General features: G+C 41.5%; 1 protein-coding gene and 1 long non-coding RNA gene across 5 annotated transcripts in view; one reads left to right on the top strand and one right to left on the bottom strand.

Annotated features, from left to right (window-relative positions):
* Positions 1-5,489, top strand: part of LOC123031635 — a 15,316-nt gene extending 9,827 nt beyond the window's left edge. The window contains exon 2 of the long non-coding RNA XR_006416341.1: positions 2,192-5,489. This is a non-coding gene — a long non-coding RNA (uncharacterized LOC123031635). The remainder of the gene's footprint in view (positions 1-2,191) is intronic.
* A 12,537-nt stretch (positions 5,490-18,026) lies between these two features.
* Positions 18,027-40,649, bottom strand: NFIL3 (nuclear factor, interleukin 3 regulated). 4 transcript variants are annotated; one of them, XM_044446826.1, is made up of 2 exons: positions 40,180-40,649; positions 18,027-19,921 (listed from the first exon to the last, which is right to left on the bottom strand). In XM_044446826.1, exon 2 carries the CDS (start codon positions 19,719-19,721, stop codon positions 18,333-18,335), a length of 1,389 nt encoding a protein of 462 aa, XP_044302761.1. In that variant the 5' UTR covers positions 19,722-19,921; positions 40,180-40,649; the 3' UTR covers positions 18,027-18,332. The 4 variants fall into 4 exon arrangements, with proteins under 4 accessions (XP_044302761.1, XP_044302759.1, XP_044302760.1 ...); XM_044446824.1 differs by having other exon boundaries at positions 40,204-40,649; XM_044446825.1 differs by lacking the exon at positions 40,180-40,649 and adding an exon at positions 38,692-38,814.
* Positions 40,650-72,089: the final 31,440 nt, after the last annotated feature.

Here is a 72,089-nt window from a genome sequence, read left to right as displayed (position 1 = left end):
TTATTAAATAACAACTATTTTTAAATCAGACCAATTCCCATAAAAACCAGTTTCAAGCTAACAGTCAGCAGCACATTATGTAAAACATAAAGCCAGAGAGAAGAAATTCTCTTACAGGCACTCACCAGCCATATATTTTCTTGGGTGGAAATTCTGTGTAGCATAAGCAACAATTGAGAAGGCCCTCTCCATAGTTGTTGTATATGGTTGTTTTGTTTTTTGTAAGCCATCCAGAGAATTTTAGTATTGGGACAGCATATAAAAACTTTAAATAAATAAATAAAATGTGCCTGTTAGCTTTACTAATGGAGGGCCACCAAACATGACCTCTGTAGAACAGAGCAATAGAACTCAATCTAGAAGGGAAGAAAAAGTGCTGGGACAGGAAGTCTGTAGTAGCAGCTCTCATTTACAGCAGCTGACCTAGACAGAATAGATGAGCACACCTATAAAATTTCCACTAATCTGAAAGAATCCACTGATTTTAGGATATGCACCTCCAAAGAATTGCTGTACCTTGTATTAAAAAATTGATTTTCTTTTGCTGAGGTGACTACAGCTGCAGCATCTGCAGCTTCAGTGGTTCCATTTCAAGTTCAGAAAAATATGTTTTGGAACAACTGGTTGACCGTTCTCTTTCACTAAAGGATGGGAATGGGTCTGTGGGCACAGGCTGGGGAACTTTGGCAGGAGGATATGGTTGCAGTTCATGTCCTGCTGGTGGATCCCATAGGCAACCAGTTGGCTATTGTGTGAGCAGAATGCTTGGCCTGATGGCCCCTTGGCCTGATCTAGCACAGTTCCTTTAATGTTCTTAAATGAAACAAACAATAATCACAGTCTTAGTTTCCATTTCGATTTTGAAGAATGGTAGCACAATAGAGGGCAAGTATACCTGACCGAGACCCAGACAGAAGCCAGCTCCATTGTGTGCAGAAGGAACTGTCATGTCTTACATTCCAGTTTCCCCTTAGGCAACAAAGCACTATGGTTTGTCAGTGCCTGTTTTAGAAGAACAGCCTATAGAAGGTTTTGATTTTATGCATTCCTATATCCTCCCGATGGTTTGGCCTGTGTCCTAGCCAGCAGAGTAATGGTGAAGAGTGATGGAAATTTTAGGTCAAGGTGTTACTCCACCTGACCTATGTTTAGTTACTATATTTAGGCATATTTGCCTATATATGTATACAATGGTACCTCATTGTTCAAATGACTCTAACTTCAAACGATCCAGGGTTTGAACACTAAAGTTGAGATAAAGTTGAACTGAAGTTTGAACAATGCTTCTACGTTCGAACTGCATACACAGTGGAAAAATGCAGTCACTGCATAAACATCATCTGTTGTGTGCCCAAGTCATCTCTTGCTGTGAAACGTCTCTTGTGTAACATTTGTGCAGTACAGTAAATGCAATTTTCTTTTTATTATACAGTACATGTTTACATATTTTATTAATTGTGTTCAAGTTTTAATTAATTTTGGCATGTAAATGTGTTTGTTACCTTAAATTATGCATATTTGCTGTTAGTCAAAATGGGTACTGTTTAGGGTCTGGGAAGGTTGATTTGGACTTCAAAAAATTCAGAGTTCGAATGACCTCCTGAAATGAATTAAATTCGAAGTATAAGACACTACTGTATTTAGTCAACAAAGTTTCATTTTATGTGCTGTGTATAATCCATTTGTCCAAAGAACCCCAGATTGTAGAATGGAAATTTTGGGTTGTGGGGTGGGAAGAATCAACACAAAGGCTGCAATCCAGTCCACATAGCATATTTTTTCTTGTGTGGGTGCCAGGCATATTTCTGGCACCAAATGACACTGCACTGACAGAAATCTTGTTTGAACAAGACAGAAATCCATGAATGAATGTGTATTCATCTGTGCAACTGGCTGTGCATAAGGTAAGTGCTTATAGGACTAGTTTGTGGAATGATGCCACTGGATACTGCCCACTGTGAGGCCTACACTCTTCTCCACTTACGTCCTTCTCATTTAGTCTGGACACACGTTAATCCAAATTGCTCAGAGGTGGATCAAGTGGGGAAGCTATGGACAAACAGACAAATGAAACAAATGGCTCTCCAGGAAGGGCCAGGCAAAACAAGTAAGCAAAATCAGACTTGACTTTTCTTTTCTTTTCTTTTCTTTTCTTTTCTTTTCTTTTCTTTTCTTTTCTTGGTTCTTGTAGGAAGCAAATGCTGATTCCTTTTATGTGGGAGGCAGAAGCCAAAGAGGACAAGCTAGTCAGAAGCCCTGTGACCTCAGCCAGCAGCAGAAAAGTAACTGCAGCAGAGGAAGATGTGAAAAAGCTGCCACATTCATCATTGCCGAAAGGCTCCCAATCTACCCTCAAGACAATGATGGGTTGCAAAAAGAAGTCACATGGGTTTACAAAAATGTCTGGAGCAGAACAGAACCCTATACACATGCATTGTCATTGTCTGTCATTGTGGTAGCACAGAATCAGAATGTCACCTGTAGCAGTCAACATTTATTGGTCACAAGGGTGGCATGCTTTTCCAAAGTCACAAGACCTCTTGCAATATGCTGGCTGTAGTTCAATTTCTTGCTGTAATACCAATAGCACAGTTTCAGCCATGTTCTGAAAATTAAAAAAGTTGGCCCCAAGTGTGGATTCTGTACAGCTTATTAGAGCAGAGTAGATTTAGATCCAGCTTCTCAGATAGGCCAGAGATAGGACTGGTCCCATTGTGCCCCATAAAATCTACCAAGCAATCCAGAAGGACACCATGGTTAATGTTATCAAAGCTACCAAGAGGTCCAGGAGAACTGATAATGGTCAACCTGGGGGTCATTTCTCAACACTATCTCTCAGGAATGTTGTAAGGATAGAAGCAGTGGTGTTACCAATTTTTAAAAAAGCTAGGAGAAGAAGGGTGGAAAGTATATTTTGCCAAGCACATACAGCTTTGTCCCAAATTTCTAAAAGAAATAGCCGTATATTACACATTAATGCTCTCAACCTAAGTATAATTGTCTGGAATAAGTCCTACTGATTTTCATGGAGTTAATATTTCAATGGACTGAAATTTTGCACTACAGACTTATTTTAATTTTCTAGTTTATGACACAGTGATAATATTTTGTATGTGAAATGTAGCTTTCTTCCTGTAACCTTCAGGGTCTGGCTACAAGGGGAGATGTGGGAACAAACTCCTTCCCCTATGGTGCCACCTGTGGCTAAGATCGGATGAAACAAAGGATTAAAATGCATGTTAAAAAGAGCTTTGGAACAGACTCCATCTTGGGCAGTGGGGGGGCAGCCTATTCCAAATGCAGAATGTGACTTTCTACTTGTAGCAGACCTGTCCAGCTTCCTCGAAATCTCTCTGACCAGTGTCTTATCATAAGTGAAATAGAAAAAGCTTTTCCCCTGTGATAATATCAATTAGTTTTCAGAAAGCATTTCTGTTTGAAAATGTAGAACATAGTGATAAAGTACAAATTAATAAAGAATAAAAGTTATAATGGCATTTGACACAATTTGTGTACCCAGCCACAAAGTATTTCAGGCATTCCACCTCTTTCCCCCAGTCTACTTCTTTCCACAGCCTCATTAGTATTTAGTGGTTACTGCTTTGGGAGAGGCCACACAATGAGGCTGTAGTGAGTTAGGGTTAGGGTGGGTTTCAATTTTTTGCCTTCTAACCTTTTTTCCCCCCTCTAAAGCATCTCCCTCCTTTTCTGAAAATACTGGGGCTTCTCCTAGCCTACTAATACACCTTTTGTTTTTCAATAGCCATGTTTTGGCAATACATCTATCATAATTTGGCACCTGAGTTTGCTAGTAGAATGTACAGATGGAATCTCCAACAAAATGTGTGTCTTTTGCCTTTCAAGACACACATCCTTTCATGCCCCTTTCAAGGATATTCCATTCCATTTCTTCTCTCAACTGGCAGTCAGCATTGTATGCCCATTTTGTATGCACATTCCTACTTGCTCTGTTTTCAGGGGCTTTCTTACCATAGGTTGTTTTCCCCGAAGTTTTTTTTTAAAGCAGTGGGGAAAGGGGGTTCGATAAACCCTGGAGTTTCCCCAGGCTGGTGATAACTCCTTGTGCCCAAATGATGGTATTTTGGCTACAAAATTATAGGTACTTGAAGAATGCATTATGAACATGTATGATTATTTTTATTGTCACTTGATATTGTGGTATTAAGTATTTGTTACTGTTCTAAGAAAATGATGTTCTATATATACTTATGGAAATAACTATTTAACTTTTTAGCCTTTAACCTTTGGATGAAATAGTAAGCAACGTGACTGGTTGATTGTGTTAACATTTAAAAATCTGGAACAAAATTAATTTCCTCCAGGCCTAAAGGTTTGTTTAGATAATGGTCTTACTGTACAAACAAGCCACCACACAAACCCAGAGCCAGCCCTGTGCCAGTTCTGTGCCAGCTTTCACACCCTTCCAGCTACTGCTTCCAGGTGCACTCCAGCCACTTCCAGGTCAGTGAAAGGAACCAGGAAAGCAGGAAGAGTGCCCTGCTGGCTAAGGGGGGGTTGCCCAGTAGACTTACAGCCAGACAACCTTTTTAGGTTTCTGGTAAGGGCAGCAGCCAAAGAGCGGATGTCAAAGGGCATAGCCCATAAGGCACCTGCTTGGCACCTGCTTGGAAGCTGCTGGGCCTGTCCCCTTTCTTTCCCCCTTTTTGTTTGTTTGTTTTGTTGTATGCATCTGTGTGTATGTTTTGTGTGTATGGAGTGGGACTTGGATAATTTGGCCAGAATATTGAAAGGTGTGAGAGTTTTACCATAGGCACTTCCCCCTTCTTTCAGTATTTGTTTGTAATTGATTTTAACATGTCACTGGGAATTCCTGGAGAGCAGTGGATGCCCCTATCACTGTAGTCACGGGCAGTGTAAGGTATAGCACTGGGAGATCAACTAGCCAACAAAGGGGAAAGGGGATTAGATGTCAGACTGCTATCCCCTCCTCTGGTTTTCCCCCTGCCAGTTGATACCAGGCAGCCGTGTCAGCCAAATGCCCCCAGGCCTGGTGGTGCTGCTAATGAATGCCAGGTCAGTCCAGAATAAAACAGCTCTTGTCCATGATTTAATCAAGGGTTTAATTGGCATGTATTACAGAGACCTGGGTGGGAGAATTAGGGGTGATACGCTTACACAGCTTTGCCCACCCAGGTATTCTATACAGCACCAACCTCATCCTGAGGGTTAGGGAGAGGGAGTGGCCATGGTCAACAAAAATGCAATCCCTCTCAATTGAATTGAAAGACAGGTTTTAGAGTGTTTACACCTTTTAAGTTTTAGGCAACTTCTTAATAGTTTTACAGTGGCTTCTCCTGAAACCTTTAATCTTGTTGCTGAGCATGTGATTATTTATTTGTATTTTATACTATGAATTTTATGCTGCCCACAGCTTTGGTATCCTTTTTATAAAGTGGTATATAAAAGTGTTTAATAATAAATAAAACACAACTTGTTTTTTAAAGGAACCTGAATTCCCAGGTGTGATTCATTAGTCAAAACAAAACATAAACACCTCTACGCATCAGCTTTGCTTGTGAATTTGTAACATGCCTTGAATGATTTTTGACAAATCTATTCTTTGGTGTTCTCTTGCTTTTCAGTCTTGAAGAAACATCTGCAAAACATACAAGATAAGCCTTTTTGCTAAAAAAAAAGAATGTGGGAACATGAATATACGCTTTCTGTGCCAGAAGATTATTTATTGATTCAAATGCTTATGCAGCAGTTGGCAGAGGATCAGAAAGTGTTTTTTCTTTATGTGTTGACAGCATTCTAAATGTAAAGCAAAGTCCATCATCCAGTGACATCTGCCATATAAGCCAAAATCTCCCTCCCTTCCCCATTTCCTCCCCCACTCCTACTATGTTGCAAGTAGTTGTGGTTTCAGCTTGAGAGGACCTGCTCTAAAAACTGAATTCAACATTTTTAATGAAAGGGTTTTGTGAAAATAAAAAGTGATATCTATCCATTTCCCCTTGTGTAGTTTTTCCCATGACTTTCTGTTTATTTAACTTTCAGCCTGATGTTGTAGTTAATCAACTATGCTGAGAAAAATTCTTTTGATTTCATTATATTTTTGTTGCCATTTAACCCCACTTTAATGTTAGTTCCCATAACCTTTAAGTGCCAGAATTAGTCAAACACCAGAACAGAAGAATTCCCATTGCACTAGTGGAAGCTGGGGAAATGTGCTGAGCCATAAAACAACAGACCAGCTTCAGCAGCCAGTGCAGATTTTCATGGGGAGGAAGCAGAAAGACAGCTGGTAGATTGGCAGAATATCCATCATATTCAGACTTGTGGAATATTCATAAATAAAACATACTTGGAGTACTCTCATCAATTCTGAGAGTTAGATGGAAATGTTGACCCTTAATTTTGTGGTTATTGTTTTTCAGTTGCATAAGTCCTCAATGATCTTGCTACATCTACATTCAAAATGCAGATAGTTTGCATGTTGTGCAGAAAAAAAAGTCTTGGATCACTTTTCTTGATAAAAACATTTCCAAGAAAACATCGTGTTCTAATAATTTGCCCTCTTCCTTGCTTGTCATATGATATTCTTTTTTCCTACCCCCGTTCACTTCCTGCCCATCTTGTAGCCATCAGTGTGCTGTAGCAGTTACCATTTTGTCTCTTCTGTCTTGTCTGTCCGTCTATCTTGCTTTTGAAACCAGTTCTCATTTCATAAAACTCTGCAATATTCCTGAGCAAGCCTGCCCCAAGTCATTTTGATACATGTGGCTGAGAAACAAATGGTACCTCACTTTCCCCAAGTCAAGTACTGCTAACAAAGATATTTGGGCACCTGAGGCAGAAAATTCGACAGGAGTCTTAACTGCTGCTCATCCCTAAAAATACAGATAAATAAATAATGCTTTGCTGCCCTTTCATGATACCCAAAATGAGCTACCTCAGGAGGTAGTCACATTCTGTCCTAATGGTAAGGCTGCCCCTGCGAAATTAATTGTTTGCACAGATGCCTGCAGTAGGTGTTTTGTATTGTAATTTAATAAGATTTATTGCAAGGGGGTGGCAAGAAATTCCATTCTGTGTGTTTCCTTCAGCTGTGACTCTAGCTCTGTAACTTTTTGAATAACAGATATTTCAGAATAAGAATCAGTTGTGTCCATGAGATGATATCTTTCCTTTATATTTTAAGTGGAGCGAAATAGATGAGGTTACAAGGAGCACCACTATTCAGTATACATAAGGTCATTGACTATGAACTGAAATTGAATCCGAAAGCATAAGGTGGATTTTTTAAAAAAAATGTTGTGCATTATAACAATTTTCCAGTTAAACTCTAAAAAAATGAAATAACTGCTATCAATTCAGTTTTAATATCTCTCCTCTTGTAATTGCATTGTTTTTATTTTTAAAAAACAAGAGCAGGGCCTTCTCAGGCAACATACAAGGTAAAAATAATACAAATCTATGCAAATACAATAGAAAAGCAATAAATAAATGTCCAATTTAAAATAGTATAAAACAGGCAGCACTAATAAAACATGCAGCCCCAAAGCATGGAGATACCAGCAAGTACAGAGAAATATTCAGAGCCTTCCCAAAGACTGCAAAGAAGGACCCCAGTGATGTCTGCCAATTTCAGAGATGTAGAGCAACTGCTCATCAGCTTAACCATTCTTGGCAGTGGATGGATGAAAATGTGACCAAGTAGGTAACACAGGTCACTAGATTACCCTTGGAGTGTTAAATAAGTACTGTGAGCTTAAAATGCACATAAGGATAAATGCCTATATTCATGGCCACACCTTTAAACCTAGCCATGGGTCAGGGCACATTTAGCAATCTGTCCTGGACATGACCATAAAATGGCTTCCTTGGGAGGCACAGCATGAGACATGTAATCTGCTCGAAAGGTTGAGTAGAGAAAAGTACGACCTGCAATGCACTAAAGAATTCATTTGAACACAGTTTTCAGTACTAATAGAAACCTATTTCACAGTAATCCTGGCTCCAGGTAAGAAAATGTGTTAAAACAAAAAACCTGGAAGAAGTAGGACATCTTGTCAGGCACCAAGAAAAACATATAGGTATACATTGGTGCCTGCAAACGCCGTGTTCTGTACAAATGATTTAAAATCTAATATGTGTTCTTTATTATAAATTCCTGTTTGGATGCCTGCCAGGTTATCTAAACTAATCAATAATTTATGGAGATGCACATCTCTTAAACTTTTGGTTAAATTTCTGGCTCCTTTGACAAAGATGATCAAAGTCAGGTTTTAAAAGGAATCTCCCTTGACGGGTTTGCTTGATATGCCAAGCCATGGTGGTTTCTTGTACAAGTTTGTCTATTGTGTCACCTAAATCATTTCATGTTTAGTATGGTATATTTGCTATTTAGATAAGAAGTTGGTCTAGTCTATGATTTCTACACTTTGCCATGGTCTCTCCAGTCATCTGAACCTAGTATTGTGGATTCCATGGTCCTGTACCACAGTGTCCCCTTCAGAAAGCATCCACTGCAGGGGCTATTCCATTCATCGAGTGTGGGATTGAATTTCAGGTGTGGTGGCTGATGGGATGCATACCAAGAGCAGGAGGACTGAGTGATGAGGATGGAAACCATGCTAGTGTAGATACTAGCATGGTTTCTAGACAGATGGTTCATCTATCAGGCACATCCAGGCAAAAACCATGCACCATGGAAACCATGCAGGATTGCTTGTTGTGACATGTGAACCTAGTCCCTATCTTCTTCGAGGATCCTTTTTCTGCTTGGCCCAGAAGCAGGGATGGGCAACCTGTATCTTTCCAGGTGTTTTGATCTTCAGTTCTCATCAGCCTTACTCAACAGAGCCCAACCATCTGAACAGCCACAGTTCACCCACCCTGTCCTTAAGTAAAGTTCACAAAAAGGGTGTATCTGTTCTTACTTTTTTTCTTGTTCCATCTATCTCTACCCCTTACTCCTTCACTTATACTTAATCCTTTGTTCAGCTATGTTTTTAAAATTAACTTATGACATTTCTGTACTGTCCAACAGCCACAGGTCATTGGGCAGCTCACAAAAATTGAAACCCTAATAAAACCTTTAAAGTGTTAAAGCAGGATAAAATGAGATTTTAAAAATAAAGCACCTGGAGGAAAAGATCTCGAAGCACAACAGCACACATTCAAAGTCCAATCTGAGAGCTGGATGGTAGTCTTTCACATCACTCAACTATGATAAGTTACATTTCTTGCCTCTGCCAAGGCTACTTTATTCCCCAGTCGTACGACTTGCCCAATAAGTGTAATCCTGGCAAAAATACCTGTAGTTTGCTTCAAGAATGGCAACTGAGAATAATATTCCAGCTGTACAGTGAACAAAGCATCTTATTTCATGTGTACAAGTAAAGTCAGGTAATTAGGCCTTTATGGAAAATTGGAACAGTACTGCTAGATACAGACAATTCTGAAGCAGAGGAACTATCCCCTTTTTCCTTCTATGAGTGTACACATACCCATAAAGGAAACAAACCTGGATCAATCTTTCAATGTTTACAACTGGGAAGAGGAAGCATGGGCTTCTTTTTTTCCACATTATGGAAAGCAATGGTTACATGTGAAATAGAATGTGTACAGCTTAAATGTTCAAATGCCAGGCAGAAAGAGTGGGAGTGGTTAAACTCTACTAGTTCTCTTTCATGCATGATTATGCCTTAAGTGTGGGAAGTGAAAGCAAAATTGACCTATGGTTCAGCTCTTCCACTTCTTTAGAATGTCTGTAGTTATTCACATACACTCAAATTAATACTTCTGTTGCAGCTACTGTGGGACATGTCCCTACCTTGAAATTATTTACACTCAAATAGAAATATTTGTAATTTTTTATTAAAATGTTTATTCTCCTCACATATCTCAGTTCCACAGAATGATAAAAAATACTGTTCATGTGAATGAGGAGAACAAGGTAATTATATTTGTTCTTGGAAACACATGTCTTCAATGTGGCCCCATAGTAAATTACATCAGGGAGTGAATGTATATTTTTAGATGTAAATTACTAAAGAGTCTCAGAAATGGCAGGATTTTATTCATGTAAATTTGTTCATAATTTCCCCTTGCTCTAATACTCTTGTGTCAATTGAATATATTTACTTTCATAGATAGTTTATAATTGGCTCAGCTCATAGTGAAGAACCATCCAGTACGATCTACACTGGAATGCTAGCAACTTTCCTGGATTTCATCCAGGGGATTTCCCAGTCCAAACTGGGGGTCCCAGAGATTGAATTTGGGGCCTTCTGCACACAGGACCTGCACTCTGTCACTGAATTATATCTCTTCCCTAGAAATTTAATTAGTTCAGTCACATAAAGAGCAGTACCTTATCATGGCAGATGAAATAAATCATACAGGTGTCAGGAGCACTTTGACACAAAACTACTGAGAATCAGTGGGTGTTTTCCAGAAGATGATTCATGTATTTTATAGAAATTCAAAATTCTGTTGCCATTACCTCAAAGAGTTCCAACGTGCTAGTCTGCGATCATTTGTTTGCCAACACAGTAGTTGCCTGCACTGCCTTGATTTATACAAGTTGTTAGATTTTTCTTCCCAGGGTACTGGGTACAAAAAGCATCCAGAGTTCAGGCCCACAGGAAAACAAAGACCAGACGTACATGTTTGCATATGCATACACAAATACATGCACTCTGAAGTCTCTCTGTGTGTTTGTCTTTAAAGGACCCTAGTTCACAGAACACCCCTGTTTACAAAGAGAAAGCATTTGATTTCAGAAAAGAGCTGGAAAAAAGAAAGACTTAAAGGGGATAGGCAACAGAAGGTGAAGCACATGTGTACAAGAAGTCACCTAATCCAGGGGGCTCAGATGCAACACAGATCATGAGGGCTTTGGTACCTTCAGCAGGGTAATGGGACAGATGGTATCCCAGACATCTGGAGCCCCAAATGCAAGATTTGGTGCTTCCGCCCTAGAAGAGCATGCCCTAACACCACTTCTGTTCTTGGGAGTGCTATCTTCCAAAATGCATTGCCCCATTTCATGAATGGAGGACCATGTGCTGAGCAACCTGGAAATAATTCCCGCCACTTTCAGTAGGGCTTTCTCCCTAGGAAGTGTGGCTAGAATCGCAGCCCTAATATCCTAGTAGCTTTTTGCCTTCTTGGGGCTTTGAAATGATACCGTAGTTCAGCCCTTCATTGTATCTCTTAAAATGCAGCTCTCTCATGAATCTCCAGGTTCAGTAAGTCCAAAACTTCCACATTCTATTTAAATGAAAGGTTAACACTTTTTTCTACTAACCTTTTACTTTGTGATGCATTAAAAACCTGCAAGCCTGTGCTAGGATGTGTATGTGTAGCCTATTTTTTTTGAAGTCACAAAGCCATTCATTTCAGTATTGTACATAAAGATGTACTTGGCCTTGTATCTTTTACTATTGGACATGATGTTCTGTACCAGAACACTCTTGCTAGTTAAACTTTTGCAATGAAAATTGTTTTGTTGTAATCATGTGGTTACTCAGCTTATGTTGTGCAATGAGCTGTAAAAAGCATTTTAAAAACAATACGGTGGTAATAAAGGCCATATTTTTAATTCAGTGTTCCACTCATTTTACTGGGATGAGTCTAGCAGCAGTGGTGGTTTTTTTGTTTTGTTATTTTCATTTCAAAATAAATGGATATTATCACTATGAAGAAAGTAAATGAAACATTAAACATTTGAAACACTTTCAATAAAATTGAAGTAAAATACTTTAATGCTAATATAGTTACTAGGCAAGTATGTAATCAGAATGTGGCTGTTTCCATTTCCATTTATTCTGAAGAAGCTGAGATAAAACTTTAACTGTTACGTTTTGTTCTGATGACTAAACAACTGAATGGATTGATGGTAGAAGAAAAAAATGTGCATTTTACTTCAGGTTTCTGCCTGATGAGTTAGGGCAGTATCCTTTTCGGCATTAAAGCTAACAGAAATTATGTTAACTGCCTCTAATACAGAGCCAACAGCTTTTGCTTGTAAAGTGGATTTCCTTGGAAAATCTGTTGCTCCAGCAAACACTATTTGCACTGTGTTCAAGATAGCTTACATCAGTGCAATGCAATTTATGTTAGCATCAGTCATGAATAGGATACGGTCCTTATAATGTAAATATAGTGTGCTGCTGATATAGTAGCATCTGATAAGAACAGTTAATGATAAAGTAAGAAGTGAAAATGAATCCAGGTTACCATCTTTAGATATGGGAAAGTAGGACTGAAGTTGGCACCATCTGACTGGAGAATAAATGAACATTCTCAAGATGTCCATTGGTCCCGAGTTCAAAAGAGGTGGTATGACAGAACGTTGGGCAATTCAAAGATGATTAGTTGAACAGGTCAGAATGGAGTGGTTAATGTAAGGGCCTATTGGGAGACATCTGGCAAAATCCATCAGGAAAGTGATCCTGAGTTTTGCCTGGGGGAGGTTTTGCCTGTCATCATGAGGTGTCTTGGGGCAGAATTCAATGGAGTGCTTATGCCACAGTTCCCAACCACAAGCAGCATTCACCACTTGCCAAAGATTTACCAGTTCCAGCACATCTTAAAGTGAGTAAAAATGCTCGTTGCCGGAATGGACAAGGTCAGCAGAGCTTATGTAAGAGAGTCCTGCCTATTGAGAAACAAGCATTTCCACTTGTTTCAGGGCCTCCTGTGGGATGCACTAGATTTCAGTTTCATGAGTGATGGGTTCCACTCATGCAATGCTGTCAGTGGAATCCACTGCACAAGAGATTCATTGGAGGTGCAATCTGCTGCCCTGAAGAAGACTAACCAGCAAACTGGGAAGTAGGGAGCATGTGCATTAGAAGCTGTAGAAGGTCCTGGAGCAGTCTTCAGAGAAAAATGCTGAAACCTCATGGTCACTGTGGTGCAGGTCTGAAGACAGAGGAGCTGCTGAACCAAACTGAAGATTTCAAGGGAAGCCTGGTTAATAGCTTTAAAGCAGCCTTCCCCAACCTGGTGGTCCTCAAAGGCAGTTGAACCACAACTCCCAAAATTCCCATCCAGCAGGGCCATTGACTGGAAATTACGGGTAAGGCAGTCCAAATGTGTGTGGAAGGCACAAGTTTGGGGAAGGCAGCTTTAAAAGATCCAAATGGAAGTAAAACTTACCAGAAAGAAGACTATCTTACAAGGCCTCATTGTCAGTTAACTGGGGTGGGGCTTGATCAGGGAACTGGCTCACTTTTGGTTAGTTAGGAAATGGATTATCTAGAAGCTGATGGTAGCCATATAGAAAATCCATATTTAAAGTAGTAACAGTGGCCTTAACAGATGTCTTGGCCTATTTCTTTTTAATGAAACAACATTTATTTTTGTTTACTTCTCTGGCACCTCTGATTTGCTTTATCTCGGGCCTAATTATCAGGTGTATATGAAATAAAAGGGTGTAGCTTAATGGTAGCAGTGGACATGAAGGGAACGATTACCTGGTGGTAAGGCAGCGATTCTCCACATATGACGTAAGCAGTGGCATTCCCTAGAGGAGAAGATACCGCCGAGGCTAGGCTCTTCAAATCTATACGCAAACAACGTCCCCCATCTCCACACCCACATACATACGTGCACACTTTACTAAAGAGCAGTATAACTTTAAACTGGAATGTTTTTGCTCTCTGGCATTGCTGGCTACATTTCATTCTCCAGCCTCCCTCACCTATCTATTGTGAAATGAAATTCTTTTTTGCTTCAGCAGACAGGTAAAGAAGGCAAGAGGATAACTCTTACACTGGGCTTCAAAAGCTGCTTCCAGTTTACAGTTGTGAAATGCTTTTCAAACCCCCTAGTTCATGGCATAGGGCATCACAGGATTTAGTGTTGTGCTGACTTAGGACTGCTACCAAAAAGAAAGAAGAAAATGTAATGGTATTCACCTTATATTTTAGCATCACTTACTCCCAGCATCATGGTGAGTCAACATCATGGTGAGCATTTCCAAATCACACCCAGCAGAGAGCAGGGGTCAAAAATGTATAATAATGTTGTGATGTGCAGTAAATCATAAGATGTTTTACAGAAGCCAAAGGACAAACTCAGTATGAAAGTGTTATTTCCAGCAGCAGCCCTAGCTCTGTGCACATCACACATTTAAATGCCTTCACATGTTTGAGTGGGAGTGTTGCTGGTCCCGAACACTGCATGCTTCTTAGAGCCTCCCCCCACCCCACCCCACCCCACCCCCATGAGACCTACATGTTGATAATGGTCATTAAGGGCAAGGCAAGCTGAGGCACACAATGCCAGAACAAGGTGTTCAGCGTAGCTCGAGCCCTGCTTCCCAAACATCCCATGTGTGTGTAGGAGGGCTCCCCTGTCTGTTGCATCATGCAGCTGAGCCCTCGAAGAGGTGTTCCTCAGGACCAACTGCCCGGAGAGCTTTTGCTATTGGGTGGCATAGAAATCTAATCAAAGAAAAACAATCAATGACTAATGTAAAAATGGAAGAGCGGCTTTCTGAAGCACCTTTACAGGTATCAATTAATATGGGCAAAAATTAGGGTGGCATCGTAACCGACATACACTGCAGACAGCTGGGTGGTGACGCCATTAGCAAAGTTTGTCAGGCTTAATTGTTTAAAATACCTGCAATTGCATATTTTTACAGCACATTTACTTAGAAGTAAGTCTGTAATTCAGTAGAGCTGATTCTCAAAGTTTAGGATCAAAACCTTAAAGGATAAGATACGTATGGGCATGAAAATGTGCTTATATTTTATGCAATCATCATTAACATTGGCCATTAATTTCTTATGCTGAGACTTTAGAATATGCAATTACAGCAATACTCATTTAAGAGAATATGTGTTATAGAACTCTGCTACTGCTGGGAATGAGGAAGACAATTGCTCTTGGCATGCATTCTCAAGGCCTGATGATTGGAATTCAGAGGAAGAGGAGGAGAAAGAGCAGGGGGAGGCCTTGGAATGTGGGCCAATTCCAGACATTGAAATGAGAAAAGTGGAGATACTTATCTCAAGGCCAGACTCCCCAGAGGCTTGGGCAGCCTCTGAAAATAACCAAGATGCACAGTTATCAGGAGGGGGCCTGGAACAGGGGAGTTTCTCAGAGACAGATGAGACGGGTACGGCTCTCGACCCCATGAAGCAATGTCAGCAGAGAAGGACAGCCCAATGAGAGGATCAGCATCCAGAGAGGAGGCATGCCCACTTCCCAAGACCCTGCCTAAAAGGATGAAGCCCAAACATAACCATAAGGAGAGTTCCTGGAAACAAAATCTAGATTGGGTTTAAGAAACCGCTCTGCACAGACTCAGAGATTCATTCTGGGTTTTGTTTCTTCTGAAAAATGCTTTGGTCAATAAAGATAACGGGCAAGGGAACGGAGGGAGTTGAAGTTCCTATTGGATATATATACTTTGGATATATCATAGCATTTTGATACATTTTGTAAAGGAAAACAATGTTGGTACTTGTGGAGGAAGAGGTGCCAGAATGTTGCTAAGGTAAAAGGTTTTCCAAAACGTCCAGCAACCACTGCTAGCACTGAAGAACATGATGAAACTTATTACTGTATGAAGTGCCAGAACTTCTAAAACACAGAAATGGAGTCCAAAGGACATTCAGTACAGACTACACACAGTATTAGCAATATCTACAAGTCACACATCAAGCCACTCCAAATTTTGACAGATCAACAGTGGAGGCTTGTTCTCTTCCTCCTTTCCTCTCAGTTCTGTACCTAGAATTCCTCTGTCTTCAGCAGTGTTCTCTTCTTCTCCCCACTCCAACAGCTACCCTCTCTTTTTTTTGCTTGCTTTTTAGATGTTGTGTTTTGGAGCCTCAGAAGTACACAACTGGTGTCATACTTTTTATTATCTTTTCAGCCCCTGATAATTGCACAACTGTGCTCCTAATTTTTATGGTTTTTTCCATTTTTCCAGAAGAAACCCTGCTCTGATATATACAATCTTGTATGGTTTGGCTGCTACCAAGGAAGTGAAGCAGGTAACATGCAAGACAACTGAGACAGCATATATCCACACAGTTGCCATGGACCAGTTGCTTAGCTGTCAACTGAAAAGTATTAAAAAGGAACAAACGATGACTCTCTAAGAGGCAGCACAGGGAACTATCTCCACCTTGGCAATGGGATCTTCTTGCTTTTAATTGTTGAAATGACACTTGTCAATGTCCTCTACCTTTTCAACACTCCTCTGACTTACCAGTTACTCCAGAAAAGGGAGAGATTACCACCCCCACTTTTTCATGCTTCCTTTTTGGAGAATTACATTGTGGTTACTTTGGTATCCTAACATTTCAGAAACCCAACTCCTGAGAAATATACATAACATGAATTGCTGGAAAGTAAATGGAAGGCAAATTTGCTCACCTGAATGTGCTGTTGTATAACTGTAGCCATGCTAATTTACCTCCCAACTTTGCATGTTTTCTGAGAACCACAACACCCAAGTACTCTAAAACATGGGGTAAGTTAGTACCCCCATTTTCTACAGTAGTGAGAGAATCAAAGTGTTGAAAAGGTTGAAGCTACTGACAACTGTCAGTAAAAAGCAAGTGGATTACTTCAGTAAGGGGAAGGTACTGTCCCCGCCCCTTTTAATGAACTTTCTGTTACCACTTTTTGCCTTTTATTGGTGCTTTTCAGCCAACAGTCACTTGGCAACTGTGTATGAAGTAGATTATATGAAGTCTGCACATGTTAATTTTCATGTATATTTCCTCTTCCACTTTGCAGGTCCCTGTGATAGCTAGGCACTTGGACCCTGATAACTGTAGGCAAACTTTTCCTTGTCCTCCCTTGGACTTTTGAAACTAACAGTAAATTGACAAGGAAAATTACAAACTCAATTGTACAAACGGGATCCATTTTTTTAAATGTGAAGAATGAGTGACAGCCTTCCAAAATGCCATCTCATTATCAATGGAAGGGCAGTCACTGACAAGTTCACAATGGTGGATGGTCATGTTATACAAACAAGGTCAATGTATATGTAGATAAATTTCTTACACACCGTATTTATAATTCACCTGATCACATGGAATACCTATAGTCAATGCACCACAGATCATTACATGCCTTCATTACAGGCCTCTTTTTGTGTAACCAGGGAAGCCAATAGTTAACTTTTCTATAACTGCCGCTTAAAATGGATTTGAAAATTTATTCTGTCATCAAGGGATATATCAATGTTCCTTGGCTCTCTTAAAAGGAGATCTGTTGGGAAACTAATGAAAATGGCAGAAAAGCATGCATGGCGTTTTTTCATGTTTATTACAAGAAATAAATTCAAGTTTTATTTATTTGTTGTTGATCCATGTATTTTATGACTAACTCTTTCAAATACCCACGGTTAAGAATATTTGCCTACCATCCTGCAGGCTTTAGGTTTGAGTCTCACAATATCTTGGACTACAGAGACATCTCTAATCTTCTAGGAAATAGCTGGAACCCCCATAGGTTGTAAAAGTAAAACACTGCCTGAATAATTAGCAGTGTTTGCATTATTCCTGTATATATATATAATGGATCCTTGTCAAACCAACTGGATCCAGTATCTCTTGACTGATAGGTATTCAGTGAATATGACGCCATTCTCTTTATCAAGTTCATATAAGAAAAAGTATGTTTCAGTTTCCTTATATCTGTACATCATAAATTGCACTTCCTTTAAATTTCTTTTAAAAACAAAAAACACAACCTTTGTGATTGCAATAATATAATTTAGTTAACTAGATTTAGTTAATCCAACACAAAGACTGCAATACAGAAAGATTTGTATTGCTTTCCCAAGGTTTCTGTCTGCATTTTCTTGTATTGTAACAAACCCACGATGCCTCACTTAAAGTTACCTTTTGAATTCCTCTGAGTTTGAGAAGGAGCTTGTCATGCGGCACATGGCTTCAGGAAAAAAACTTTCCCCACCCTCTATAATATATAACTAAGAACTGTGATGTGCATTTACTGTTTAATACAAATGGACTGACAGCATACCAGTTCTGTGCTTGTCACCAATTGTTTATTGGAACTGGCAACTTTCACACTTTATAGTAACAGAACAACAGAAAAATAATGTTCACTATATACAGCCTTTGTCCAGACTACTTGACTATACACAAGGCATAGTAATCATGGCAATCTAGTCCCCATTGTCATCTGTGCACAAAAAGACACCATCCATCAGACATTATGTGAACATTACAGTGAAATGACATCACAAGTCCAGTGAAAATTCAGCATAATACAAAACATATCAATCTACTGCAAATGACATCCTTTAAAACAATAAGCATTTCTTCAGTAGTCATTTAGCCAGAGTCTGAAGCAGAGATGTGTTGTGTACTTATAAGTCTTTTAAGTGAAGCAACTTCTGCAGACAAATTTGCTATTCCTTGCTTCAAATACAAATTTTCTGTCTCGGACACTTTGTAGGAAGTGTCTTTAACATCAGCTGCTGCAGTTTTGCAGCCAATCTCATTTTTTTCAGTGAGTTCTTTCTGATGTTGCCAGTGTTCTGGCTTCAGAGACCAGTCTTGGATATTAGTCACTTGAACAGAGAAAGGAGTGTGAGAAGAATGTACCAAATCTTGTGCATTGTGCTTTTCAAGTTCAAAATGCCTTTTAGATGACATATCAATTGGCGATGACAGTTTCTGGGTAGCATCATACTCGTTTTCCAAAGTCTCCACTTTAATATGCATAGCCTTGGCTTTAATTCTAAGCTTGTGAGGCAGCGCTGAAGAGCTCACTTCTGGAACTTTAACTGTAGCATGAGTATTTTTAAGTTCAACGGGAGAATGGATTGGACCTTTAGGAACTTGCTGCTCATCTTCCCCATCTGATGACTTTCCTACAACACCATCATCTGCCTCTGATGTTCTTGGAGAATTGTTGGAGGATCGGTTAACTTGCAAAAGTGGAGGGGAATGTGAGTAACCACTGAAGTTGCTTCCAATGAAATTTGGATACATGGAGGTTGTATAGGAGCCTCTGTCATCTCTTGACTCTCTTGCATAGTTTTCCAACTCTATAGGCTCTTGCTTTATGAGATGGAATTTATTTTCAGGATTTCTGCAATTATTTTGTATAGGGCTTGCTTGAGTATTGTCTACGGATGATACTTCAGATACATCAGATAAAGAACTTTGAGGTGAGTGCTTAATGACAGATATACAACTACTGCCCACCATAGTGGGCTCATGTTCATCAATGAAAGTGTTAATACTTGATTTGGAATTCTGATACTCCTGAAAATAAACAGCCGTTGAATTGCTAAGCTTCTGAATCTCTTGGGCATATGCTGAAGAGCTAATTAAACCAAACTTTAGCTTCAGTGAAAGTAATTCAGCTTTTAAAGTGGTATTTTCTTCTCCCAGTGCAATTAGTTTGTTCTCCAACACAAGGTCATTCAGTCGTCGCTTTTCACGAGACCTTTTGGCAGCTTCGTTATTTTTTCGCCTTTTTTCCCAATACATTGCATCTTTCTTTTCATCAGGAATGAATTCCCTCTTTCTCCGGCATGTTGAAGACTTGGTTTTTACAATACCTCCTTCAGTGAGTAGCATTTCATCACCAGTAGCTAAGTCATCAGATACATCTGTTAATGTAGAATTAAGTACCAGAATTTTGCCTACATTGCTACTTGTATCAGCAGGTGCCTGTTCTGTTTTAATGGACTGCATTTTTCTCAGCTGCATCAGAAGCAATTTTTAGTAGGTGTGCAAATAGTAGCAGGGTAAATTAATCTTTGAGGCCTTCTTGAACCATAACAACTGGGTAAATACAATAATTTTAAATCCATAAGCATTCTTCTATTTATTCCATAGTCTCGGGCATCAAGCTCTCTTGATCAGATTTGCTTCTGAGTAGATTCAATTAGCAATCTTCTAAAAAACACCTGTGGCACACAAAAGAATAATAATTATTCAGTTATTGATTTTACTTTCCTCTTTTAAAAACATTTTCAAAGCATTGTGTACTCATTAACCTTGCAAACAAAGAAGGAAAAAGCATAAATCACTGAGCCACTTTACTTTATTGGTTATATTTTAATAAACAAACATAATAATTGCCTATTTAAAAGAACTGAAATGTTGTAAGAATAAGATACATGTCCTTTTGTAGTTTTGCAAGACAATGCTAAACTCTAGTCCTGCATAAGGATACACAAATTCAACTAATATTGCACTTCAAAATGCATTTACTAGAAACTGATTTATTTCAATTGTATTTTCTACAGATTTAATGTTTAGAATCAAGCCACAAATAGGTTGTTTATATTGTAAATCAAAACCAAATGCAGACGTAACTACTTGCTCCTTTCTCAATTACTATTTTGTGAAATATTTTGCAGAATTCAGACAATGTAAGACCCAAGTGCATCTCCTTTTAATATTTCTAGCTCTGAATTTGTGATAATAAAAAGTACCTTTCGGATGTGTTCTCAATGTTAGATTGTGCAATCCTGTACCAAATTAATTTACTACAAAGATACTTATATCTCCATTTCTTTTGCAATGTACAAGCAACCTGGTAATATATTACTATGAAGGACTTTTGGGGAAACAAAGAGTTCATGAACTTTTATCAGGAACTGCATCAAACATAATATAGGGCCACTCCGATGGAATAACAGTAGCTGTACTGTAGGGGAAGACTGGTTTCCTATTCCTCCAGCACAAGCTGCTGCTATGGGAAAGTACTTAGTTTGCTCTTAAGTGGCAGTGGATACACGGCAGAGTAAAGTGCCACCAAACAGAACTGGAGATGGGGCACTCCGGATGGCAGTCTGGGATACTCATAGATGTGCTGGGTGCTGCTGACCTGAATTAGCAATGCCATCTCCATTACTAGCTCATGATACCTACTAAAGGTTTTGAGTCCCCGTCCATTTGAGGCTCTATATTCAGTGGTGGTCTCCTACCAACCTTGCAGTTCGAAAGCATGCAAATGCAAGTAGATGAAAAGGTACCACTTCGGTGGGCAGGTAACAGCGTTCCGTGCACTTTGGTGTTTAGTCATGCTGGCCACATGGCCATGGAGACTGTCTGCGGACAAACGCTGGCTCCCTCAGCTAGGAAACGGAGATGAGCACCGCCCCCTAGAGTCAGGCAGGACTGGACTTAACATCAAGGGGAAACCTTTACCTTTACTTTATTCAATGGTGGTAGCTAATAGCTACTCTCTGTAGACCTCTCTGAACATTATTTTGTGCGATTACATATATCAGAAGGGAACACAATTCACTCATTTTCCCCAATTTGTTCAAAATAGGTCAGTCTTCCTGCACACTAACAACCTTGAGCAAGTGTTAAGTAAAGAATTTCTAAGAGCATAGTGGCCCATCTGACTATAGAGCATATCTTTTCAAAGGGCAAGTAAGTAAGGCAAAGTTCTCAAGGATCACCTTTAAAAAATCCTCTTTTCATATGCTTTGGCGAGACAAAATATGAATATAAAACTGCCTTTAAAAGCCAAGTTATCTGAAAATATCTTGGAATCAATATGCTGGTTTTGTACATTAATATTATAGTTATCTTGTAAAATGTAGTCATCTTTAATGCCAGGTTTGCATCATGTCAAAAGGTTATGCTTTCCACTCCAAATTAGTTCCTATACTGTATAATGAACACTTAGCATCCTTTCTTTTGTGACCTTTCGAGTTCTTGCTACACTGTCAAACAACTATGTCAGTATCCTTTCATAGGGTATATATAATCCTAATAAGATTTAGTCACTTCCATTATGTCCTCCTCTCCTGTATTTCATGTCCTTATTATATTAATTCATTTTCCACCGGAAAACTTTAAATAGGACTGTGACATCACCAAAGGTCTCAATGATTAAGCAAGTTTGCTTAACTGGGGTCAGTTTGCTTGTCTGCTGATTCATCATTTCCATGGATACAAGCTACATGTCCACTGCCAACTGACTCATAGAGGTTTTCTAGAAATCTGGTCTGTTAATTCCATTCATGTGCATGGAAGATAAGGCATCATAGAGTCCTGCTCCTCTCCCACCCCTCCACTCTATCCTCAACATAGGTATGGCCTCGTGTGCAGTCAGAATGCCAAACTGTCACAGGAAACAAGACCTGTGACCGTCTCCCATAGCCTCCTGCATTTGGCCAACTGAAGGAATGCTCCTCCAATATATAATTATAATTCCATATGAGATGCCATGCATAAGGGATGGCATATAAAAGTTTTAAATAAAAAAATATGGGACCTGAACTTTGACTCGCAGTCTATTTCAGATTTTCCCGGAAACAATGAGCATACAGAGAGAATACTAAGTAGGGAAAGTGACAACTGCATCTGAATAAGTAAGGATTGCACTTTAAATATTTTACCCTGGTTTATGTTTTTTAGCATTTTAAATTAAGATGGCTCACTAGAAAGAATGCTATTTTCTGTTATGTTTTACTGATGCAAATTTATGTTCTGCTTTCCTAAATAAACAATACTTTTGTTACTTTTTGCCTCTTGCTTCCATACCAAAATTTTCGCCCAGCTTTTTGGGTTGCTTTGAAACATTTTATCCTAATATAGGAGGGTAAAATGGCTATTTGGAAAGTCAGAAAAACTATGAGATATATGCATAACGACAACCCACAATTCCACAACAACCCCACAACTTAATTACATTCTATACTAAGTCAATATGCCATCATTTGTGAACCAGGCCATTGTAATAAATATTCTCATTTTCAAATAGCAATCTTTACTACAGAAACCTAATAGTTTGAAACCTAGGTTCCCAAGGACGGTTTCAACACTCTTGTTCATCAACTCAACCAGCTCTGTATTATGCCTACCAAATAATGTTATGTTTGGGTTAAAAAGTAGCTTTCAACAGCCCACATTTTCTCTGTTTTCATTTTCATCAGCTTCATCAACACCTAAGCATGCACAGGATGCATAAATCATTTCTTCTGAAATTAATATCAAAGGAAAATAATGCAACATACTAAGTAAGGTTAGCTCATTTTAATGAAAATAACATTCCATTAATCGCAATTGCTGATATCATCTCCAAATCATTGTTATTACAATGCTGTTCAGTTATTTTCCATACCTGAGAAGATGTTCAAATTAAAAGTGATGGAAAGATCTAAGTTTGGACCAAGAAAAACACTCTAACGCTCACTGCCCACTGCAAAAGTACTCCAAAGTATGGAGCAATCCAAAACAGTCTGCCCTCACCCAATTGTACACTTTTACCATTATTATACTGCATTTGCATTTATCTTGTCAGGCCCGTTCCACCAGGTGAAAGACAGTGTACACCATGCCTTAAGCACACAATGGTTCAACCCTGAAACTTAACTGTTGCCAATAAACTGAATATACATGGAGGCTTAGGCAATGAGGGACTATGACATGAGGCCTCTGCTTAGAAAGATGACCTTTCTCAGATGCAGTATGATCAGCATGTCAGTGGCAAACTGTGTAGAGTCCCTTTGGTAAGGCATGACTACATCAGCTTTCTATTAAAGGCCTCTCTTGATTCCCCTCCACTCACAAAGGGGACAAGTCAGCAATGACTGGTACCATTATATGCAGATGTTATCTGAATCTGACTTTAATATTAAATATGACATTTAATCTAATTAATCCCATATTTATGCAAATTTTACTGCCATAGTAAAATAATGATGTGCATATATAAAGTTAATAATGAAGAAGGGAAACACATTATAATAAGGAAATCCATATTCCACACTGCTTCAGGTAGAAGTAGCTTGAGAATGTGTAGACTGCATGCTTTGCTTCAAAGACTGAAGCACCTATATGTTACGCTCAATTTATAAGAAGGAAATGGTATAAGAAGTGCCACTTCCTTTGTCAATGTAAAATGTGTTCTTGAGGTCAGAACTGGATTAATTCTCTGATAACAATACTTACACCACCCACAAAAGTACCGTGGTTTTGTTTCTCACACTGTTTTTGAAAGGGTCACTATTAATATATGCTTTTGGTAAACCATCAAAACTGCAAAAGTACAATTGCCTTATCAGTGTCTATCTTGCACAGTTTATTACCCAGAAGTTATTTTTATGATAACAAAGCCCTTCTTGTTTATTCGTTTACATGTTCTCCCTATTTGTACCTGGATTCTTTTACAGTCATTGCAGATATTATGTAAATCAGACTTTAATATGGTACCCAATCTTACTTATCTGCAGTTATTTTATTGCCATAGTATCATACTGATAGTTGTGTAGAAATCTAGTAATGTAGAAGGGAAACATAGGATGATGATCCTGAAATCAATTTTTCACGCTATTTCAGATTTCAGATGTTAGACTGCATGCTTGTTTCAAAGACAGAAGGACCTTTTGCTATGCTGTACCTTTAAAAATATAATTTAGGTGAAGGAAATGGTAGATGAACTGCCATTTCCTTGTTAATGTAAAATGTATTCTTGTGGTCAGAACTGGACTAATTTTGTGATAAGAAACCTAGTATGTCCAAAGAAATTGGAGCTCAGCTACTCAATGTGGACGGCAAAATGGTAACACATAAAAAAGAAAAGGCAGAAGTGCTTTCTTACTTTGGCTCAGTCTTCTCTCAAAAGTTCTATGATGTTCCTGATGAAGGGGAGGTAAATGCTGAAGGAGCAGGATGGCAGCTCAAGATTTATGGTCAAGGACAATCTAATTGGTGGAATGAGTTCAAAGCTCCAAGACCCAATGAACTTCATCCTAGAGTCATAAAGGAACTGGCAGAAGAACTCTCAGAACCACTGTCTACTATCTTTGAGAAATCATGGAGGACAAGGCAAGTGCCAGATGACTGGTGAAGCACTAATGATGTCCTATCTTTGAGAAAGGAAAAAAAGAACAACCTAGGAACTACAGACCAGTCAGTGTGACATCAGTCCCTAGGAAAATTCTGGAGCAGATTACCAAGCAAAGATTATAGTCTTGCAAACACATAGAAAACAATGCAGTGATGACTAGAAAGTCCGCATGGATTTCTCAACAAATTCTGCTAGACTAATCTGATTTCATTTTTTGATTTGCAATGTATGGCTGTGAAAGCTGGACCATAAGGAAGGCTGAGCGCAAAAGGATTGAGGCCTTTGAATTGTGGTGCTGGAGGAGACTCCTGCAAGTTCCTTGTACCGCAAGGCGATCAAACCAGTCAGTCCTAGAGGAGATCAACCCTGACTGCTCTTTAGAAGACCAGATACTGAAGATGAAACTCAAATACTTTGGCCACCTAATGAGAAGGAAGGACTCCCTGGAGAAGAGCCTAATGCTGGGGACAGTAGATGGCAAAAGAAGAAGGGGACAGCAGAGAATGAGGTGGCTAGATGGAGTCACTGAAGCATTTGGTGTGAGCTTGAGTGGACTCCGGGGGATGGTGGAGGACAGGAAGGCCTGGAGGAATGTTGTCCATGGGGTCGCGATGGGTCGGTCACGACTTTGCAACTAACAACAACAAATCTCCCTAATGGACTATGGGTATGCTGTGGACATAGTGTATGTTGACTTCAGCAAAGTTTTCAACAAAGTGCCCCATGATATCCTGATTAGCAAACTTGTCAAGAGTGGGCTAGATGGAACAACTATCAGATGGATCCACAGTTGGCTACACAATCAATGGTACCTTCTGGGGAGAGGTAGCAAGTTGATAGCACAGGGTTTAGTCCTGGAACCAGTGCTTTTCAACATTTGTATTAATGATCTGGATGAGAAAGTGAATGGGATGATTATTACATTTGCGGATAACACAAAACTGGGTGGGATAGCTAAAACCCTGGAAGACAGAAAGAAGATTCAAGGTGATCTGGATAGATTGGAGCGCTGGGCTGAAAATAACAGAATGAACTTCTGTTGGAACAAATGCCAGGTTCTGCACCTAAGAAAAAGCAACCAATTGCATAATTACAAGATGGGAATACATGACTCAACAATACTGCAGGTGAGAAGGATCATGGAATTGTTGTAGATCACAAGCTTAATAGGAGTCAACAATGTGATGTGGCTGCAAAAAGAGCAAGTACTATTTTAGGCTGCATTAATATAAGTATCACTTCCAAATCACATGAAGTACTAGTTCCCATTTACTCAGTACTGGTTAGTCTTCATGTGTCCAGTTCTGGGCACTACCGTCCAAAAAAGGGAAAAATGTGTAAATGGCACCATAAGAACAAGAAGTCCTGACATTCAAATAGGGTAGATAGGTCCACTAATTTTAGATCTCTGTGACGGGAAGATGTTGATCATGTAAAGTGCTAGTTCCCCTTTACTTGATGGCCTCATTTGGTATACTGTGTCCAGTTCTGGGCACCACAGTTTAAGAAAGATGCAGACAAGTTGGAAAGGGTTTGAGGAGGGCAACAAGGATGATCAAGGGACTGGAAACAAAGCCCTATGAGAAGAGACTGAAAGACATGGGCATGTTTAACCTTGGGAAGCGAAGACTAAGGGGAGATATGATAGTACTCTACAAGTACGTGAAAGGCTGTCACAAAGAGGAAAGACAGGATCAATTCTCAATCATCCCAGAATACAAGACATGAAATAAAAGGCTCAAGTTCTAGGAAGCCAGATTCCAGAAAGATATCAGGAAAAAATTCCTGACTGTCAGAGCAGTACAACAATGGAACCAACTATCAAGGGAAGTTGCGGGGTCTCCCACACTAGAGGCATTCAAGATACGACTGGACAGCCATCTGTGAGGGATGGTTTAACTGGGAGTCCTGCACTAAGCAAGGGGTTGGAACTGATGGCCTTCTGGCCCCTTCCAACCCTAGTATTCTACGGTTTTGTGATTTTATTAATATTTACACTAGCCACAAAGCTACGGTAATTTGTTTCTCATCCTGTGTCTTTTGAAAGGGTCACCATTCTAAACTACATGCTTTTAGTAAATCCACACAAATCTTGCAAGTTACAATTGCCTTAATCTATGCCTACTTTGAAGGGCTTATCCAGAAATTACTGAAATGACAAAGTGCTTATCAGTGTGTGTGCGTGTGTGTGTGACAGAAAGAGAGGGAGGGAAGGAGGGGAGAGAGAGAGAGAGAGAGAGAGAGCGCGAGCCAGAACTCTATCTGGCCATAATGGCAAAATGTCCCTAATAAAACAAGCTATTTTTACATTGGCCGTTACTTATCATTTCTTTGGAAAACATTAGTATTTACATATAAACTAACGCACTGTATGACTCTTATTAATGCGTTCAACTTCTACCATTTCCCCCAATGATTAATTTTGCGATTATTTTATCACTCCATTAAATAATCTAAAATCAACACCAAATGCTGCCTTACATTAGTCACTCTTGAATAATCTGAGGCTTTAAAAAATTAGTATTAAAAGTTGTTGGCAGTGCTGAATATCAGTTCAGTACTATGCCCCATTATAATTCTGCCACAGATTTGCATAGGGAGCATTATTATAATGGTAATCATCTGTGGCTGGAGAGGTCTAGAGCCACAACTGTTATGGTAAGGACCTGATTCTGTCCAGGGGATGGAAGAGAAGTCAAAACTGGGTGTGAGTGTGATGTGAAGCTGTTACTGGTGGGCTGTAGCATTACAGCAATCAGGTATGTTCTCTTGTTTTTCCTTTCCCATAATGAACAAGTGTGTGGGACCATTTTATGTGTGGAGTATGGTAGTTTTATTCTCCTACAACTAAAAATTTTGTTTCCGGCAGGGAATTCAAGTGTACTTGTATAAAAGTTGAAACAGCTCCTCACCAAACTAAGCCACCTTATATTGTGTCAGACTATTAGTCCACTTAGCTCAGTGTTATTGTCACTGATTGGCAGTGGTTCTCCAGGGTTTCAGTCTAGCCATATCCAAAGATACCATGGTCTAAACCTGGGATGCCTATCATATACACTACTAAGTCATGGCTCCTTCCCATTGAAAGTCATACATCAGTTTTTGGTTAGAGGCAACATTCATCAACCTACATCAGCTTATGCTTCAGAAGATTTTCCTACCATTTCAGAAACCAACAAGGAAGCACGTCTCCCTTCACACTTCCATTACTGCCAACTACTTCCAAACCATTGTACATTAACAGTAATAGAGCTGCAGGTTATCATCATTTCATCTCTGAATGCTGTTCTTCCTTTTGTCCTCCCTGCTGCTACTGCAGGCAAAATTAAAAGTTCAAAACTGCTTCTTTTATATAGAATATTCCAATGAATCAGTTGAAAGCAGGATCTGATTCCTATATAAAACTTATAATAAAATGAAATACAACTCAAGACTATCAAAGACAAACATTTTTTCAATAAATCACTCAGTACCAAGAACATTTCTAATAAATATTATTAACAGAGCTAATTCTAATCTTTACTATTTCCTGCAAGACACACAGGATTTTCACTCTGATGGGTTAATAATACTTATTTCTAAGCAAATAATACTTATTTCTAAGCAAATGAACACTTTATATCAGTTTATATCAAATAAGTTAAATAGTTAAACTTTAAGAACAAGTTCCTTTAAAGGAGAGAAAGCACACTATTGTTTATGTGGTTATATTTAATTTCTTCTTTTTACACTGAGATGATTGAATAAATCACTCCTAGAAAACATGTCTTTTAATTGCTTTTAGCTTCTAGATTCAAGAATTAACATTTCAAGAACAAAAGCCTTGTAAAATGCTATTTACATTTGACATCAGAGATACAAATGTGTTATGGTGGCACCTAAGTAAAACTAAATGTTCAATGGCCTAAACCAGAAGAATTACTAGTATTACATTCAGGACATTAAATATAGCACCTGACTTAATTAAGCATGCTGTCAACTATTTTGCTTATTGGCCCAGAAGACAAATTTAATTTTGGCTTTGATGAATCTCTACCAGTATACATATATATCCTATACATAATTACCTCAAGGTAAGTCCCTTTGAATTCAATAGGACTTATTTACGACTAGACATTCACAAGATAGCACTATTAATCTTAACCTCAGTTGCCCATCTATAAAATGGAATGATGGTCACTTTCACTAGACTATTAGAACAAAGTTCACAGTTAGAACAAGAAAGAAGTTTACTGATTTAAAAGGCTATAAAAGTGATAAATCATCATTCATTTGCTGTCTTCATAATTATTCCATTTCATGCTTCCTTGAAAATGTTAGAAATACTACATTCCTATTTTGCAGATAAGATGAGCTGAGTGTAATACTTTGGAGATGAGTTTGCAAGCACAGCAAAGATAAGGCTAAGCAAAAGGCATATCATACCTTTCTCACACCCAATATAGAGTATTTTTGTCCCCCATGCTGTTGGGGACAAAAGGTGAAATAAATATATTTATTAACTAAATTAACTTTGTATTATCTAACAGAAAAGAATAACTACTAAGGGGCTTGGTACAATACGGCTGTAAGTCAAAATGGCATTGGTAAAAACAATATGTTACAGCACAAAGATTACTATGTCTGAATTAGGAACTTCATGCTTTTGACTGTCATGCCTATACTCCTAAGGACACACTGATCTCACAAGTCAATAGCTGTTTAAGGTTGAGATCCAAGTCCTACCATCAGCGGAAGGTTTCTGTCAGAATGGGGAGATTCTGCCTTCCCCTTGACCACCATCCTTTAAAACTATTTTAATAAATAATAATAAAGTATATATAAGAAAATTAGATACACATGGAACACTGTGCATAACCTTATGCAAATGGAAAATAAGTCATATGCAGTTCTATAGTACATCTGTGTTATGCAGTTGTAAGTTTCAGAGGTGATACCTTTTAAACATTACTGGCTGCTTTAATAACTATGAGACCATATAGCAGTGAGCAGCTATATACAAAAGAACACCAATACATCAGAAGTGAATTACACAAATTACATGTTTAAATTATGTTTTAGGCTGCTAAACTTAGGGGAAGGACATTTGATCTTTTCCCACTGTCCTGAATAGTCTAATTTGGTTTGCAGTCCTATACATTAGTACCTAGGACTAACTTCCATTGAACTTAATAGGAATTACAAAGCATTTGCTGCATATGTTCTATCTCTTTTGCAAAATATATGTACAATATTTGATTTAGAAAAACAATTGAAATTAATGTAGCATGCCTGGGGGGAGTTTGTACAAATAATCCACATTTATACAGATGATACATTTTAGAAAGGGAAATGAATCATTATTCTGAGCTCAGTATTACCTTAAAAGGAAATTATTTCATCACTATCACTTATGTAGTTTCACAGAATTCAGTGAGAAAATTATCTTTCACACACACACTTACGCTCACAATTTATATATGCCCCCCATTTCCCCCATGTTTATAATTATTTGCTAATAAATTAACCCTTATAAAATAAATTAATCATTTTCAGATAATGAAGGCTTTTCTCGGTTGTTCTCCCCTTCTCCCCCAAGAGAAGGAAAAGGGTGATGGAATTCTAAAGCTGATGCTTAAACAAAGTGTCTATTCTATTTAAAACAAATGAGCAGCTGCTGGATTAACCTTAGAATATATCCATCAATTGAAAAGGCCATGGTTAATGTAATGCACCTATCACTGATCTCATGGTTCCAGTTGATTTCCATAGTGTTTGTATGGAAGTCACACCTGCTAGATTGTAATCACTGTTAACTGGTGTACACTCAAATGGTCATGTTGAAATCAGCCACACTATATATAAAGCTAAAGAAATATTTTCTTCCTTTAATAATTTATCATACTAAATGGCATAACTATATTAGGACATCTACATCTTATGTTTAAAAAGCCTTCCTGTAAGAGCTACTTATCACCGCAAGAAGCTCTGCTTACTTCATTAGGTCATGTAAAACATAAGAGCTTCTTTGTAACTTTAGATAATATCACTGTTGGAAATCCATTTTGGCTATTAACAATACAACCCCCCCCCCCCCAACCAACTCTACTACTTCCTGAATAATCTACTAGGGTGATCTATGGAAACAGAATAATACAGCTAGCATTTCTGACAGATTTTATATTGGTTCCAGGTGAAATCTACCTAATGTAGAGCTGTCCTGGATTAATCAGACTTATGGGTCACATCATCCACATGCCATAGGCCATATAAACAAAACTGCACCTAACACTCCCCACCAAATTCAAAGTGTTAATTTAACAAAAACAAATGTGACCCTAATAGTTAAGATTATATTTTTGCACTGAATAACATGAGTAAAATATCTGAATAGCTGCTAAGGAAAGACAATTTTAAAAGGACACTTTGGAAACCACCTATGCATGCCTAGACTATATACAAACTATTTTTTCTTGGAAGCAGTGGAGCTCACTGAGGCTCTAGCTCTGATAAAATATTCATTGCTTGATAGTATTTGGAAAAACTTAAAGAGAGGTGAAGGAAAGAGCTAGTCTGTCAATGGAAAATTCTGGTTTGATTTTCCTACTTGCAGTTATTTTCCATAGTCACCAAATTCAAGAACATAAGAAATGGATTGTACCCAGATTAAAAGCCACTCATACCCTAGTCAATTTCATTCCTGTAGGAAACATTGTTTCTAGTTTTAAGAACTTAATAAACAGGTGTAGAAAAGAAATCTGTAAGAATCACAGAAAAATGTAGGTATACCCATTAGGGGTCTTTTATCAGGTTTTTCAGGGCCCTTTATCACTTTTTCAGGGTAGAGTTTGAAAACCTAGAAAAGAAGTTTGAACATAGACCATGGTGTGGGAAGAATATGAACTTAATGACAATTCTACAGTTCCACTTCCAAGTCCCTCCAGATAATACCATTCATGCAGCTTCAGTCTAAAGACGGAATACTAAGCAAAAACTCATTTTCATCACATTAAAAGTTTCAGAACAAAATATGTTAAAATCCTATCTCAAAGTATAATTTAAATGATTTTACTGTCAGTCTTTCACCCTTTTTCAGCAAATGGGTAACTGTCAATGTATTTCATAATACTCCACTCCCAACAGTGTAGCACTGTAAAAGTACCCTTTTCTAGAGCAAAGGTCTCTTACATAATATCCGTGCCAAACATTAATGTAATATTAATCTGGGCAAAGACTAACAAAAATGCAGTTTGAAAAGACAGAAAGATATCAGACACTGTAGTAATGCCAGGATATTGTAGCGACTTCTCAACAAACAAAAACTACTGTTTTCCGCAACCTTTTTAAATACCACCACATTGAACCAAAGCTGAATGTAGCTTTCTGTCAGTCTTTCAGTGTCTTAAGTTTAGCTATCAAACTTGCCACTGCTGTTGTAAAGTTGCAAGCACTGCAGTTGAAATGATTCTATGAAGTGAGCTTTAAACAGAATATATAACTGGTTTTAAATCTCTTGAATTTTTGCCTCAGGACCTGCAGGATTTATCTCTCACGAAACACTGCATAACCATGGCAAGGTCCTCTAGAAGAATCTGTTAAGATGATGAGTCAGATCTGTTGCTTAACAATATGCAATAACCCTGAAACAAAGCATTTTATTGTTTAGGTTATTGCATCACCATGATGTTATAATGACAGCAGATCAGAAATATAATGTTATGAGACAGCCATCTGGACAAAACAACAAACCTCACTATATAAATGAAGTTTGTAGAAGTTTCATAAAATCAGCCAGGCTTAAAACAAGCCAAAGGTGTATGTTTTGTTTCAAGATAAAGGCACACAGCAGTGATTGATGTCCTGTAGAGATTATACATGCATTGCTAACACTATTTTCCTTCACAGGAGAAGATAAGCTGCAAGAAATCTGAGTAAGCTCACATTGCTCATGGGAGGGCTGCAAGCTTTTTAACAACTTTCAAACCTTTGCTTTAAAAAAAATCAATTCCAACAGAAACTCTGAAACTGTCAGATCAAATCTAGGAAACTAGGGAGAGTAAAGCCTAGTTAGCAGTCCCTTGAAGAATAAAAGATGAAAAATAAAAGGTAATTAAAATGTAAAGGAAAAAATATAGTTGTTGTGAAACCTATTAGATATTAAAGGACAAATCAAAGGTGGCCTCATTGCAGGCATAAATTTATCAATATCCTATAGAACAAAGGAGCTCTATGATTCCTGAGGGCCAGAGAAGGGGAGTAGACAGGGATAGGGAAAATGCATGTTTTTCTTTCAGTCATAAACTCTGAGGGTGTCCTTGGACAATCATTATTTATCAGCCTCTCTCTCTCACACACACACAAACACCTGATGTTTGTGAAACTGAAATGAAGTAAACATTGCAAAACACTTTGCATAATGAGGATTCTGCAGGATTATAAATAGCATGTCCTGATTATTTAAATCTTGGATCCAATGTCTATAACCCTTTAAAATGATACATCATCTTTTGCTTTTATGAAATAATGAAGGGTGTTGAATTAGCCCTGACGTGGACACTGAAGAATTCTGAAGATTTAGAACTCAAGGTGAATACAACAGAAACGTACCAACCAGTAGTCACAAGTAGACAACTAGACAGAAGTATGGAGGGTAGTAGCGGAGCACAGAGAAGACAACAGGGTCTAGAGATATTCTGGTTCCGCCAAGTTTCTCAGGACTACTGCCAGAAGTAGGAAATTAGCTCTAAACTAAACTAATTTGAGATTAAGCAGCAATCAATAAAATAGGGGTGTGATTAAAAACAGTAACCCCTTTCCTACATATGAAAAGGGGACCTATCCAAGTGTCATGTAGTACAGGCCAATAAACTTCTGCATGGTTTTGGGTTCAGTGGAAAGATGTTCTGTTCAAGTATGCCTAACGTCCGATGCTTCTGTATATAAAGGCAAGGAATATATTAACAGTACTGAAGCGTGTTTGTGATCCATTTTATCCTGAATGGTTTATTGTGGAAGGTAAATTGGACATTAGCAGAGTGTAAGATGGTTAATAGAGTTAGCACTGATTTGTTTAGTCTGTTAAGTTTTTATATGTTGACCTCTTGTTTTTACATTTTATTGTATTTGTTTGCACTGACCTGAAATCTGAGATGATGGAGGACAGTAGTAACATGTTTTAGATGCATAAGTTAGTGGTTGCATTACTTGTTTAAATTAATCTCTTAATATCCAGATGCACCTTATATGTTACTTATGTCCTATTTCATTATTTCCACCAACTGATATTTACAATCCATGTATTTTTAGCTTAACTAAATTATGATTCATCTTTCTAGTTTACCATTACACTGCAGCATCTTAACAATTTCTGGGTAACTTACTAATGTCACAAGGCGGCTCAGACATCACTTGATATTTATGCAATGCCCTATATTAGCAATGGAGGCACCAGTTTGGAAAAGGCTGAAGTTTATTAAATAAGCAACTACACAGTTCACTAGGGTACCTATACACACACTTGCCTGGGAATAAGTCCTATATTAGTTCTATAGGCATAGGATTGTACTCTTAATTATCTGATGCACCAAGCAGAGTGCTGTTTAGCCTCACCACTAGCTCTGCAAGCATGCCACATAGTGTCATATGTGAAGATAATGGCAATACATAGTTTCCCAAGTAAGCACATTATGGGAATTCTCTGCCAATACTGACTTCCTATGATTTATCCGTAAACAAACATGAAGGAACTTCCCTCTCACCCTCTCTAGAAATGGCAGCTAGACCAGGCTTGGCGACTAGGGCAGCTGCATGCCGTATCAGGAGAAGTTTGTCTTTGGCCACCTCCACCTGGAACCAGACAATGTGATTGATATTTAACAATATAGCAGGTTATACTTAATTATTTGGGACTGCAGGTGGCACAGTGGTTTAAACTGCTGTGCTGGTAGATTGAAAGGTTGCTGGTTCGAATCTGCACAACATCGCAGCTCCTGCCAACCTTGCAGTTCGAAAGCATGCAAATGCAAGTAGATGAAAAGGTACCACTTCGGTGGGCAGGTAACAGCATTCCATGCACTTCGGTGTTCAGTCACATGACCACGGAGACTGTCTGGGAACAAACGCTGGCTCCTTCTGCTAGGAAACAGAGATGAGCACCGCCCCCTAGAATCAGGCATGACTGGACTTAATGTCAAGGGGAAACCTTTACCTTTACCTTTACTTATTTCTTAGATTTATATCCTGCTTTTTTCCAATGATCTCAAAACTAACTTACGTAATTCTCCTCCTGCTCTCAATCTAATTTCTACTAACAACAGTTAGTGCCCACACAAGCCTGGTTTTCTGGTAACCAAGCCCGAAACAATGCAGTGTATTATAGTTACTGTGAGTTGTTGATCTTGTTGTATTGATGTTATTGTTTATTGTTTTATTTAAATATGGTTAGTTTACTGGTTGCTTATATGTCTTTTAAATTTGTAAACTACCCAGAGATCCTATGGGCTATAGAGCAGTATAGCAGTGGCAGATTGGTAATAAGAAAATTCTGTACCGTGACACTAAACTACCTTGTAAGAAATTAACGTTCACAGTTGGCTGTCAACTTAGTTGATTAACATTTAAGAAACAAGCCATAGCTGCATCTCCACATAGCTATACCATGGAAATATTTTGCCACCTTGTGATAGCAAAATATTGGGGTGGGAGCTGCCAATCTTTTTTTTTTTTTTAGTTTATAGTACCAAAAGTGTTTTTAAGCATTTTCTCAGAAGTGATCCTTATGTTTATCCAGTGAACATTAGAAAATATGTGACATAATGACAATGTAAGGGACTACAATTTAAATTCAAGAGTTCTGAGAAGTACCATGACAAAGACCTTTTGTTACCTCAGGCCATTCACAAACCTTGAATAGGGATCAGAAACTGTCACATGTCTTTCCCAAACCAATATAGGGTTGGCCATTGTTTCAAGCCAATGTGAAAAATCTTCACAATCTTGTCTCTTGAACAGTTTATGTGGCACATGTATAAGTTCCTTGCCTTGCAAACCTCCATCCTTCAATCTCTTGCTGCTGCTTTGCTATTTCATTGCTTTCCTGAGAACACATGAACATTATGAACCACTAAGATCTGGTTTACTGACTTCGGATAAATGCATATTTACTGGGAATGTCACAATTGTAAATTTCATGAAGTTCCACATGTAAAGCATTTTGCTCTCTTTTAAAAATAATGTAACTGCAACCATAATGGCATGATACTGAGAGAGTCACATTTTCTCTCTCATCGTACCAAGGAAAAAAGTAATCCTTAAGGGCAAACAAAAAAGGTATACTTTTAAATAACAACATATTGTCATTTGTTTCAATGTCATTATTTGGGTGACTGACTCAGAAGTGTAGCCCATGTGTTGGCACAAACACAATGAAATCAGCACTGATGCTGCCTACTCAGTTTCAGTGGGCTGTGGATCAGCTCAAAGACATAAATGGCAAAGCATTTTAATAAGTCAGTACTTCTTAAACTTCTTTACAAGGTTATCAACAGTGCCATATTTTCAGCAAAATCAGGGAATTCACAATAAATGAAAACTTCCCAGAATTCTTACAATATAAGGCAGAATCAAAAAATGGAAGAGAAGATAATCCAGACATTTTCTAATCAGTTGTAATGTGCTAACAGAAATGCATTAAAGGGTATATAAACCAAACATTCTGGGTATAGTGCTAGTGTAATTTTCCATTTATATAGCTAATAAACTGCCATCGAATAGTTATTTTCTGCCCCTTATGTGGTAATAGATACTTGGAAGCTATAGGAGTTAATATTACCTGGGAGGTATCACCTGAGGTAATTAGTTAGGGTTGATTGTGCAAACATTTGTCACTAGAGTAATTTTCTGTTACTAAAATGTCATATGATATTTTTGAGTCATAAAAGCTATTACTAGTATAGCTAATGGTTGCTTTCAAGTTTAGGGTCTAGTCCTTTGGAATTCATCTGTGAGAATAAGGCTGTAATCCCTGCATACTTACTTGGGAGTAAGGCCCACAGACTACTTTTCTCCCTCAAGTAAGCATGCATAAAGGATCGCCCCTTAACCTGGTGCCTTCCAGATGTTTTGGATGTCAGTGCCTAGCAGCCCCTACCAGCATGGCCTATGGTTAAGAATGCGGGGGGTTGTCATCCAAACCAACTGGGGGGTCACCAGCTTGGGAAATGCTACCTTACAGGAATTAACTCCCGCAGCCAAACAGGCACGCTTGACCTCTGGTGAAAGCTTTGGGCCTGGGGGGCAGTGCGAACAATTCAGCTAGTGCCTTTCCAGAAGCAACTCCTCATTCCCCTCTGCACGGAGTCGGGGCAGTATTTTTTTTCCATGCCCTCCCAGCTTCCATTTACAAATAAAGAAAAGGACAGAACAAGCGACCCAGGCTTGGCAGCGTGCAAAGCGAAGGCATGCAAATGCCGGGAGAGGTCCCGTCGCCAGCCAGCTGGGCCGCGAGCGGAGGCAGCATTCCAGGCTGCCCGAGCGAGGCACAAAGAGGCCGAGTCCCTCGGCGGGCTGGGCGGAGAGCGTGAGAGCCGCCCGCCCGCCCGCCCGCCCTGGCGCAGCCCCGTGCCCGAGCCAAGCGAGCAGGGCGAGAGCCCGGGGGAGGGACGGCGGGCAGGGAGAACCGCGGGAGCGCTCGGCCTCCCTCCTCGCTCACCCCCGCGTGGAGCGGCGCGAGTACACACGCTACGTGACTGGAGACGCATCCCTCCCTCCGGCCAGCTTGTTCTGCTCTCGCTCCCCGCCAGTGCAAAACAACTGTTCGCCGCTCTTATTTACTCCCCTCGCCTGCGCTGCGCGGGGCGGCCCGTCTCCCTCGCCCTCTCCCCCCGGCCGGCCCGGCCCGGCCCGGCCCAGCGCCGCTGGAGCGCTGCCTCGTCTCCCTTCCTCGCTCGCTCGCCCGCTTCTTCCCCTCCGCAGAACAAAGGAATGCGAAGCGCGGCGCGGCGCCTTCCAGCCCATTCCAGCGCGCGCTCCTTCCCCAGTCATAACAACCCCCGCCTAAGGCTGCCAGCGAGCCTCCTCGGAGGGCGCGCTCCGGCCCGCCGCCCTCCGCCACGGGAGCGCAAGATCCGGTTGCCCCGGGAAAGAAAGACGCTCCCTGGCATCCCATGCTGGCTGGCTCAATATTCGTCATGCCGCCGCCTCCCTCGCGGCTCCCTCTCCTCGTTTATGCACCGGCTAGCTAGACCGATAATGAGGGGTCGAAATGCCACATTGTAAATCTGGGAAAGAGCTCGGGGTGTCATTAACGCCTCCCGCCCCCACCCCATGCACGGGCGCGCGCGCACACACACTGGAAGAGCCACCCGGAGCACAGCGATCAAAAATAAACAGATGTTGGAATCCGATTCTGGGTCCGCCCCTCCCCCCTACACACAGCAGCCTTCTGGATCAGGTTATCCCCCCCCCGCGCGCGCTCGCGCCCCCGCGGCGGCCGCCCCCCCCCCCAAAAAAAAGACTCCCGGCGCAAAGGGTTTGATCTTTGCAGAAGTAAGGGCAAAAAAATCTGGAGAGGGAGAGACTTCACGCGTAACGTGTATTACGATCACACATTAGAATTATGGCCTCTTGACATGTAATACTGACCTAGATGAAGGCTTTTAAAAATATGCTACAGGGACGATAACAAATGCGAATACAAAAGCCTGCTCGCCTTCACCCTCAGCGTCAGCTTGACTTTGTCAGTCTTCTTTACAATTGCAGAGGGATAAGATGATAGACACTCACTTTTCCCGAAATGCGGAACCATCTCTTAAAGGGTCTCCCTCCCCCCCTTGTCTTTTGCAGAGAGCGAAGAGAAGGGGATCATACACGAAAGCCAACACCTACCAAACCACTTGGTGTCTGGGCGAAATGCCTTCCTAAAAATACGAGCCTTATCAAAACGTCTCCGAAGGCGTGGAGTTCCAAACGCAAGCAAGTGTCCTTGAACGTCTATTTGCACAGCTCTGGAGAAAAGACCAGAAATAGCCCATGAAGCCACAATTGCTCAAATGCGATAGAGCTAAATATAGCCGTGTGCAATTTTCATTTTAAGGGATCTGGCACTCATTCAACAAGCCGAGCTACTTCCCCACTTTACCAGAGATCCACTTTTCTCGAGGGGGCGAGGCGGACGGGAGGGGGGTGCATGAGGAACGACTTCGGAAATCTGTTCGCCTGCCATTGCTAAGGCCGAGATTGCTCTAGTTTCTTTGCGGTGAGATTTATAAAATCGCGTAATTAGCTTCCTAGCCTGACTGCCAGCAAATTCTGTGGTTACATAATGCAACATTTCCAGGAACCTTCAGGAAACGCATCGCCTGAAAATCAGTTGCCAATATGAGCAAAAAAACAGTATTAAACACACACTAACATACAACCAAAAAGCCCGTGGAGAATCAAGACGGGTTACGTGTATTCTTTTTATGGCTGTTTAAAAGTAGAATTCTGGAATGGGGGGGATCTCGAGTGCAGCCATGGGGAGGGGGGTAAAGTATGTTTTCCCGTAAAATATCCAGAATGGGTGTGATGTGTAAGTAGTGACAGAATTCCCTACTGCTGCACCAAAATTACCAAAGCATTGCACACTCACGTCCCATATTAACGCTTGCCAATAATTCACAGCGGACGGATTATGCAATATATGAAATAATCAGCCCCACCAACCTCCCCTCCGCCTGTTATGGCATTCGTAAAAAGCGGTGGGGGGGGGTGAAGAGAGAGAGACGTGTATGTTTAGAAGAACTCTTCTAAAACGCATGCAACTCGCCGACTGACATTTTTCTAATTCTTTTCCCCACGATCCAATTCGTCTTTAGCCGATCCCACCCGTCTCCCCATGAGAACACAAAATACCAGCTCTTTCTTATTCATCTCCTTTGCCACCACACCGACTCGCACGAGCAACCCAGGCGGGAATGCTCCGTGTCAGGATCACTCCCCCCATCGCTCTTCTCCAACACATCAATTTTCCTCAAACAAGGCGACATATTATGCAACGACAATGTAAAAGCCAACAAGAGCCAGCAACCGAGCGGCAGCCGCCGCCACTGCCTGCGCTCCGAGTCGAGGGGCGCTGCAATCAAAGCAACCACCTTAAGGTGGCGAGTCTCGAGTGCTGACGTGCCAAAGGGTGAAAAAAGTTACTAGACAGATGTAGAAAGGGATGCACGCTAATGTGCATTTTTAAAGACAGGCACATATAAAGATCTAGCTAGCTCACGCATATTTCTTTAAAGCGGGGGAGGGGTCCTAAACACGCGAAGACAGAGAATCGTCCGAAAGGAAGACAGATGGAGAAAGGACCTCCGCAGGATAGGAAGGATAGGAACGTACAGTTCCGCTACGGAAGGTCTATACCTCGGCAATCTCCTTCGGTGGCGGGCGATAGTGCTGTATCTTCCGGAAGATCCTTTGGACAACGGCGCGCTGCCTTCTCCGGCTGATTACTTTGGAAGGGAGCGCGGGCCGAGAGGTGGAAAGGGCTCAGGACTGTAAAGCCTGGAGGCGGGGGAGACCCTCTGAAAGACCGCTTGTCAGTGGCAGCGCCGCTCCTGCTGCCTTTTCCCCGCAAGAGCCCAAAGCAGTTCCCGGGAGAGGAGGTGGAGGAGAGAGAGAGGAAGAAAGAGAGAGAGTGACTGCGCCAGGCGGAGCAGAGCGTGTGTCTTCAGCCGTCGCTGCTAATGCTTTGCTGCTAATGCAGCCGCCGCCGCTGGTGAGAGATCTGTGTTAGTAGGTCAATACTGTACACTCCTCACAACGTACAATCCTCATGCCAGCCTTGCTGATGACTGGCGGTTGCTCGGTCCCAATCAGAGCCCAGCGCTTCTCCGGGAGCAGCCAATGGAGGCCTCCAGTAGGGAAGAGGCAAGGGCAGGACCAGACTTGAATTGAACCCCTTCCCCCGCCCTTCTCCTCTCCTCTCCCTCCCACCCCTGCGCTCTCCTTACGCTTCCCCCGCCCTGTTGGAACTGTGCGTGTGGTACAGTAGATGTATGCGTTGGCTATTGCATAACTGGGCGAAGGGGGGGGGAAGAGGAGGAGGAAGAGGAAAGAGAAGGCTGCTGACATTTACGTAATTGCCCAATGGAGCGCAAGAGAGGGCAGAATTAAGGTGGAGACTCCGTTCCCCGCAGCCTCTTACTGGCTTCCACACCGTTAAACAAGCTCGGCAATGTGTAGTGGTGCTGCCGGACTGACATCACAGGCGGGCAGGGTGCTGGGACGAGGGTCCAAAAGCAGCGCAGCGGGGCAGCAGCGCGCGCGCGCCCGCCCGCGCCCGCGCGCGCCCCGCCTCGTCCCCACCCACCGTCCCAAGGCTGCAAGAATAACACAGAGCCTGCTTCGGGGGCGTCGCTTCTACGTCAGCCGCGGGGCTCGCAGAGCTTACGCACACAGACACAAACACAAATCCTTACGCAGACCACCAGGTAGTTTAAAACCTCGCCGTGCACGAATGTGTGGAGCGAGGGGAGAGATTACCCGCGTGGAAAACGTGACCTGTGCTTACAAACGAGGAGGACGTGATATCTCAGAGCTCGAGGTTTAAGTCAAGCGTGAGGAGTGCACGAAAACGCGTTGGCAATGGACAGAGGTGGGCTGCGTGGGAATGTGACAGTCTGGGTGTGTTATTGTGACATGAGAGCCGTTTGACCTTCCGTGTCGTGGAAGAAAAGTTTGTCTCAAAGGCCAGTTGACCAAAAACACAGACTGAGCGATGCTGCCCCAATTCATTTGGAATCTGAAACCTCCCAATTGACAGAAAACCGTTCTTTTAAAAAGAAATAAAGTATGATCAAACATTTAAGCTGGATATTTTTTGTAGCACAGTTCTGTAAAGGCTGGAAGTAGTCTGGGCACTGACCTTGTTGAGAAAAGATGTTGCACAACCCCATGTAACATGTTTGCCAATGCGTATCTGCCACCTAGCCCTGACATAGGGGCTCTCTTCCAGAGAAGCAGGCTTGCGCTTTGGTTACCGAAGAAGTCTGCTGAAGATACACTGATACCTTACTGGGTGTGTTTCCAGCCATTATGGCATTTAGTATCGAAGGCTACAAGCTGCAAATGCATGCAGGAAATTAGGGCTGATGTCTTCTTTCAATGAATATGAAAGATGAAGGATTCTATTAATTTAACTTCCTCTGACCTAATTTCTCTCAATTCAGTCATTACATTCTGAGCATGGAAGCATATGGTCACTTTTGAGCTAGTGAATCAGTATGGATTGTTAATGCTGAACACACACTTTTGAAAGGGAAATGCATATATATCTTTTAAAAGTGCAAGTACATCCACCAGGAACTCCTGGTTCCAATCTAATATTTGCTGTCTTCTTTATGTTTTCCCAAAGATACTAAAGGTTGAGATTTGCAATATGAAAACATTACATTGGCCTGAATTTGTCTTTACTTTCCAAAATGACACACAGTTGTGTTGGCAGGCTGCTGAGTATATGAGCCAGTCTGACACTGAGTGACTTTGCTTGAAGAAACCTAGCTGTGAAGAGGGGGCCCTGCTCAGATAGACTCAGCTGATTCTGTGAAGGAGGCAGAAGGACAATGGTGGGCAGATAATTTGGCCGTTCAAGTGGAGGTTCTCAGGCAAAGCAAGGGCACCAGCCCACCTTGGAAAAGGAGAGAGATGTTTCAGAGCTGGAGGAGGAAGCAATTGGAAGGAGTTAACAGGCCAAATGACTGGACCAACTGAGAAGTGTGTGGCATTCCCATGTCTCGCCCACAAGCAGGAAGAGCCACCCTGAGGGTAGGGTCAGAGACTTTAATGAAAGGAAAGGAAGGAGGCTTAGCTTCCGTTTAGATCCAGCTCTTTACATGGGCAGATGCTTCTCCCACATCTCAAGAAGAATGCTACTTTGATGTATACAGTTCTGTTATCTGCTATGTTTTAATAAATGAACCGTGCTTCCAAAGTCTCATCAGAAGTTTGCTGAAGAGGGAAAGAGGAAGGGAGACACCTGCTCATTATACTAGCCTAGTTCCATGTTGGAACCCAAGCAAGAAGGATTGACAATTCTAGTTGGAATGGATGAGTGGATCCAGTGAGCAGTTGGCTCATGAGCCAGGTTTTGGGGTCCTGAACACATGTATTCGGCTGTACAACCTAACCAGCCACACAAACACGGAGTGCCCCAGACTCAATGGGATCAAAGAAAAGAAGGGTGTTGCTGGCAAGGGAAAAGTCGGAAACCTCCCGGCATCGAAAGGTATTCAGATCTAGCAGGTATTCCCAATATGACAACTGAGAAGGATCATCTTCTGGTCAAGCATATACCTGCTTCAGAAGACAAAGAAGAACTTCTGAAAATAACCATGAGGTTCAGACTAGGTTGTGATTAGGAAAAGATATTTATTCTTGCTGTAAGCTTATCAAAGCAAATGGGTGATAATGTTCTGCTAGTGCACCATCCTTGTCCGCAGCAGTGTGTTTTCACCAATGGGTGGGAGCTTTAATCTTAGTTGCAGTTTGGAAGTGAGGTTGAGCCCATTTGTTGGCAATACTGTTACTTCACTTTATTTTCACAACATTGTATGTTAGAAATATAGAAGCTGAGCGAGTCAGAAGGGGTCTTCTGGGCCATCTAGTCTGACCCCCGGCTCCAGCCAGCTCCACTCATTACATGGCTACCATGTGCATGTCTAGCCTATCCTTGAACAGCCTCACCAATGGGGCTTCAACCACCTCCCATGGAAGCCCATTCCAAACCCTAGGAATCCTAACTGTCCGGAAGTACTTCCTGGCATCCAAATTGAACCTTGGCTGTACTGGCTTTTATCAGGTACATATTATTGTGGTAGCCCAACAACTGTGATAAGTAGTTCCATCCTCCTGATCCTAAATTAAATTCATTTACAGGAAGTCAGAAAAGAGGCTGCATGGCAGAAACAGAAATCAGCAAAATGATAAATCAGATGTTCTAATCCCTCTCATACTATTCAAATTCCATATAAACAGATTGATTCCATACAAATTTGTATGTAATCTTTACTTTTGACTTTCTTTAGTAAAATTGTGTATTCAATTTGTTTTGCAAATATGTACCAGGTCAAATAGGACAATATCATTCCAGTCAAGTATAATTGCCTGTATTTTTTCTGGCTAATAAATGCATGCACACAGAAAAGCACAAACACATGCATGTTCCTTCTGTATGCTTTATAAACTGCATTTTTACACCTTCATTAGTTATTGAGCTCCTGCTAAAGCAATTTTACTGTGTATATTTCCTAAGTATATTGACTATAGACTAGGAATTGTAATTAGTTAATTCTATTGCTTCTTTAGCAATCTTGATTTATTATGTATATTCTTCTTGCAGCCATTATTTTGCTAACTCAATTTCAAAATAAAATAAAATGCTATGAGAAAAAACAACACTAGTTGAAATTGTGTGTGTGTGCACGCAAAATTGTTTTTATACAGAAGCAAATCTGGACTGTGTAAACTCTGGGGCAGTACAGAAATTGAAAAGTAATAAAAATAATATATGCTATTTCCTGATGCACTTTTATTTTTCTCCACACAACACAGTATCTTAAAATAATCAGATAACTTCATAAATTACTTAATATCTCAGTTGGTTGGGGTATTAAAATCTCTAAATGAATCACCACAATTTCTGTTTAAGGGGTGCTATTATTCAAGTTAACCAATATAAATTATCTTTACAAAATAGGAAGACTTGAGTTTGTGTTCATGGTCCAATTGTAAGAATTGTTAAAACTCTTATAGCAGCTGCTTTCAGCTGCAATGCTGGTTGAGCCAACAGGGTACTTACTATTTGTACTCAAATGTACTTTTACAAAGAATAAGCCAAAATAAATTGATGGTTACATTGCAGCTGAGACCAATGAGGCAATGTTTACTGGAGCTGCTCAGTGTGAAGAAACACCAGATATTACACAACGGTTGCACAGAATGAGAAGGGAAAACTTGTGTATTGTTATGAGCTCTCCACTTCCTTGAGATCTGATGAAATTGACTTTAGTCCACAGGCACTTGTGCCAGATAAAATTGTTAAACCTCATGTCTTGTTAAATCTTTAAGGTGCCACAGAACTCTGTTGTTTATCCTGCAGTAGGTTTACATGGCTACCCCACTGGGGCCTTCCCAGAGAGTATGGCATTTCCTTTCAGATAAGAAATCACTAGATATGAATGGGTACTTTGTGATATACAATCACAAAAGTTGCATATGGAGGAAACGCCCTGAGTAATAGCACTAATTTGTGAAGAAGCAACTCTTGCTACTACCCCAAACCAATCAACATTCATGTGGTCTTAAGAACTCCACCAAAGTCAGGAATTTTCTTCATGAGGACTTTAACCTGTGACTTTACTGAAGCTGCTTTTTCCATTTTCACTGCAGAAGGAAAGGTGCAGTTAACCTTTAATGCAGTTTTTCTCTCTCCTGCATTTTATTTCTCTGCTTTTCCATATTTGCTGTTAACTAGTCACAGGGCACCGCTGTGGTATAAGCCACAGTATGGCAGAATTTACACAAAGTTATTTCTTTCCAGTTTCTTCCAATTTGAAATGTAATACTTCACTTTCCTTCCTCCAAACTCTCTTTCCCACCCTCCAAGAATGGCTGGAAAACCAAGGGAAGGCCCTAGATAAAGGTGATGTCATTAAAAGGCCCCACAAACATCTATGAGTAAGGGATCACGTGCACAATACATGCCTTAGGTAAAGAAGAACAGATGTATTTCTTCTTTGCTAGCTTCATTGCATTTATTTATTTATTTATTTATTTATTTATTTATTTATTTATTTATTTATTTAAACATTTTTATGCCGCCCCATTCGCCGAAGCCTCGGGGCGGCTTACAACAATAAATAAAACCACATAAGTTAAAATATACATATAAAATAGTCATAATAATTTAAAACACACAATATAAAATAAGCCGCCCTGGCCAGATAAAATTCAGTAGTATTAACATTTAAAATGTTGCTTAAATAAAAAGATCTTTGCCTGGCGCCGAAAAACAAATAACGACGGCGCCAGGCGGACCTCTCTGGGGAGTGCATTCCATAACTTAGGCGCCACCGCTGAGAAAGCCCTCCTCCGAGTAGCCATCCTCCTAATTTCTCTCACGGAGGGCTCCCAGAGAAGGGCCTCTCCCGCTGATCTCAGGGGGCGACTGGGCATATATGGGTGTAAGTGCATCTTTTCCCTAATTCTCTATTCCCTACACCATTCCAGAATGCACAGTATGTCCTAGCTGCCAATCTTAATACAGTGCTAAAGAAATACCTTGCAAAGTTTGGTGCCCAATGAGCACAACCTTCCTAAGTGGGTGATTGGGAAATGAAATGGGAAAGAATTCTGAAGAAAGTGTTAAGCATCCTCCCCTACCCCATGCCCTCCAAATGTTTTGCACTACAATTCCCATCATCCTGGCCCTTGGCTGCTTGGGCTGGGATTGTCTAAGAGCTGGAGTCAAAAGCTACAGAGCACCAGATTAAGGAAGGCTGGCCAAAACAAATATAAAATGAGGCAACACATCTTAATTTGGCCATGATGTTCCATGGATGACCTTGAGCCAGTCTGCCCCCCCTCCCCCAACCACACACAGACAAAGCTCCCAACCTATGTCAAAAGGTTGCTGTGAGGGATTAAGAAAACCAACATTTCCTTGGAAGAAAGGGTATATAAATGGCATAAAAATTCATTTATGAGGGATACATTGGCAATAGATTTGTGGGATGGATAACTTAAGGAAAGTATCACTCCAGTGGGTGTGTCCACACATTATGCCAAGCTACTCTGACAATAAGCCATGGTGGGTTGGCTTTTTGCTGTAGAAACCATAATGATGCCGGCAGATGATCGGCCACCCTGAAGCTTGTTGTGGCTTGTTTCTGACTCACTCCCAGCGGTCCTTGCAGAAAAATTCCCATTCCACTGTCTTCTGATCCCTCTTCACATCAGCAAACCTTCTGTCATTCATCTACTGAGAGCGATGGGCATGTCTCACCCTTGCCAGCGCCCAATGGAAAGTTTTCCAATTCCTCCTTTATCCCTTGCCAGTTCAATACCTGCCTACACTTGTTCTCCAGATATAATTGTAAATCCTACTACTCCCTTCTGTTGTTTTTGATTTTGTCCTGTGCTTTGCCCATGATAACACAATGCTTTCCTGGCCTGCCCAAGGAATAGGCTTTGGTTGACGCTTTCACTCATTGTTCCTTTCCCTCGCCATTCCCCTCTGCACTCTGACTACCTAAGAAGTAGTTTGGACTGGGGCTCCTTTCTCACCCACTCACCCCCTGTCCTGCCACCTGGCAGAGGAGCTGCTTCTGTTCACCCCCATCCTTGCCCCCATCTCTGCTCCCTTTGTCAGTTGGAGAAGCAGCCCTTCCTGCACCCTCTGCCCCAGGTTTGGTCTCTGATGGGTCAAGACGAGCCTCATTCCTGGCTCCCTCCCTACCAAACGTTGTTTAACCAGAGAATCACCTTTGGATCATAGCACCAACTCTGCCTCCTCCTCACTGCTCTCCAGGAGCATGATAAGCACCTGCTTCCACATCCGCTGTGCCACTACCACCATGCTTTCCCACACACGCCACCCTCCATCTCCACAGAGGAGTGGTCCCCAGTTCCTTTATCTGCCCTTTCCTGCCTTCGGACATGGCTGTGCAGCTCCTGAAGCATCTTTACCATGAAAGCAGCATTGGCAGCATGCCGGGCCACCAGTCCTGGCTGCTCCTTTTAATTACCCTAGTGAGGCACTGTGAGGAGCTTGAGTTTACGGGCTCCAGGCTCAGCTACCTCAAGTGATGCTGGGAAGGTGGGTGGGCAGATTGGGTGAGGTGCCAGAATGGAGCCAGGTTCTCTGTGGGAAGTGAAGGGTCACTCAACCAAGGGAGGGGAGCTGAACGCAGGAGATGCTCGAAGGGGGTTGACTGCGAGAGAGGGAAAGCTTACACAGTGCAGGGTTATCAGGGGTACTTATGGGGAAAGGAGTCGTACACTGAGTAGGACGCCCACGGCATCAGCAGGGAGATGGGGAGGCTCAGCTACTGTATTCTGCCTAGGAGAACAGTTGCAAGTGGGATACTTAACTCGGCTCTGTTGTAAATCCACCCAGTGATCTTCAGCCAGTGGAGAGTATAGAAGAGCAATACATACATTCTGTCTTAATGCTATGCAGTGATAGTTGTGTGCATAATGTGTGCTCCATGCCATATCTCTGTTTTGAGTGGCAGACTCAGCTGGCGCAAGGTGGGGGTTGATTTAAGCAATCATCGCCTGGCAGGGTGTTGCTCTCAGCCCCGGTCCTGGAAGTTGGGAGAAGTCCTGAAGGAGCACCTCTCCCTTGATTTGCAAACATGGCACAGGATGGGGCAAGCAACAATGACATGCAGAAGTATGGAAAGGGAGCACCAGTGCATCTTCAAGTTGCCAAAAGTGTGCTCAGTGAGATGCCTAGCATGGCTGTGGTAATAGTCCCAAACTTTTTCTAAAACTGATATTAATTTTCTCATTACAGGGTTCAAACAGTGAATTATGGGACTTATTTCTGCTGCCATGGTTTTAAAAAATGATCCAGGATATGCAGAAAGTTCTGTAAATCTGGCATCATCTCTAGTATCCAAATTCAGCGCTGAAGTCCAAACAACTTCAGTATGCAGCAATGCCCACCAACAGACCACACACTGGTCTGCAGAAAGCTGGTATGCTATAGCTGTTGCAACTGAGGTGCCGCCATCTTTGTCCCAAGAGGCAGACTCTTCCACCATCTGAAGACTAATAGCTATCTGTGGCCATCCTGGCAAAGCTGTATTCCATAGCCCTGTTCTTCCCCTTCCCCTCTGCCTGCAGTGCAGAACTACAGAAGAACCACTGCAGAATCCACTGTAGCTGTTACGCCATGGCACTGGAAGAGCCATCCTGCTCATTGCACTGATCACAAGAGCTTTTAGAATCATTTTCTCCACAGCAGAAAGAGCAGCTTCTTTTGCCATAACTGAATTCCCAGTCCTTTTGAAGGTGAACAAGAGGGCTGATAGTAAACATATTTGGGTGCTTTAGCTGACAAAACAGGATGAGCCAAAGAAGAAGTGGGGAATTTTGGAGTGAGTTAAGGGATGCCTAGTTCAATCAGAAGCAGCTTCCACTGGTGGGGAGCAGCTTCCACTGTTAGAAGCATTGCTTAATGCATTATTGGAAACACCCTAGCATAGCCAAAGGGATGGCCACGGAGCTGTAAATTAAACCGTGGGGAAGGAGGGGAAAAACATTGATCTGCAAAAACATTATCTTGAGGACAGCTGCTGCTGCCAGGCTCCAACCTGCATAGCCTACAGGCAGCAGCAAGTTAGTCTTGGTTAATACACCAAGCCTCTGAAATATGGGCACTAGGGTGATATTGAAAAAGTGGGTACAGTAGTGGGGAAACAGGGTGACAAGGTAGAAATGCCATTGGTTCTGACTGCTTTCCCCTGGGAAAAGCACGGCAGACTTCTTTCTCAGTGGCACTGCCCATGTTTCTTCCTTTTAGCTGGAGCATATCTGGGTTCATGCAGTACATTAGAAGGCCAAGTTGCTTTTCTTGCACCATAAGAAAAAAATATGCTGGACTGCTTGTTCTTGAGAATTACGTAGTTGGTGAACTTGTTTCAGCAGCAGAGCAGGAAGCTTGCAGGGAAACAAGGATGCGCTTATGTGTCACATTGTACCTCCCAAAGGCTCTGTACAGGCTTTTTACAGAACACTGGATGGCTGGCATCTGGTCTTGAAACAATTGCAGATGAGAATTGTTGGCTTGGGCATCTTGGATACCTGTGGGTGTGCCCTATAGGGTTCAACATATCTTGATGTGGAGTTGGAGAGAAGTCATAGGTGGATAATGTGACACCTTCATGGGATGACGCCTGACTCTCTGAGGTTGGGGCAAAGTAGTCCCACTGCCAGGGGTATGGCCAGGTGCTACATCTCTCCACTAAGCAGGGTAGTTGCCAGATTTTTGCAGAACGGCATGGTGCACAGTGCTATCCCATAGCATGTGTTGTGAACTATGATTTTCGTGAACTTCTTCTTTAGGCCATGAAGTTTTGCCTTGCACTGCGAGGGTGGCCACATGAAGCTTCGCAGTGGCATGTGCTCTGGAAACCAGAGGAAAGATTATCATGCTTGGTGCTCTGAGGATATTCCACTGCACCTGGACTTATGAATGGGCCAAGTTCAGCTTCAGTCCAGAAATACTCTCTCCCTTCCCCAACTATTTGATACAGTTGGGCTCCTCCCGCTTCAGTCAGGGCTCCAGATGCCTCGCACACCTAGCCTTGCAATGCTTGGGCCAAGGAGATCTAGAGTGGGTGAAAGTGAGGGGGGGGGAGAATCATTAAATCTATATCTTCTGCAAGGTCCAGTGTGTGGCTTGGTGAAAAGCAAACTGCTAGGCAAAGCTGGCCTTGCCATGCCTGCTACAGTACATGGAACAAATGCCATAATGGTTCTGAGTTTATCTGTTCCCAGCCTGGTGGACAGGCAAGAGGACACTAGGCCATTAGAAGGGAGGATCGATTTCAGCTGCAACTACTAGGAGGAACAAGCAACCAGCAGTGGAAAAACTTCACAAAAGGTGGGAATATTAATCTTGTTGAAATTCTGTTTTGTACATTGAAACTTTTCAATGGATGTACAAGATATTGGATCAAAATACTTGTATGACTTCTGTTCAGAAATTAGAGGTTTCTTCTCCAGGGGCCTTTCAGAAATCTTGCAGTAGGTGTATTGAGGCAGGGCGCAATGAAGACAAAACTAAATTTTGCAGAACTTCAGGCTCAGTCAAGCTACTGTGTAGATTTCCCAGCTGACTCACAAGGGAAAGAAAATAAAAAAGGTCACTGCCAAATGTAACAGCAAAATCGCACTAGTGTGGGGGAGAAGAATGATGTGGAGGCTTCATCAGCACCGTGTGTTGCTAGGTAAGGTTCATCAAGAGAGATTGCTTCTAAGGAGAAGCAAGTTGTTTGGCCATTCTTGTCGAGTGAGTCAGTGGCACGTTTCGACAACCCACAGTGGGACTGCTCTGCCGGATTCGGACTGCAATGTACTTGGATATCAACAACCCTAAAACAGGTCATGGGTTTTCAGGGTGGTTTATTCAAGGAAAATAAGTCCCTCTGCTGAAACCACACTAGTTTCCACCATGGCAAAATCCAGAACCACTCAACGGCAGATCATGTGTGGTGTACTAACCTTGTCAGTGTGTAGCAGCTGTTGCAAAGGAAACTTCTCTAATAGGGATCATTAAGAAAGGGATTAAAAATAAAGTTTCCAGTCTGGTAATGCCCTCATACAAAATTATGGCACTGTGACCTGTGGCAAATTGTGTACAGTTTCAGCTGCCCAATTTCAAAAAGGGTATTATACAGCTAAAAGAGGTGCAACAAACATAAGTGAACCAGTACTGTGAGAAAAAGAAAAAATAGCTACAATTCAGTTTTAATTTCCCCAAAAAAGTGACAAACAGATGACATGATAGAGTCATATAATTAGAGAGGGGTGGAGAAGAGGACAGAAAAATATTTTTGCCTCATGATGGGGTGGGGTCATCCAATGGAACTGATTTGCAGAGATTCAGAATGGGGAAAACAACTTTTTCACAGTACCTAATTAATTGATGGAATTCACTGCCAGGAAGTCAGGAGGCCCATTATCTCAGATTATTTTAGGGAAAATAATCCTATGCCTGATCTGATAGAAAAAGACCTATAACTCCTTTTTCTGTTTTCTGCTGACTTGGGGATGATAGGGGTTCCCTATCATTTTCTGTTTTCTGCTGGCTAGAAAATGATGGGGATTGTAGGACATTTTCTGTCAAAATGGGCATAGGATTGCACACTATCTTAAAAGGGCTTAGGTGTATTTTTGTATGACCAAACCTTTCTGGAAATTCAGCTTATAACTTGGCAAGCAAAGTTATCTTATTGTTAAGAGGAAAATACATTTAATATTTTCTTTTTTGTTCCTTATTCTAATACTGTATAATTACTCACAATAAGTAGTCTCAAAAATAAATAGCATGCAGCCCCACTGATCAGAATCGATTCTTATTCATTAATCAACTCAAGATTTAGTTGACTCATGTTGTCTGCTTAAAGTGATTCAAACTTGCAGTTTGGTTTTTACATTTGAAGTATTGGAGGTTAATCTCATGTACACAAATAGGTAGCAGGTTAGATCAGATATTAAACAACTTTCATCAGCTAAAACCTCATGTCATAAATTTGTTCATAGCAAGCCTTTCTTTTTTAATGCCTGATGACAAAAAATATAACGCGATTAGCATGCCTGAAGTTCTGCCTTCCCAACCTGATTCCCACTGACTATGCTAGCAGTTGGTGATGGGAGTAGTAGTCCAACATATCAGGACAGCACCAGCTCATGCTGCTGTAGGTTCATTCAGTAGCTGTGCCCAATTCTTAATAGCTGTATGTTTGCTTTCTTACTTTGTTTGGTCCAGCCACAGCAATCAGGCAAGTTGTATTCATGTGAGTAATTCCTTTAGGATTACAAATAATTATTCAAATGAAAAAGAAATGTTTACAGTTCTGAGCTGCGGTAATTAGGTGCCTTTGTGTTTGCAATGAAACATTTGAATTTCTGTCATCCTTGATCACCAAAGTAAGGAAAGCAATTTACCTAATGACACTATTGGAGGAATAATTTGTAAAAGCAAACCATTTATAACATTTATTCAGAAGTTGGTTGCAGGAAGAAAGGCCACTTTTTTTAAAACTACAAAACCTTGTTGATATATCACTGGCAGAAAACTATGCATGGAACCCAGCAGGACATTCTCCTGTATAACCTTGGGAGCTCACCCATGGATACTTTCAGGTACTAGCTGTCATGTGCACATGTCCCCTGATTTGATCTCCACAGTATGAACCTAATTCTTAACCAGCCTGGATGACTCTGCCCTACTGGAGCTTGGATGTTAGAATTAATCAACAGAATCTGCATAACGTGGAGTGCTTCTGTTCAGCATTCTAGCCTGGCCTGAGTCCATCAGCATTCCATATCCACTTAGCATGCTTGGTCTTCATAATACAGTGTTTGAGTCGCAGCACTTAAGTTACACCCTCTTTCTGCCACTAGCTGTTTTGACACATGCTGCATTCACACACAGCGCGGGTGGGGGCAGAGCCTGCAATCATATGACGTCTTCCATGCAATCATCTCTGGTCCTTAATCCAAGTTGATCTAGAATGAAATAAGTCACCCTGATTCTATTTGAAATAACACTGTGTATATAATACACTTTCACAGGATTGTTCTTGATACATCTAACACTTAGAGCTTTGTTTGAGTTAGAGCTCTCTATGACTTCAATCTAAGAACTTGTGTTTCAGTGCTAGGGATCATGTTTTGGATGCATGAATGAATAAAAGATTGAGATTGCTCTGAAATTTGTGCACAGAATACCTCCATCCCTTACCTGATTAAGAAAGAAAGATTAGGAAGAAATTCTCCTGGGTCCCAGTGTGTGAGTTCTAGACATGTTTGAGGCTGTGTCATTTGGGAAATGAAGAAGCACAGTTACTTTTTCTATCACCCTTTTTATTTAACATTGTATGAACAGATAACTGGAATGATCTTTGCCTAGGATGGTTGCAACTGGCAATAAGACAGGAATGAATGTGTGCAGCTACACTTGGTAGAGTAAATCAGATGCTGGTGGAAAACTAGGTTAGATGAGGCTAAAGTGGTCCAGAAAAGGTTCTTGTGTGGGGGGGTTGTTTTTTGGTTTTTTTTTTTTTTTTTTTTTTGAAGCTGCATTAGTTTAAAAGAAAAGTTTGAAGGAGAAGACAGGGTTGCCTCATAAAAGCAGATAGGAAGACTAGTTCTCATCCAGAAGCAGGAAAGGGGTTGCAATAGATACAAAAAGAACTGTGGCTTTAAAAAATGATGATTTTAATTCTGTTCAATATCTGACTGGCAGTGCCATGGCACCATTCTGTTTTCTTTGATCTATGACTCAGGCAGCACTGCGAATAGAAATCAGACTGGGGGATGCAAATATAGAGCCCTGAGCGTTCCCTCCACACAACGTTAAAGATATAGATGAATTCTGGCATTTTAGTTAGAGCTCAACATATCTACTTGGAATTAAACAAGCCTATACTGCTTCATCATCCTTATTCTTGAGTGCCTTTATTTGTGGATTTTAATATTATGTTTACTAATATCCAAATTGTATTTTTGACTCATGAACTCTAAAAAAAGAATATCTGGCAAACATTTACAATTTTTGCAATTTTCCTTATTCCAGTAAAAATACTTTATGGTAGGTACCTCTTCATTATTTCTCCATTTGGCAGCTATGAATATTTTGGCTGCTGAAAATAATTCCAAGATAACTCTGGAGGGTACTTAACTGTACCTTTTTCACATACTGTAATAATGTATTTACCAATATTTATTAATTTATAATATTAAATTAAAATGTATAAATGATACACACATAATACAATAAGAATGCAGCATAAGATACTGTATAAAACTTGGAAAATGCAATAATGCAGTAAAGGAAAGGCAAGATCACCATTCTGGGAAAGCTTCTTGGAACAAATAAATTTTTAGTAGTTGCCGAAAACTCTGGAGGGTTTGTACTTCTCTAATATATACTGGTAGGAACTTCAGAGCATCAAAGGATCCATGCTGAGCCATCAGAGACAGGACCTCGGATATCTTAGGCCCCACAAAGGAGATGTCTCTTGATAAGGTCAGCAACCAGACAGACTGGCAGATCTCTTAAGTGTCCTGGACTTGAGTATTGTTTGGGGCTTTATAAATCTTAAATCTAGCCCAGTGATATACAGAAAGCTAATGCAATTCTGTAAGTGTAAACATTCAGCAATTCATTCTCATGTTGGTATCTCAAACACTAATGTAACTTTAATTGCATTTAGTATTCATTCCTCAAATCACACCACTTTAGGACAACTTCATCCGATGTGGTCAAAACCCGCTTTTCCTACCTAGCAGCTCCCACAGTTATCAGGCAACACTGATGCTTATAAATTCGATAGAGCCGTGCAGAAATAAGATACCATGTATATAAATTTCTGGATTTCTCTTAATAAAAATCATTTATAATGTGGGTGTAAGTACCCTCCAAGTTATCGGAGGTCCCATTATGCAAGAAGAACTCCAAAGGCAAAATATGAGTACAATTTCTCATATGCAAGTTAATCTTCTCTTTCTCTCAAATATACAACTGAAATAGAAATAGAGGAAACTTGTAGGCAGGGAGAACCTTTAAGCTACAATTCTAAGCACATTTGCTACCATGTATATTTAGGAGAGGAGTGGACAATTTGTGGCCCTCCAAAGGTTTTACCCTGCAAGATCTGGAGATGGATCCTAAAGCTCCACAGACATGCATGCCAAGGCACACTGGCAAAGGTATGCTAGCCTTGGAACTGATGTACATAATTTCCCTACCAATTCAGTAGTGTGCTAAAACTCAGGGCTACAGCAGCAGTGGCAGCAACAGAGAAGGGGGGGGGAGGGACGAGGATATCATTTGCCACCCCACTCAGAATGCCTTGTTCTCTCTGAGCTTAGCTGTCTGCAGTCCCAAGAAAATCTGGGAGAAACCAATTTTCCTAGTAACAATGCATTGCTTCCCACAGCAATGCAAATTATTGTTAGGCATGGGATGTTGGCTCTAGAAGGGCAATTAAGCTTTCAAAAGACCTGCTACTGCTGGAGTTCCTGCTGGAACAGTGCTGAAATACGTAGATGAACACAGCTTTGACTACTCGGACACTCCCTAGGCACATAGTTGTGGGAACTGTCACTGTAGCCACTGTATTTATCACTGCACCCCTGCCTACCATGGGCTCCAATGGGAGAAAGTTCATTTATTTAAATTACAAAAAGGGAACAAAATGGAAAGGGAAAAAGTACTGTCCCTTACCCCTTTCCATCCTGCTGGCAGAAGTCTGGAAGGTCTTTTGACAAAACTGCTCATCCACCTTTAGGTCTCACCATCACAATTTGCCAGTCTCTTAAGAACATAAGAATTTCCTGTCTGTATCAAGCCAAACTGATGAAACATTTGTTTCTGGTAGCACATATGGAACTGTGTTAAATAGAGAGCTGACAAAAGGAAAAAGGTCTAGAATAAATTGACACATTAAGAAGTGTCTGATGCCAGATGGCATTCAGCTGAGAGTTCATAAAGAACTAAGATATGAAATGGTGGAATTATTCATGGGTTTCACTGCAGAGCAATCCAAAGGTGGTAGGGGAGATGAGAACTTCAATCGGAGGGACCATCAAATCCTGTGACTTGTCAAGCTCACAACAGTAGTGCAAAAGCAGGAGTGAGGGCTGCTGTCAGAGAAATAAGCTAGAATGTTTTTTCCCAGCCCCTGTTCAAGGGCTGAGTGACAGGAGAAAGAGTGAAGTTTGCATGCAGATACCTCAAAACTTCTCCAGGTCCAGTAGCATTGCTGAAAAACTCACGGTGGCTCGGTAAAGGCAGAGGAGTTTTCCATGTCTGCAATGCGGGACTGGGGTGCATGGGCAGAGCTTCTTCTCCACCTGCAGACCTACCTAACCACAGACTCCTTCCTATGACCCATGGGACTCCCTCCGAGGGACCACAGGATTGTGACCAAAGTTCAGTGCTGAAAATTGGCATTAGAGTTTCCATTTAAAAGATTTTATATATTTGAATTCATAATATTGCAATGTTTTATTGGAATTCTTCATGATGCCATCCGGCTCCAGGTGCTCGCTACTTGTTAATATGTCACTCCATTCTAAAATGCACTTCTTACTCATCTCTAATTTGACACAGTTCTTCATGCATCACCAGAAACAAATGTTTCTGTTTGAACATTCCTCCAACATCTTCAATAAAAATGGATGCAAAGCACATTCAACGTCTTTCTGATAACTTTCCTACCTTCTTTCAATGCTCTTTTGGCAAATTCATAATTTAACAATTCCATTTTCTCTTTGGCTAAATGGCTAATTTTTATTTTTTATTATTTTTTATTTTTTAGGAAACCTTTCCTATTTATACCAATAACAATCTGGTTTTCAAATTTCATTCTGGCTTGTTTTCCTTTATATTTATGAAAACATTGGTATTCTTTTTAAATTTTGAGTTAGACTCCTACTTTTAAAACCAAACCGTATTGTCCTGACATTTTGCCCTAATCTGTGGTAGCTCTTCTTTGATAATCTATTATGTTTTCTTTAAAAATAATACCACTAACAACTCCCAAGTTTCTTGAAGGGATTGCATCCCTTAACAAAATCTTGCAGCTTATTTTTAACTAACTCATTCATTTTGGGGATATTGACTTCTGAAATCAAATATAGTTTTTTGAGGAAAATTTCCCTTTACCTTCTCAGTACATTTGGGAATTCTGCTCAGACTCCAGTTTCCTGAGGCCCTCTGATTATCAGCAGGCTTACTTGTGTAGCTCAGCTACGCATAGTTGAAGAACACAGTCAATTAAAACCGCACCTTCTATGGTTATATTTACTCCTTGCCAGACTTCAGACCATTTGGGGGCAGACCTAGCCATTCTCAGTATATGTTAATGAATAAGACTTAACTTAATGATGACTAAAATGTCTTTTGATTTCAGTGGATCTACTCTAAGGCTAGACTTGGCCATATCACCCCTTATTTGTGGGAGTACTCACATAATGCCTTCAGACATCTACTTGCTTATTGATTCTATTTCCAGGAACAATGATATCCCATTAATAATTGTGGTTGCTGTAGATTTAAATCAGCTACATTTCCTTTCATTTCAGTCACTCATCTTGGCACTGATGCTTCTGACATCTGTATATAAACACCTATGTATGTTATGCTTCATTAAAGGCCCCCTTGGTGTTTAATTTTCCCTTTGACTCTTTAGCTCCCCTCAATTTCCACGTGCTTATCGCCAGAGGACTCACAGCATTTAAGAACATCATCTCTAATTGATGAGTCATTTTGAACCAGATGTTCATCAGCACCTATCAGTCATTCTCCAGAGGTCCACAAAGTCAGGAACATAATTTAAATTGCCATATGTTGTCATCATCAAAAGGCTTCTGTCAAGACCAACCTGCTTCAAGTACACTAACAACTTGTATTAGTTGTTTGGTGAATTCTCTAGATTGTACCTTATATACTAGGGAAGCAGAAAGGTAGAGAGTAATGAATTCTTCAGCTTGGGCAGCGTATGTATCTAAAGATGTAATATTGTTCACATTTTGAGACAGAAAACATTCTACATATTGACTAGGGAATACTGGGAATTGTAGGACTTTTTTTTGCCCAAATATACATAGAACTGCACTGCAATTCAGTCTTCATTATCCTGACAAGAAACCAACATATTTAGAACACATCAAGTTGAGGAAAGCTAGTCTGATTCATAAGCCTGAGCTTTCTTATATCATTCAAACCTCCAAAACAACACAGCCTAGAACAAAGAGCTCATGTTCTTTTCCTGACATTCACAAGATCAGACCAAACAATACGGTACAACAATATAGGGAGGCCTACACATCACTTCCCATGTACTGGATGATTAAAACCAGGCCGATGGGGATGCTGACACAGAGCTAGAAGGGATCAAAAGATATCAATCTCATGGTGAAAGATAGGCCAATACACTGAACAATTATTCCCATGGGTGTGAAGCTTCATTCTCTGAAGGCCTACAGTCGACTCAAACATTTCCATCAGCAGACAGAGGTAAATCACTGTGTGGGGTAGTGGTTAGTGTTGGGCTATGTCTGGGCTGATTAGGGTTGAAATATCCACTTAGACAAGACACTTGCTGGGTGACCTTGTGCCAATCGCTTGCTTTCTCGGGCTTACTTTCCCTGCAGAGTTTTTGTGAAGGTAAAAGAAGGGGAAGAAGTGGCAGAATAAGAAGTGGTAGTAATAAAATACTGCTACTGAGCAATACTAAACCAATAGCCCCTCTTTTCCATGCTGTAACCTGCCTGCAGTGTGACTGCAGTTTGACTGCTCTCTGCACAAGTGGCCAATTTGCATTTTCCCCTTCAATATATGCTGGAGAACACCCAGACTAGACCCCAAGACTGGCCATTAAGGTCACACCTACAAAGTATCTGTACCATGGAAATTTGGGCTTGTGTCACTTCTTGACCATGTGATTGCAGCCCAGGCAGAATATATGAAAATTGGGACAACAACATTGAAAAGAATGGCTTAGAGTTTTTCTTAACTACTCCTGAAATAATGTCTTCCAGAAAATATATGTTGACAGTTATGACTAGCATGGGCAGTCACTCCATTTTCATGCTTAAATGGCTTGGATTTCTTAAGAACCAAGGACGAGCTTACTGGACGTGGCCCACATAGTCATCTGTGGAGACCCACCAACAGAGAAAGGAGAAGGCAGGAAAGCAACTGCAATGCAAAAGGGTCACAGCCACTGGGAGGAGAGAAGAGCATGAAAGTGAGGAAAGAAGTGATAAAGAAGTATCTGTCTAAGACTTTAGAAATGGTCAGTATTGTTACAGAGATGTGTAATGGAGAGAACACACTTTTAGAATTATAGTTAGTAGAAACATGATCAATTTGTATGGTCTGGCAGGTGTATCTTCGGGAGAATGAATGTTGTCTGCTACTGAGAAATAAGATTTTTGGCATAGAAAAACACAACCTCCCGTGTTTCCTCCAGAGGTGAGTGGGGTCGGCAGGCTGTATACCACTGGAAATGGTGTGTGAAATATTTCTCTCAGCATAAAAGCATCAATATTTATTTATTGTTCTATTTATAGCCAGCCTTTCCCTGCAAAATGCAAGACAGCTGACCTAAGCTGCCGCCTCCTCTCCATTTTATCCTTGCAACAAGCCTGTGAGGTGGGTTAGGCTGAGCATCAGTGACTGGCCCAAAATCACCCAGGGAGCTTCATGGCCAAGTGGGGGCTAGAACGCAGTCTACTAAGTCCCCTCTCAACACCCTGACCACTACACCACACTGGTTCTCCTTTGAACATGCATAATGTGGAACTGTATGACATTACCATGTGGATATGGGAAACATGCACAAGCATCTTCCTTGAAAATAGCCAGAGTGCCAGCATGAAGGGACTATAGCCTTTCTGAAAGTAAAATGGTGGACTAGGCATGAATGCTAGGTGCAACACCATTCACACTTTCAAGGATTGTGTACATGCTGCGGCCAGTGAATAGCTTACTTAACATCCATTAAATGCCTGCATAATGATTCATACGGCCTTCAGTTTGCAAGGATAAAACTCTAGTGTTCTTTGGGTATACCTGCCAGCACCCACTACTGTGCCTGGGGGCAGTAAACCAGCAAACACAGCACAGGACAAGCTGCCTGCCACACTGGCCTTGCCTTTCACCCCTTGTTCCCACCACCTTGCAGCTGTTGCCTGAGGCAACTGCCCCACTCTGTTCAGTGGTAGGGCCAGCTCTGTACAACCCCCAGTGCAAGCAAGGGGTAGAAAAACATGCTCTGCCATGACATGCGAAGAGGCCCTTTAATTTCACTGGCATGTGCCACTGGTTTCAATACTTTACTTCAAGGGAACAATATCAGGACAAGTGTCCTATAAAGTGCTTCTCTACTTGTCTACTTGGACACAAACATCCTCTGTTCAAGTCTAACCAGTGCTATGCCTGAGACTATGTGAAGGACCACAAACCACCTTGTGCAGCAGAGGCAGACAAAGCCACACTTGCTTGCCAAACATGCTAGATGATGTATTATTGGCTGCAAGCAAGAAACTGTGGAGGGTAGAGGAGAGGAATGTTATGCAGTTGCTATGGCTGATCCTCGACTGTTACTGCCTGAGGCCAAAAAACAGGATGGCAGCTGCCTCCATTTCATGTACAAAAGCCAACCAGATTGGCCATCAAGATAGCTCTGAAGGTGCAAAGCAGGTGGCACATACATCTCTGTCCTTCCAGCACTTCACTGCCAATCCCCACCCATCTGTCACCTGAGGTAGCTGTCTCATTCAACCTTATGGTACGGTCCTGCATGGCAATCGCTCTAGGTAGATACATGAAAATTGGATCACTAGGCTATCTAAATTAGGCCTTTCAAACAAAGCTATGATGAAGCTCCGTGTCTGAAGCTGCAGCTTGAAATCAGGAAAGCTGAAGAGGGAGAAAGGGAGCTTTCTGAAGACGCCATTGTTCCATAGAGGGCCAACTGCAATGTGACGTTAGTGTTGGATCCACTGGAAATGGGTTCCCTATGGTGGGACATGCAGCAGCGTGTGTCCTGTTGCAAACAGGAATTTCTATGGTTGAAAGTACCATCACATGGAACATTCCCATACCAATCTTCCATCCTGCCAATGCCCTTAGAATGGAGAACACACAATGAGGAAAACATATGGCTCATTGTTTGCAAACATGCCATTTAAATTATGCCATACCACCTGTGTGCATGAGGAATGTTCCATTTGGTTTGGGCCTGAGATTAAGCTCCTCCAAAGCACACGTTCTATGCAGTTCCCCTCCAGTTTGACTACATTTTTTAAAAATAGAAATGGAGGGCTACCAGGTAGTGGAAGGTCACTATTCATCTGACCTGAGGCAGTAGCTTTCTCCACACATCAATCCAGCCTGATTAAACTACTTGACCCGGATCCCAGTGCACCCAAAGTGGGAAGCAGAAGTAAACAACATACATCATCACACACCAACTGTGAGCAGTGATTAGTTTGCATGTGCCATGCTGCTGTAGCTCCACAGCTGAGTTAAACAATTTCTACTGTCTCATTTCGACTGAAGAAAGGATCTAAATTGGCTTGTGACTCCTGTTGTTTTGCTCCCTTTTCAATGCATGCAGAATCAGTGCTTCCCACTGTAAGTTATCAAAAATGGAGTTCACAATACAGGAAGATAAATTGGATGTTTTGGAGTCTTTCTTTATTCTGCCTTCATAATGTTGATTTTATAGTGCTTTGCTTGAGCTATTGTTAGTTTCTATATGCAAGCAGCTGTTCTTATTCCAGTTGTTTCATTTGAGATGAACAAAGGAATTTAAGACTGTCATACTGTACTTACCTGGGAGTAAGCCCTACTGAAGTCATGTGTAAGATTGCACTGGCAATTGCTTGGGCAGCTTTATAGCTTCAGTTTTTTAATGTAAAATAATTATTTCCATATTGGAACCTCTTACAAATGGGATTCCATAGAATCATACAGTTGGAAGGAGCCTAGCAGGCCATCAGGTCCAACTGCCTGTTCATTTCAGAACACAAGTCCCCCATCCAGATTTCAACCTAGCCAGAACCTGCTTAGCTTCCAATATTAGCCAAGACTTGATGGGCTGGTGGGAGGAGAGAGGAGGTTTCTTTCCCCCTATTTCAAAAATAAAGCAAATAAAGCTTGCTTATCCTCTTTGACATTCTTTTAATGTCCATCTAAACATTATGGAAAATGGGAGAAAAATATTGCCTTTAAGGAATACAGTTTTTCTAATATTAACATGGATATTCTATTATTAATTGGAAAAAGTGGCATGATTTGTTTGTGCCAACAATGCAAATGATAAGAATATTCTCATACTGGGAGAGAGAGTGTGTGCATGTGGGGAAGTTAAGTTTGGAACCAGGGGTCTGAAAAAATCCTGTTTTTAAAGACAGGAAAGGTCATGACTATATCTGTAGCATTCTACTTTTTGCCATTGAAACAGAGTCAAGGAGTGATGACTCAGTGCTAGAGGGAAAGAAAAGCAGCGTGTGCGATTGGTGAATAAACTCACCTCATTTTTGAAACCAACGCACTGTGTGGCTGGATGAACATCTGCTGCCTGGACCCAGCGCTTGTTCTAATATTCCGCAAAACACTTTGCTTTCCCATTATTTACCCTGAGTGGTTGCACAGGAAGAATAAGTGTCCTGTCTGTGTATCTACGTAATATAGTAGTCGTGCTTAATAATGATTGTGGGCAAGCAAAGATCCTAATATAATCTTAAAAAGATCTTAGCCTCAGACATGTTGTCAATCCAGTGTGATTCATATGAGGACGATGAGACAGGGAGGAAGAGGAAGGGAAGGCAACGGAGACTTCTTATTTATGATCTTTCCTCCCTTATCAGGAAAACTGCATCTTGACATAAGTCAGCTCTGAACACTGCATATGGAACCATTGTGAAATTCAGTCAATGGGACTTACTGAAAAAACCACAAGAGCAGCACCATTTTAAGTATGTTCAGAATACTTATCTGCCTTTTATATAGGAAAAACTGAATGGACAAGAATACATCAGTAGTCGAGAGTTGAGTATATTCTTGGCACTTGGAAACAAATGCCATGCCCCCTCAAAAAAGGTGAATCGCATAAAGTGAATATATTATGCAGAGCTGCAAAAATGTACTCTTATCTTGCTGAACTATGCTAGCCAAGTGGAGGGAGAAAGGGCTGGAGCTCAAGGCGGTGGAATTCTTTTTCCAACCCCTCACCTTGCTCTAGCTTCCACTCTTTTATCAGGTATCACTCATGCAATTTTTCAGTGCAATCCTATATTATACATGTCTGTTCCCACTGAAAGACACTGAGTTCTGTAAGTTTACTCCCAGGTAGGTAGTATTAGGGTGTAGTATTGCACCCTAAATGACAGTTCTGAAGCAGCAGCAGCATGCATGCATAGGTTTGTGCTCTTAGATTATTTTATGTAGGTTCGATTTCCTTCCATCCTTCCTTCCTTCCTTCCTTCCTTCCTTCCAGCTCATCCTGCCAGGACACGATTCAAACACAAAAATCATAAAGCAATTCGAGATTTTAAAATCCTAAATCAACCCTTCACTTCTGAATGTTTCTTAAAACATTTCACCTATGCTAGTTGATACCAAATTTCCATTTCCAATACTATAATGCCTAGTCAAGAAGAATACTATGAACTGATATAACCAAAATGCTAAGAACAAATTCATGTAATGAAGATCTGGAAAAGAAGTTGTGGTAATGCTACTACAGCCAGTCCTTGTCTCTGGTCTTCTCTTCTTTTTAAAAAATACATAGTACAACATTTCTGGTATACTGTCAATTTTCAAAGTCACTAGAAGCATCTGTTAAGTTTTCCTGATTCACTCCAGTTATGTTAGATCTTAATTGTACCTTTCCTGTTAGAATAATAAAGGCAGCTAACCAACTGCAGCAACCCTAGACTTGTCAGACAGATGGGCATGCAGCTCTCACCTTAATGGGAATAAAGGAGAAAGTGTTAAGCATTGCAATTTCTTTATACCTCTTCGTGTTCTCTTGTCCATTCCCATCATGCTCTTTCTCTGGAAATTTGCCACAGGGGGTTGGTTGTTCAGCCACCTACCCACTTTCATCCTGGCAGACAATTGGGATGACTATGGACCAGTTGCTCCTTTCTCCCCCTCCTTCCCCTTTGTTCTTCCAGAAAGCATCCCAGATGATGCCACAAAAGAAACAAGTCCTCTTCCCCCCACACACACACCAAGATGCTGAGCTGATTTTGATTCACTGCAGCTTTTAAATCATATTTTTTGTGGTTGTTATTTGAAATCATTGAAGCTGGCTTGATAGCTGGCTTTCCTTGTCCCTATCTGGGCATCCACAAGCTACCCCTTCAAAATGCCCAGTGAACTTCCGTTAGCTGCCCAGTTTAAAAAAAAATGCATATCAAATGTGTGCAAGAAAAAAATATTACTATTTTAACCTTATTTGCACCTAAGAGTTTGTTTACTTGAACACAAACAGGTGGATTTTGTTAGGGATTGCACCTGCTTCTTTCAAAATAAAGGATTCCAAGGTAGATACCTTAGATTTTGAATCTGAACTGGAAGAAGTGATGGAGTTGGAATTCTTGTCTGAAATGCCAAGGCTAGCCAGCTTCGAGATAAGGCAAGTTACTGATTAGAACCAGACCACCTCTAGTTCAAGGAAAGACACTGTGGAGAAGGCAGGGCCAGAGAGAGATAGGTGTAACTTAAATGATTCAGCACCAGGTCAAGAGAACTAGCCAATGTCTAGCCCACAAGCAGTAGGAACCTCCCTGAGGTTCGAGCTAATTCTGTTTGGTAGTGAAGAGATGAGGGTTTGGAATCAACTTCTTAGCTTGAGCAGTACTCTCTCTTTCTAATTGTCTGACTGGCTTTAATATAATAAAAGAGTGTAGTTAGAAGCATCTCCTCTTGATCTGCTGGGAAGGGAAAAGGAGAAAGTTGGGAGAAAAACTGACTCATGACAGAATCTGTTAATGTCCAAGGGGATGCTTGCTGCCAAGGGGCAGCAGGTATCTACTCTGGGTGTTGCCTCATCCAAGGCTAGACACCCCCCCCCCCCCACACACACACAAATACACACTACAGATTTCTAATGACAGATTGTAGATGATAATTTCCCCCTCCCTGTTACACAGCAAGACCTCAACTTGCCCATTTTTTCCTCTCCCTCAACCTTCTAGCAGCTAAGGAAAGTGCAAACGTAAGGTTTTTGCCTTTGTAAAAAGAAAGACAAGGTTCTATCAGTTTCTGTGTCCCTTTAAAATGGGGGTTTGGATCTGCTATAAAGGAAGTTCTCTCATTGTTGTATACAGAATCAGCCAAGGGTTGTGTGAAGCATGACAATACCTTAAACCATGATCCTTAGGACTTAGTAATGTAATAGAACTTTCCCAGGTACAGCTGCTACACCACAGAACACAGCCGTTAATCTTTTAATGGTGAACTTGATCAAATATTTTACCTTCCTATTAACAGGATGCATAATTCACGATACTTAACTGACTACACTGGCTTTAAAAACATGGTTTTAGCTTATGTGGTTCACCACATTCTTTTTCATTCTTGCTGTATTACTGTTCTTAGAAGGACGAATAGAAATCAAGAAGCAGAGAAATTACTTGCAGAAAAAAGTACATCCACACTGGTTAATTGCTATAATCACATTGTAGTTCAGTCTCCCTTTTTTCCCGCTTGTGAGGAGGAACCCAAAAGACACACATGGCTCCATTTTATCCTGATAACAACAACCCTGTGGGGTAGGTTGGACTGAGAGTCTGTGCCTGGCTCGAAGGCATCCAGTTTGCTTCAGGGCTGCATGGGGACTACAACCCAGCTCTCCCAGGTGCCCGACCACCAAACCACACCGATTGATAGAGGCACTCTGCTTTCACTTTCATTTCTTTCTGCTCGCCCCACTCACCACCACTGACTCACATAGCAGATCAGAAACGGCCCCCTCTCTGTCGTGATGGCTGAGTGGCTCGTTCCCAGTGGCACTGCTCGGGGGCTGGGGCAACAGCCGGCTGCCCTAGACTTCTTCAGCCATCACCTGCTGCACAGGACGGCAGCTGTAGCAGTGGCAGGGATGGGAAACAGGCTGCTCCATCAGCAGAGCTGAGAGACCAGCTATACTTAAATCCTAATCTCTTGAAATGCTTCCAGTCCGGCTGCCTGTTCTAAGAACCGTGCGAATTGGTGCCTACATTTGCTTCGTTCCCCCTTCCCTCCTCATCGCCTTTTCATTTTGGGCCGTTCCTTTATTCTGTGAGCTTGAAGTTAAGGATGGGCGCCTTTTATTCATTGCATGTAAACTGCAAGCAAGAATATCCCTCCCACGGGGCGGGGTGAAGCCTCCATAGGCAGTGGAACCGGAGCAGCAGCAAATTGCAGATTCCCCCACCCCCAGCACTCCCACCCACCAGGAAGACCCGGCTCCCCCCCCCCCCCCCCCCCCCCCCCCCCGGACGCCCCCCCCCCCCCCCCCCCCCGCTCTCTCTATTACCTGCCGCGGTCCCTGACACCCCTCCCCTCTTTCTTCCCCTCAGCCACTCCACTCCATTGCCTTTGCTAGCACTGCCCACTTCGGAGCAAGCCAGCAGCATGCGAAACTCTCTGAAGAAGGAGAGGCGTGCCTGGAGCATGTCTGAAGGGCAGCCGATCTCCAGTGACAGGACACGCCCGCAGTGCGGACCCCCCCCCCCCCCCCCCACCAGGTATCTGAACAAGGCTGCCTCCCTGAAGAGCCCCTCCGGGGCCTTTCTTGGCCGATGGGGCTCTTCAGACAACTCAGCTGCCCTGCAAAGGTCGGTAGCAGGATGGAGAGCAGGGAGGAAGGAGACCGGAGGCAAGGCAAGGGAGAAGAGGGAGGGGGCTTCAGCAGCGGTGGGCGGCAGTCGCCCATATGCTTTCCCGCCCCCTGCGGTGGGAACATTTGTGCCAGTGCTGACTTCACTTTTCAGGTGAATAAATCAAATTGTACATGTTTCACTCATCATACGTCTAGCCCTACATCTTGCTGTATATTTGTACATTTATTCTTCCAGAACTTTTTAGTCAGGACAGACTTTAGCATGCCCATAATATTCATTTTCTTTCAAGCAAGTTTCTAGTTTTAATGGCAACCAATACAGGTTTAAAACTGATTCTGTGATATCAGAGAATCCTTCTTCCTTGCCATGGCAGAATGAGAGGAAAGAGAGCCATGTGTTCAGTTGGGCACTCACAGCATGCAAGATACCCGCAAATAAGGCAGCTGTGTGTGCGGGGGGATGCCTTAAAGGGAAAATATTAGCAAACTCAGCCCTGTCTTGATAGTTTTCCCTAATACCAGTCTCTGCATCTCACAAGTCTTCAAAGCAGTGGGACTTTTTCTTGCTCTGTCTCAGCTTTCTTCCTCAGTTAGTCTACAAAGCATGAAACATCCAAGTCCAGAGAGACTGGCAGGTGCTGTGCAGAAGACTTCAGACGGAGATGCTGGAGTGCTGCTGCCTATTAGTACAGACACTAACCTAGGTGGAAGAGTAGTTTAACACAGTATGAGACAGCTCCTTGCAATCTGCAAGGGCCAGCAGGGAACGGGGGTTAGAATGCTGGACTGGGGGTCCAGAGGAACCAGGTTCTAGACACCGCTCGGCCATTAAGCTCACTGGGTCACTTTGGGCCAGTCACTCACTTTCAGCCTAACTTAGCACACAGGGCAACTGTTGTGAGGATAAAATGGAGGACTATTGAAGTGAAGGACTAATGGAGTAAAGGAGGACTTTGTAAGCCACCTTGGCTTCCTTAAAAGAGGAAGAAAGCTGGGAAATAAATGTCATATAATAACAAATTAGTAATAGTAGTAGTATTGGAAACAGTGAAGAAATCTCTCCATGAGAAATAAGCTTTGCATTAAATGGATTTCTTCAGTGTAGCATTTGAAGAGCCTACTTGAAAGAAAAACCAGTCTAATAGACCATGCCTATTTGATGCAGCCAGGGCCTAGCCATTGTCAGGCATGCAGAAATTCAGACCTGGGGGTGCTTGTCTACCTCAGGTTCTTCAGGGTCAGTGGTAGGATGCTGAAGCCAGAAATGAAGCAGGGAGAAGTGCTCAGCCAGAGTTTGGCCTGGCCATTGCAGGGAGTGATAATGAATCTTCTTGCCCTCATCGCAGCTCAAGCCCCAAAGTGCATTTGCAGAGCTAACACTGGCTCAGTGCTGTCAGTCCAAGCCTCATGCCTGCTGTTGCCATCTCCAGTAATCCTGTGACTGAAGAACTTGCAAACAGAGTGTAGTTGCTTTGTGTTATAGCAGTCTGCCCTGAGCCTTTCAAAATTACACCTAGACTCTTTCTTAATTTGCATCCAAGAATTCACTGGCTGAGTTAAGACCAGGGCATCAGTCTGAGGAAAACCCACTTTTAAAAAATTGCATCATTTTAAGCACCGAATATAAGCTTAATTCAATCCGAGTGAAAGGGCAGGGGGGTTGAACAACTAGCATTCCTGGAATTTAGCATGCTTCCATCAGTGCTGGCTTTGGCCCAGCCATTTTATTTGTATTGAAGAGCACTGAATAAACACTGAGGCGATGCATGGTTTCTGGCAGAGGGCTGCTTTGGTTGGCGCTGGCACAAACATTTGACGCTGAGTGCCTCTCAGAAACTTTCTATTTGTGGATTTACACTGATGGTGACATTTTGCAAAAGCCACATGGGAGGTGTTACATTGTATTCTGCATTTGGATCTGTGGTTTAAAGCAGAATCTGGACCAATCATTCACTGCCACCCCTCCCAAACATGCATCTAGGGGTCAACTTTACACGTTTCACCATACGGTGGAGTGCTGCTGTTGAAGCCACCATGGGTTGGGCTGCTTTTGTCTCTATCACAGTTTTGCCTGTGTTGTTCCATGCTGGATCCTGTGCCATTAGCCTGAAGAAGCAGGCTTCTCAATATATGTCACTAGAACTTATTTTAGGATCTTTTTCAAGTGCAAGCATTATAGATAGCCAATCTTATATTTTACTCTTAATGTAGCCTATTACTCTATCTTGCTTTATCTTTATTCCATATACAAATATATGTGTGTGTGTGTGTGTGCGCGTGCGCGCGCGCGCGCGCACACACACACACCTCAGAAGCCTAAAGTTGCCAGAGTATTCTGTTTGTTCCAGGACCAGGCAATAGATCACCCATGGGCCACAGGAAGCCCTCCATGGCCACGTGTGCAGCTTTCACTGGGTCTCTGCTATCACCACTGCTGCCACCCTCAGAGAAGCTCCCAGCAGTTCTACTGAAAACAGGACACAGAGAATTGCACGCCTAGCATACCTCCAGAATTGGGCTCCAAACACAGCCAGCCAGGCAGCTACCTTCATGGCAGGAAAGGGGTGCGGTCCCTCCGGGGTCTCAGAGGGGCAAAGCAGCCTCCCAAGCCCTGGAAGCTACCTACCCCAATCTACTCACAGGATCGTGCCACACATTCGAAGGAGAGTAAATAAGTCAGTGCATGCACATGTTATGCCAATATGTGTCCTCTGTCAGTGTCTTTGCTGGGACTGAATGAATACCCATCTTAGGGTCACCTGCCAGCCTGCTTCTGCTTCACCAGTAGGGTGGCAGCCTTCTGGTGCAACAAGCGAGTAACAACTTTCCCCAGTCTCTTTCACCTTCATAGACCTCAGCTACGGTTTTAGTAAGTGGGCAGGAAGAAGAACCAGGACATTTTTGCGATAAATGATTTTGCTCCCCCCCCCATCATTTTTATCTCTTTTAGAAAGACTGTCATTTTAAAATCTCTACAGAAAAGTGTTAAATTGACATGGAAAAGATGCAGATTTCAAGTCTGAAAAGGTGAAATGACTGTAAGCCTTGGCAAGACATGCAAATCACAGATGGCCCTGGGGGCCTTTATGTGTGGAGGAAGGGTCATAGCTCAGAGGCAAAGGGTCTGCTTTTCATGCAGAGCTGGAAAAACTCCTACTTGCAACCCTGAGGGAATGCCACAAACAAATGTACTGGACTAAAGGGACCGACAATTCAATTTCTTTGTTGCTATGACTCAACCAACTAGCTTGACAGATCTTACAGTGAAATGTTTCTTGCAGAATCTCCCTAGGATAAGAGGTTTCTGAGCTAGTTTTCCAATTGTCTGGTAGTCCATGTAAACTCTCAGCCAGCATCCATTCTGCATAGAAGGTTGGCAGACTATGGATAGGAAAGCAAGTCTTCCTTATATGTTTTCCCTGTTCACTGGACAGACCATAACTTCCATTTACTTGACACAGTCTCAGAATGATATGGATTCAAGTATCATTGACTTGCTTCTGCCTTCCCGCGATTTCCAAATTGCTCTTGGAGTATGGTGTTGCTAGCTCTCACAATGAGGGGGCTAATTTTTCTGGATTGTGCCACTTCAATCCTCAAAGCGCATGCATGTGTCAAATTGCAAATATTTTTTCAGAAGTATTTCCTCCATATAGAAAACTAGTTATTAGGCAGAAAAAGTCAAAGTCTAGTCCTGCGATCCAAATTTTCTATATGCAGAACATTCTTTTGTGGTACAGATCAACACTCATGAATGTGGCACCCTTCACTTGCAGCCAGAAAAGATAGAATATTCTGAAAAGGCTTGCCCTTACCTTGTGTGGATTAAATGTGAGTGTTTGGAAGCAGCCTTCTGGAGCAACCTCTTCAACCTGGGGTCATCCAGATGCTTCAGGCAATGCTGAGCTTTCCTGCCCATTGGCCTACTGGCTGAGGCTGGTAGGTGTCAAAGTTCAAAACATCAGGAGGGCTCCAAGTTGGAGACTACACTGCAGCCTACAGAATCAATATCTAGACATGGTGACTGTCACCACATGGTATTTTTTTCAAGCTACCCACACCTATCAGTGATTATCTGAACCTCCAAGGGGACCCATTAGCACAGTCCACAGCTACTGGACCTCCGAAACATGGCAGTGGAGGTCCAGCTCAGCTCGTAAAAGTTCTTTTCTCTTAGGCCTAAAAAGGGGAGAGTTTTTCTCATGAGCACTACAGATCCTTTTGTTTTTCCTTTTCCTTTGTAAGCTTTCTGCCTCAGAATGTCCATGTCCTGTCTACAACATTTCTCCTGCACCCTTTAAAAAAGCTAAGTATAGCTTCAGCAGAAGCAGGAAAACTGGCCAAAGTTTTCCTTAAGCTGGATCTTATCTGACCTTAGAAGGTTTGGTTCTCAGGCCTGCCAGTGTCTTACATCAGCCAATGTTGTTGGATTCATTTAGGGAAAAACATTTCACCTTTAATTAAAAATGGTGTTGTGAAAGCTGCAGGTGGCCAAGTCTGTTGATTGAATCTATTTCAGTTCAGACAGCCCTGCTTCCTAGATGACATGGGTATGCTATGCAAAGACTCAAAACTCACACCAATGCATTTCAGGGTGCCCGCAAATCCTAAAACCCCGTTTTAGGATCTTCCAAGCAGCATCTTGCCAATTCCAATCTTAGCCAATTCAAGGAGACAGTCCAGTGACAGAAAGTTAAAGTCATGAGAAATCCAGCCACTGACAATGACAAGTGATCGGAACGCGCATTATCCTGTTGAATAAAAGCAGCACAGACCCACGTGGCCCCTTGCTGTGACACGTACTCCATGGCAATGAAGTGTGGCTGCATGGGCAGCAAAATGTCGGACTAAATCTGGATTGAGATATATCCTGGTGACAGCATTTATATATTATATATTGGTGACAGCATCTATACATCATTTGAGTATTGTCATTTTTCTCGTGATGGATTCCTCCATTGTTTGACTAGTCAGCACAAAAGAAGTTTGGTCTTCCTGGTGAGAAAACAGAAGGAGGTGCAAGCAGAGAGTGAATCTGAGTTACAATGCTCTTCTAATACAGGGCAGTGACAGGGAAACCAGAGCCTCAGCAGGCAGGGCTGATACCAAACCAGTCTTGGTTGTTCCAAAGCAACAGCATATTCTTGCCACTCCCTAAAT

The sequence above is a fragment of the Varanus komodoensis genome, unplaced genomic scaffold, assembly GCF_004798865.1.
Source record: "Varanus komodoensis strain SLA01 unplaced genomic scaffold, ASM479886v1 scaffold5, whole genome shotgun sequence".
Taxonomy (NCBI): Eukaryota; Metazoa; Chordata; class Lepidosauria; order Squamata; family Varanidae; genus Varanus; species Varanus komodoensis.
The sequence above is the reverse complement of the archived record's forward strand: the minus strand, read 5'-3'. Positions and strand labels throughout refer to the sequence as shown.

What these genes read in the sequence shown, in the direction of transcription:
- NFIL3 (XM_044446826.1), bottom strand. Translation starts at nt 19,721, where the DNA reads ATGCAGCTGAGAAAAATGCAGTCCATTAAAACAGAACAGGCACCTGCT.